Genomic DNA, 70,489 nt, shown 5'->3' on the forward strand with positions numbered 1-70,489 from the left:
CTTTAGACCACATTAGTATACTATTTGATGTAGTAAGTGATATGTACATGTGCATGTGATTTAATATTTTAACGAATAAATTGTTGGTTTTTATCATACATTCCGAGTTTAAAACTCACACCACAATCAAGAATAAAATTTGGAGGCTCCAATAACCAAAATCCAAAATCTACATTTATCAATGATGAGGCCAAAACGAGCTAGACGATGAGCGATGCCATTCGCTTGACAGCTAACGTGGTACAGAAGACTTGAGTAACTATTGTGAGCAAGCTTTCGTATCCTCTATCAACCGTCCAACCCGAGACAAATACCATCGCCACAATCTAAAGTGAATCATTTTGAATAATAAAATAATGATAAGACATTATGGAACCAACATGATCCTCTTTGGATTCTTTTTGTGAGATTCCTAGAGATCTATAAATCGTGTCATTTCATCGTATATCGTGCGATCAGTTTTCGTCAGGTACTATTTATGTTAAATTTTAAATGAAAGAATTTAAAATAATTTTTAACTGCACGATGTACAATAAAAAGATATGATTCACTAATCCAAGGTATCATCACAAAAAAAATCCGAAGAGGATCCGGATTCATTCTGGAACATCTTTTAAGCAGCAGCCACGAAACCGCCATCAGCTTGTAGGAGGCATCAATGGTGGTGTTGATTTTCACAAATCCTTGCCACAAAGCGAGAGCTTTGGCCACAAAGCGAGAGCTTTGGCCACAAGAAGGTGCGGAGTGTAACACTTTTGACTCCAAAGTTTTGAGTTCCGACCACCGTAGGTGTGTCGCTGACGGTTACTCGGCGGTCAAAAGGTAAGAATCAACGAATTTGCAGCTTATGCTCTAGGAATCGCCGGTAAACCAGACAATTTAGCGGCGATTTTTTGAGACATTGGCGCCATATTCGTGGGACCCGACCAACTGTCGCTCTCTTAGCCAGCTCTTCGCAACTTGTGCCATCCCGTCTTTCCCAAAAGCAGCCTTCCCATTGAAACGTATTTCCTATTCTACCCTCACCCTTTTATTGAAATTACTCCAACCTTTTCTAGTATTTTGGAAATTATTTTTGGTTAGTAGCAAGTATAAATATCTTGAACAAAACTTAATTTTATTTCATTTTCAATCTACTTCTTGTTGTTTTTGTTCTTTTATTCAACATTCAACACGAATGAGTCCACAAAAATTGCTCATTTCAAAAGTATGTGATATAACTTTATATTCTAAATTTAAAAAAAAAAAAAAAAACTTACATAGAATGAAAGTAATCATTCATAAAACAAATTATATATTGATCAATGATAGATTGATAGTCAAAGCGCAATCGAACAAACTCTGCAGTTAGGCAGGAATTTCTCATTAGTTAAACTTGTGGTTAAAGTGATCCGACCTAAAACAAAATCACTTACAGTTAAAGAGACATCAATCTAAATCATGGAGCTGTGAGTAGATTTATGGGAACTTTTATGAAAATGGCTTAGTCTAAGTTTATTTTAACTAAAAATCATGTTATAATTTTATTTAATGAAAAATAATTAAATATAAATTAAAAACTTTTAAATTTTAATAAAAATGAAAAAAGAACTTAAATTTAATGAAAATAACACAATTTTAATTTTCTTCTTTTAAAAAAAACCCTGACCTGCGAGACCTGTGCGTCCATCACATACACTGTTTATGAAACTGAACACTATTTATGAAATTGAATGGTACTACACTATTTATAAAACTAAACGGTCCTACACTATTTATTGGTCCAGTTTTATAAATAGTACCTAGTTCTTGGTCTACTTTCATAAATAGTGTCTGGTTATTGGTCACGTGTCATAAATAATGCCTAGATATTGAGTCCAGTTTCATAAATAGTATATAGTAATTGGTACAGTTTCATAAATATTGTCTCTTTCTTGGTCCGGTTTCATAAATATTGTCTTTCATAAATATTGTCTCTTTCTTGGTCCGGTTTCATAAATAGTGTTTAGTTATTAGTTCATTTTCATAAATAGTGCCTAGTTCTTGGTCATGTCTCATAAATAATGTCTAGTTCTTGGTCCAATTTCATAAATAGTGTATAGTCCAGTTTCATAAATAGTTTACACATATTAGTTTAGTTTGAGAAATAGTGCCACCCTGCAGTGGCGGATGCATTGAGAGGCAGAGGGGGTCAGCTGACCCTCCGAACTTCGATAAACATCCATGGATACCTTGGGTAATGACCCTTCAAACTTCGGTGAATGTTCATTGATACCTTGGGTGCTGCCCTTTTGAAGATTAGAGTTGACTTCATACATGCCTTCCAATAGTTTGATAAAATGTTTGAAAGAAGAGTGAATGAAATGGTGATCTCAATGAATAACAAAGCATCATCATTCTTGGACAAACATATTAATAGGATGCAATTATATCAAACATTGTTAATGTGTTCAAGATAAATGTGTTTCTTTGTTAAGCATTCATATGGGAGCAGTCTTGGAACATGTTCGTTACTCTCGCAAATGAGGCATTAACAAGTGTGCATTATGCCTTTCCAAATGACTTGCATACCAAGACTCGATGAAATGGCAATATGCATGCTATTTTTGGTAAAAAAAAAATTGCGCGTTGCGCATGTTATTCTTACTAACCCTCATAACATTATTTCCTGAATTCGCCATTGCCACCCCCGTATTTTGGACACATTGAAAAATGTCTCGTCATTTTGACTACTATTGGGAAACAACACTACAAAAATAAAACTAGGGAATGTAATTTAATTTGAAGTTTTTTTCTTATTCTAAGCAAAATAAAAAAAATAAAAAAAGAGAAAGAAGAAAAGAAAAAGAAAATCTCTTAACGCAACTGGCAATGGGAGAAAAGAGGGGAGTGTGGAAAAGAAGGGGGTGGGGGATGCGCATATCGCGAGTTGCCCTTTTTGTGTTTTTTATATTTTTTATTATTTTGTTTTTATTATTAAAATGCAAAGATTTGATACTCTTTTTATTAATTTTCTTTAGATTTAATTCAAAAACTTGTAGCTCCTCAAAACTAGGACTACAACCCTTAGGGTTTCAACACCAATTCATTTAACCACGAGTGATTAGAGGATTAGCATCGGTTAGCCCTACCACAAAATCGAATCTAGGTTGAGCTTAGGTTGTAATTTCTTCTCTGCCTAAATTTAATTATGGTCCAACTAAATTCACAAAATGATACTAAAACCCGAATGCACACCTCTAATTTACTAACCTAATTTAGACACAAATTCAGTATACTCAAATTCTAAATTGAGCCCGTTTATCAAGCTCAACTAAATAGATGCACACAATTAGAGTGTAGCCTAAATTTTATAAGTTTTAATTGAGTTTGAAGATGACGCTTAACCATATTGGCGTAAATTAATTATTCTTATGCACTTTGGTGCAGGGTTCGATTCTCATTGATTTCCCTCCTTCCTAACAATTAGCTATTTAACCCCTACGCTATCGCTCCACTCAAAAGTTTCGACTGAGTTTGAGAAAAAAAAAGTTTCCATTGAGTTTATTTGAACTTGGTCAAGTAGATAAGATTTTCAAACTAAAATTGAGTACATTGAGTTTAGCTTGAGATCACCTCTCTTCTATTTTCCATGAATAAAACCTAATATTTTGCTAATATTTTATTTCTTTTTGGTTAATAGAAAGTATAAATATCTTTACAAAAAATAGCAAGTACAAATATCTTGAACAAAACTTCATTTTATTTCATTTTCAATCTAATTCTTGTTTTTTTTTCGTATCTTTTATTCAACAATCTACATCTATTGGTCCACAAAAATTGCTCATCTCATAAATATGTGATATAACTTTTCTAAATTAAATAAAATCTTAAATGTAATCATTCATAAAAAAAAAGTTATGTAATGATGAATGATGGTTAAAGCGCAATCAAACAAACTCTAATGTTATGTAAGGATTTCTCGGCAATCAAGCTTGTGGTTAAAGTGATCCAACATAAAACAAGAAAGACTTGCAGTTAGAGATATCAATCTAAACGATGGAGCGTTGAGTATATTAATTTTAAAAACTTGTAGCTCCCCAAAACTAAGACTATAACTCTGAGGGATTCAACACCAATCCATTTGAACCATGAGTGAGTTTGATGCTTAGCATCGGTTAGCCTTATCACAAAATCGAAGGGGCAAATTAGTCAGAATAGAGAAAAAAAGTGGTCCCCAATATCTCTCAGGTGGATGGCCCTGTGCAAAGCAAAGTTTTAACCAAAAAGTTACGCCAGTCAATGAGCTTTCAACACAAAAACAAACCCCCAAGACACACAAATGCTCTGTTTCCAATCCCTTTTTCCGTCCTTCCTTCCTGCCACCCCCCTTAGATCCATTCATTCCTCCATTTCCAAACTCACTCCTGCTAAATTCTTCCTATTACCTCCAAAAACCTGCCAATTCTTCACCAGCTCACACTAATTTCAGCAGCAGTAGGACTTTGCTTGTCAGTTTCTTGATCTCACTTCACAAATCCTACTATTTCTTCCCAAACCTGTCATCTCAATTTAGCTCTACTTTGTGCTTCTCCATCAAAATTCTTGCGGTCCACGGTCCACCAATTGGTCAAGTCACCCTTTTTCCTCAATCCACACCCATAAATTGACCTAACTAGAACAACCCACTTCCCAATAACTGCTCCTTTTTATTTTTCCACCATCAATTTACTGCAATCACTCTGCTAAACAGAACCCAATTTGTCAAATCTTTGATCTCACCCCACCGAGTGATCAAGCCACCATTTTTTCCACAACCTGCTTCCCAATCCTTCAACTTTTCCCTTTTTTTCTGAACTAAGTTTCTGGGTAATGAAGCTTCGATGGAGCCCAATACCAATCCTTTTGTACCCTTTTCTCCTCCAAATTACCCTTTCCACAGCTTTCTCCCCAACCCCAATGAAGTGTACGGACACAACTCGCCTCTGCACTTCCTTTTTGGCCTTTAAGCCGGAACCCAATGAGACCCTCTCAGTGATTCAGAGCATGTTCGACGTATTGCCGGAAGATGTGACCGTTGAGGGCGGCGACGGGCGGGGCTACGTGTTTGTGAAGAAGAACTGTTCTTGTGCGAAGGGGATAAAGAGTTACTTGACCAACACAACGTTTACTGTGAAATCTGCAGATGGGTATGTTTATGACATGGTTATGGAGGCCTATGGTGGGCTAACTTTTCTGCGCAATACCACTAGGCGGGCCCGATATGGCGCCGTTGTGTCGTTGAGGCTGATGTGCGGGTGCTCGAGTGGGTTGTGGAACTATCTGATGAGTTATGTGATGAGGGATGGGGATAGCATTGAGTCTCTGGCTAGCCGGTTCGGGGTTAGTATGGATAGCATTGAGAAGGTCAATGGGATTAGTGATCCTGATAATGTGACTGTTGGTGCTTTGTATTACATACCTTTGAATTCAGGTCAGTCTTTATTTGCTCCTTTTTTTCGGTTCATGTGTTTGTGTAATTTAGTGGAGCTGTTTATTGTATGTATTTTTGGTAAAATGTGAGGGAAAGCTATCCATTTTAATCTGGTTTCGGGTTAGATTAGTTCGGAGTTATCGAAAATGCAATTCAGTTATACTTATGCTGTGAACTGTGGGAACAATGTATTAGATATGAATAAGATATCAATTTATTCATAATTTCCAATAAGATATCATGTCATGTTTAGTGAAGCAATCATCAAATCATCATGATTGTACCTTTACCAAATTTTGCCGCTAATACTTACAATCAAGCGTAACTATGGTATGAAAAGGAAAAATTCGTTGGTTTGCTAGGCCAATGGACGATGCTCAATAGAAATTGGTCGATTTGAAATCTTTGTTTGTTTAAATTTTCTTATGCAATCCTACCTCTATTATGAATCTTCCTTGTTCTTGAGCTGTTATTCCAATCAACTTTCCAATAAGCATTATGATTTTTTTATCATGCTTCTAGTTCCTGGTGAGCCTTATCCTATGGAGACGATTTCTCCCGCTCCTGTTCCTTCACCATCCAATGCCAGTGTTTCAGGTATGGTTTTGATATATCATGAGGAATTACAATAATTTAATTTGAAACGGTGAGCTGATAGTTTTGTTAATTTAATATCCACAAAACTAAAAGTAAAAACTGGTTGCTGTGGTAGTAAATAGTAATTCTCTTATTATCAAGTTTTGTTGACCTTCATGTAGAGGAAGCGTTGGAGTCTTTACAGTAGCAGAACGATTGAGGGTTGTACATTATAAAGTGATTTTCATTAGAGACGTAGATTCAAGTTTATGTTGCCTTTCTTTGAATAAAATAGAAGATGATTAGAAACAAATTAAGATTCTCAATGCAATATCCCAATTTGGCTCTTGTGAAGAAATGTTGGCTAAGATATATTGTAATCTGTTAACTTTGATGTTTCAAATTACTGTCAAGAAAGCCATGTAAGTACGTACGGAATGCATATTCTGTTTTTTATTTTGATGCATCTATAATCCTTTGCACACACTATAGGTACATAGGAGCAACAACAACAACAACAACAAAGCCTTTTCCCACTAAGTGGGGTCGGCTAAAAGTGGGGTTGTTTCCACAAAATTGTTAGTTTGTTGAGATATAGTAGCTAATGCTTTAAAGCATACTGTTTTTTCAGCATCCCTCCTATTTCTGATTCTTCGTTTCTTTCCCCTTGCCTTTCTAAATTCCCTGGATTGATCCACTGAAGGATAAATTTTTCAGTGTGCCGGGAAAACAGCCCAGTACGCCAAGTCTCGTAATACATGTGGTTGAATTTTTTTTTTTAAAAGTATGCACCCCCTTGTATTATGACACTTGTTGTACCGGGCTGTGCACCCGGCACGCTGAAAAATCTCTCCCACTCAAGAACGTTACAATAAGTTGTGTACTTTGTTTTTTGTTTGCAGAAAATGGAGAAAATCATAAGCCGCATCTGCCATATTTATGGATTGTAGGGAGTTTAGGGATCATTCTTGTTGTGATCATATTAGGCATAGTTTTATATGTTTGCCTGAGGTCTTCAAGCTGCTTTACTGAAGCACAAAGAAGCAGTTCAAAAGATCCTGATGGTCAAATTAGGTTTCGTGTTCTTCGAAAGCCAAGTTTTTGTTGTGCTTCAGGAAGGTACATGTGTTGCACATCTTCAGATTGGAAGCAAACTAATGGAGATCCTAGCAGCCAGCAGATAACTGTCCCCAAAGGTTTTAATGTCTGAACTATTTTATCCTCATTTTTTAATACGAAGTTCTGCCTTACTAAATGAGTGATAAGTATTCTCTTTATAAGGGGAAAAAGAGAACGTAGGCAGGTTGTGTGCGTGTAATTTGCTTCTTCATCCAATCTTTATATACCAAAATGCGGTCATCCTCCTTCATCTTGGAATGTCTGACTGATCCTCTCCTGTTACTTGTTGCAGCTATTGGCAGTCATGTACTTGACATAGAGAAGCCTGTTGTTTTCACATATGAAGATATTTGTTCCTCAACAGATGGGTTTTCTGATTCACGTCTTCTGGGCCATGGAAGATATGGTTCCGTGTATTATGGCCTCCTCCGTGAGCAGGTTCGCAGATTTCTGCTTGGATTCCCATAATTTACATTTTCTTTTACCATGTAGAGTAAGTTTCCTTGTCACACCTTTGTTGGTAACGGTTTGAATTCTATCCAGGAAGTTGCTATTAAAAGAATGACTGCTACAAAAACTAAAGAGTTTCTGTCAGAAATAAAAGTTCTATGCAAGGTTCATCATTCAAATCTGGTAAGTCTCATTGTAGTTTTGAAACTTGTTGCTTTCGATGTTTCAGAACTCTGACTCCTATTTGGGTTTAATTGTGTCAAGGTAGAATTGATTGGTTATGCAGCAAGTGATGAAGAGCTCTTTCTTATATATGAATATGCCCAGAAAGGTTCACTTAAAAGCCATCTGCATGATCCTCAGAACAAAGGTACGCCTCATGCTAATGCTATATCGATAGTACGTCATAAGCTAGTCGAGTGGTTTTTCTTTTCTCTTCCTGCTTCGTTCTTTGGCCCGTAATCTTCTTTATGCTAAAGCCTGTAGAAATTTATGATTTCTTCTAAACCGTCCCATATGTAACCCAACTTCCTGAAATGATTACATCTAAGTTCACTACAAGTTGTTGGGACCACTAAAATTTGTATCGATATTATTGATAACACGTCGGTACAGTTTGTTGGTGACATGTTATTGTCAAAGATGTCGTTCTTTAATAGAGAATCGACATCTGTTTAAGAGAACACTTTTTAAGTTCCTGCCCATGGCATACCCTCTTTAAATTGAATTTCGTATCTGAAAACATCAGTAATGAGTCGTGGACGTAGGAGTTTGGACCTATGAATATGCTATTATGTTTACTTTTGTATTATTGAGCCATGCACATGTTATTAATCGATCCGAATGATTAAATGTCTTATAGGTCATACATCACTTTCCTGGATCATGAGGGTCCAGATTGCTCTTGATGCTGCTAGAGCTCTCGAGTACATCCATGAGCACACGAAATCGCATTATGTCCACCGGGATATTAAGACAAGCAACATCTTGCTTGATGGTTCCTTCAGGGCAAAGGTTGGATATATTATAGTGATTTCAGTAGTGTTGTGCATTGTACTTTTGGTACTAGTCACTTATTGAACAACTTCTTTTTGTGTTTTAGATTTCAGACTTCGGGTTGGCAAAAATTTTTGGTAAGACGAGTGATGGAGAAGCTACTGTAACCAAAGTTGTTGGTACATACGGTTATCTGGCTCCAGAGTAAGTAACCATATTTGCCGTTGACGACGTTGTCTTTCAACAAGTTCCATCAAGTTTTAATTGCTTCCCTCTTGCTTCCTGTAGATACTTGAGTGATGGCCGTGCTACTGCAAAAAGTGATATTTATGCTTTTGGAGTTGTTCTTTTTGAGCTTATATCGGGGAAGGAGGCCGTTATACGAACTGAAGGCACAGCCGCAAAAAATTCCGAAAGACGTTCACTGGTGTCAATTGTAAGTTGTGCTGACGAGACATAATTTTGTTTCTAAATAGATAAACGATATAATGATTTTACCTGCTTATAGCTGGAATCTTGAGAAGAGAAGATGAGGAGACCATTCACCGGCTTGAGCCAGAGTCATATAATTCGTAATTACGTATATAGGATGAATCAGAGAAAACTTAATTCCCTGTGTTTTACAACTTTGGAGTCACTATGAGCCGGGATTGGTGCTTGCATTCACTACTTGGAAGTCATAGATCTGAAAATCAGAGCAATCTCCATTCAAAATGTCAAAATCCTGTACTTAAAAACCGACGCGCTTGACTAGCGTAACATTCAGTGAGAAATTAAAGCTAGACTTTACCTATTCCACTGCACCTCCATTTTGTGCGTGCCTTTGCATCTCTTTTGTAAAATCGACATGTGACGCCCTTCTTTATTTACGGTTTACAAATACTTTGTTTGAATGCAGATGCAAACAGCTCTTAGGACTTCACCAGACTCCGTGAGCATGTCAAACCTGAAAGATTACATTGATCCAAATATGATGGACTTGTATCCTCATGATTGCCCATTCAAGGTAAATTAACCACCTTATGAACTCATACAGATTGATGAATATTTTGGCCTGCTTTTACCGACCGTGCCTCTCTGATACGAGCAAGTGCTATAATTTTCCGATGACAACTGACATAAATTGCATTTGTATGAAAATCTGACTGAAAATGGTTGCACTTGTTCTTTCAATGGACCGTGGGAACGGGGATCATGACCTATGAGAGAATTAAGATGAAACCAAATTATACTAGAGCTGACCTATCGGTTTGAATATAGGCTCAATCCATACGTTGTAATTATCCTACCAAGTATTTTATATCATCAAAGTAAACAAAAAAAGCCATTTGGTTAATTTTGAAGTCGTATTTCAATGTTCATCAATAACGTATGCATTTCTTCTTGTCGGCGCAACTCATTCCGCAGGTGGCCATGATAGCAAGGCAATGTGTAGATGACGACCCCATCCTACGGCCCGACATGAAAGGAGTCGTGATTTCGCTATCACAGATCCTCCTAACCTCAGTGGAGTGGGAAGCTACTCTTGCGGGGAACAGCCAGGTATTCAGTGGCCTTGTTCAGGGAAGATAGTGAAACCGCGTTTCCTTTCCAATCTGATGCCTTACAATATTTCATTCTTTTGCCCCTCTTTTATATGTGTGATCATGTGTGTATAGCGGCACATATATAGTCGTAATCTGGCGGTATTTATAGTGGGTATTTACAGTGGCATTCAGTAGCTGCTGCTTAATGATACAAGTTACCTGTAGTTAAACTTTTACCTTACTTTTTACATGGATTTTCTATAAAGCCTTGAGCTTCTTCTTCGAAAGCGTATGGTATATACTTCGAATTCAAGGAAACATCAACGGAATATCCGTAAAAGTTACGGAAAGAAACGGAAATCTATATAAAAACATGAAAATTTTGTACGAAAACTAGTATATCATTAGCATCTGATCTCTCCGAAAGGGAAGAGTTAACAAGACATAAGAACACGTACTTGATGGGCTTTAACTATTTGCAGAGCGAAGCTAGGACTCTGCGAGGCGGAGTGAACGACTTCCGGGAGTGAAGGACAGCCAAATTATCCAGCAGTAAAACATCACCCTTGCGCCAGGGGATGGCAACGCTTTCCTCTTCGAGAATTTTCAAGCAGTCGTGGATGATATCCGCAGGCAATGGGCTGCCATCTCCAAAGGTGACGGCCTTCACAGGGTCGTTCCTTGCATCTTCCCAGCCGGTATACGCTGCTACCATGCTGTTGAACCAAATCTTGCGCTGCGTTGTGCTTATATATTTGATGGCAGGGATTGGTCCCATGATTGATTTCACTCCATCCGCCAACCATTCCAACTTCATACCAAGCTTAGCAGCCCTGCAAAAAGTTTTAGTGGTACAACTCCGTAGCTGTTAATAATTCAATCTCAACTCACTCAACAATCACCGCAACAACTTCAAATCTAAAAAAATAAAATAACGAGGACTCATTTGATACGTATCTGACGAAAATATTACCAGAAAACTACGTAGAATGCCGATGTGGTGATACAAGCTCACTCGAACTATTACATTGCTCGCTCGTTTACCATTTAGTGTTTGCTCAGTTTAGAAATTTAATGATTCTACACGTTCTTATGTATATCGTAGGTGCCTTTGTAACACTTCATTGGCATAACACGTGGTGTTAGTGTTACGATCATACTAAAAAATGTGACAGCCCGTTGGTATGACACTCGGTGTTAATGTTAAGACCGCACTGAAAAATTACTCGTTGCACTGCTAAAGTGAACTAGAGTCTGTACAAGTTGGAGCAATACCTTTGCTCAGCTATACTCTTGTCTTTGGTCATGAAGGTGGACTTCCAGCCACGGCCAATTGGAGAAGAAGGGTCGTCGTCTTCGCCCAAAACCCGGTTATATATCAACCCGTGCTCCTCCAACTTGTCAACGAACTCCGGGTACTTCTCCTTCATCCTCCCGTACACAATGTGGCTCAGAACAATCGGAGTTTCTCCCCCACTTCCAGGCTCCACTTCACAAAAGAAGAACAGCTTGGATGGGTACTCCGGCACCTAAAACGACATGTCGTAAGATCACCACACAACACGACAGTTTAATAACAAAACGAAACGACGTGTCGTGCAATGCGAATATACCTGAGCCATTTCGTGGTGGAATGGAATCTTCTGATCGGGCGGGGACTCGTTGGCGGTAAACACCCGACCCACGACGTTGGTCCGGGGAGCAGCTCCGCCCACATAGGGGAGCTCTTCGAAGCCGAAGGCCTCAACGACGTCGTTGAAGTCGGAGGCCGTATTTACGGGAAATCCCCTCAAGAGCACGGCCCCCGATTTTCGGAGCTGGGCGTCCAGGTACGGTTTCTCGGCTTCGATAGTTTTGGTCAGGGCGGAGAAAGTGAAGTGAACCGCCGGTGGCGGAGATATAACTAGCGGGAATTGGATTCCGCTGAAGAGCTTCTGCTGCGGGATTTGGGTTTCCACCAAAGATCCTGACATGGTGCCTCTCTGGTATGGGACGGCGCGCGGGGTTGCAGCCTCGTGGTGAGTTAGTGAACTGGGTTATGGAGGTTTTGGGGAGTGAAATACTATGGAGCTGTGTTGGGTGGGTCTATCTGGTGCGGAATTGCGTCTAGGTTCAATTTTACACTAGTCATGTTTTTGGCCACAAGGTTCAATTTGACATTTCATTTTAATGAGTTGTCATGTTCTTGAAGGTTAAGATCTTTCGTAATAGCAGCTTAAGATTTTTTATTTACAAATAAGTTTGATTATTTTTTATTGAATCAAAATATCGAATTTTATTTATTTATTGAGATTCCGATTGCATCTATACATTCCTTAATTATTTTATTTGAGAATAATGGTAGATTTTAGAACTGGAAGTAATCGGAAGTAAAGACAAATTAAACGATGTTTTCAAATTAGTGGCAAAATGTTTTGATCATGGGCAATAACCACGGTACTAAATAATTATGGGTTAAGCGATTGGCTATACTAGCTTTTCACACTAATTTTCTTATACAAAAGTTCTTTACAATCATTGAGGGCTAAACATCACAAGTTACGCCATCTCCAGGGAAAGAGCTATAGGCTATTTTAAGCTCGAATTTGTGTAGAATTTGTCTCTTGCCAATAGTCAAAATGAATATATTAAAAAGAATCATGGCTAAATTTAGCCAAAGCTGGCTGCTTATAGCAGCCCTAAAGCCCCTCGGCCGGCTTGAACTTGTGCACCCCAAGTAAATATGAAAAAAAATTTAGCGCTCCATGGTTAAAGATGAAAAAAATTAGCCTATAGTATTTTTTAAAAATTATTAAATTTTTAAGGGCTTAAATGTAGTAAAGAGCTAAGTTTAGCCCTCCATAAATGGAGATAACCTTACGTTTTATGGCTAAAACACACTAAAATATATATACACACACAAAGAGGTAGAAGCCATACATAAGCTCCACATACACAAAGCAAACTGTACTCTAATCAGCTCCAACGAAGGGTTATAGGGCTACATTTTATCCTGGTAAATGTGCACAGTCCATCTTCAACAAGAAAGCTATATCCTAATCACCAAGTAAGGCTGGAGATGAGAAACACAGAGTTATACGAAAAATAATATTTTGGAGGACTAAAACATAGTTTGCCACACCCTTTTGCTTTTCAATGTTACAGCAACTCCAGCGTATCAATGGCACACCCCGATCCTAGAATCAAGGCGTGCTGGCCGTCACGCCTTGATTCTAGGATCGGGGTGTGTCAATCAAGGCCCCCTAGGGCAACTTCCTATTTAATAGCCTTCAGTAAACAGTAACTACCTTTAATGAACAGTAATTACCTTTTATCTTCACCCTAATTGAATAGTCATGACAATAGGCAATAAAATATTAGTATTTTTTATTTTATAAACTAATACAAAATAATTTTATTTGTAATTTCGGATAAGATTTTTAATCATTCTCGTTGCGCCACGTGTCATTATTCGAAAAGACAATTTTAGGTGATAGATTTTGATAAGATTTTTATCCAATGTCGTTGTGCCAAGTGTTGTTACCTTTTCAGAATCGTTGAGGATAGATTTCGGATAAGATTTTTAACCAATCACGTTGTGCCACGTGTCATAATCTGTTTACAATTTTTGGGGATAGATTTCGATCAGATTTTTAACGAATGACGACATGCCATATGACATTATCTACAACCTAATCCTTTCTTTTTCCTCCATATAACCCACCATCCATCTTAAGAAATCACACACCAAAATCAAAATCTCTATCATTATTCATAGTTTTTGCTTCCTTCTTACAAAGTCTTGTTCAAGGATGTTGTGGGAAATCGATGAGTAAGAGAAATAATTGTTTAAGCAAGGGGAAGAAATGTTCAATCTCCAGGTGGGCGAAAATGAGATGGAAGAGGAAGAAGATGAGGAGCGTGGAAGGAGAGATGACGAAGCAAGAAGCCAAAGAGTCTCACATTCCTGTTGAGTCATCCAAGTTGTGGCTTAGATCTCCAGGCAAAGCCATTCCACAAACATTGATAGAAGCATGCAACGACGAGGTTCGGATCTTTGTGATGATTATTTTGTCTGTAACAGTGCATTCTCTTATACGTACTTTAGACGTCATTTTAGAATTTGTTCAACAAAATCATGATTGCTATTTGCAACCATGATTCTTACTTTGTACAAAATAAGGATGTTTTTGGTGTTATGGGTATCCTTCTTGAGCAAAAAATTGATGTTGCCTTGCGGATGCTTACATATGGAGCATCTGCAAACCAAGTGGATGAGATAGCGAAGATGGGGAAATCAATCATTCTTGAGTCCCTGATGAGGTATTGCTCCACAATCGAATCTATCTCCACCACAGAGTACCTTCGGAGACTTACTGAGATGGACTTGCAAAGGCTTCTGAAGAAGGGCGAGATGTGAGGTTTTCCTGGGATGATTGGAAGAATTGACTGTATGCACTGGACTTGAAAAAATCGTCCAAGTGCATGGCAAGGAGCTTATGGGGACATAAAATGAGCAAAAAGTATCATTTTGGAGACGGTGGCATCATTTGATACATGGATTTGGCACGTTTTTCTCGGTGTTCCGGGAGCTCAAAATGACCTCAATGTCCTTGCCCAATCCCCAGTGTTTAACAATGTCCTGCAAGGAAAAGCACTAAGAGTCACGTACTGGGTTAATGGACATAAGTACCATGGGCCATATTACCTAGCAGACAGCATATACCCAATGTGGTCATCGTTTGTCAAAACATTGCCAAGTCCACGAAGTGCAAAGGAAAAACACTTTGCAAGCTGTCAAGAGGGGTATAGGAAAGATGTGAAGCGTTGTTTTGGTATTCTCTAAGCTCGTTGGGCGATTGTCAGGGGTGTTGCCATAATGTTTGATTTAGAGTCACTTCGATCTATCATGATGACGTGTATCATTCTTCATAACATGATTATGAAAGATGAGTATGATTATGATGCCATTGATGAATATAAGCCAGACACGATGAACAATTCCAAAACACAAAAATATTATGCTCATGATGCCACCGAAGAACCCGTGCAAGACGAGTTATTAGAAATGGATGGACGTTACAATGAAAGGCTCATTCAACAATATACTTCACTTCAGGATGCATATATTCACAATGCTCGACAAATTGACTTGATAGAGCACCAGTGGGAATTGAAACAAGCTCAAAAAACTTAAGTTCATTTAGTGTGTTTGTTTTTATTTGGTGTGTTTATTTAATTTTATTTGGTGTGTTTTTTAAGTTCATTTAGTGAGTTTGTTTTTTTTATTTGGTGTGTTTATATCCCTTGAATAAATATTCTCTTAGTTTAAATAAATTACCAAATTAAATAAATATACTCTTAGTTTAAATAAAGTATTAAATTCAATAAATTGGAAACAACATAAAGTACTCTATTCAATAAATAAGAAATTACAACCCAAAGTGATTGGAAAATTATGGGTTTCGATTAAAAACAAATTCTCTAGTCCCCCGTGAATGGAAAATCATCACCTAACCAATTTGTGGTGCTAGGACCGTCATCATTTGTGGTGTTAGGACCATCTCTTCTTGCTCTCGCTTCTCTTGCACGCCTCATTCGCACCACGTACATTTTTCAAATTCCAAAAATATTTAGAGTTCGGAGACATCGCCTCTACAGGCTCCTTCATAATGTCACGATCATGTTGAACCCTTTTTCTTCTTTAAGCTCTTCCCTTTCTTGCCTAAGTAGCTCTCTTTCTCTCTCATTAGCTCCCTTTCTTGCCTTTGCATCCCTTTGGCGCCCTTCTTTATTTACGGTTTACAAATACTTTGTTTGAATGCAGATGCAAACAGCTCTTAGGACTTCACCAGACTCCGTGAGCATGTCAAACCTGAAAGATTACATTGATCCAAATATGATGGACTTGTATCCTCATGATTGCCTATTCAAGGTAAATTAACCACCTTATGAACTCATACAGATTGATGAATATTTTGGCCTGCTTTTACCGACCGTGCCTCTCTGATGCGAGCAAGTGCTATAATTTTCCGATGACAACTGACATAAATTGCATTTGTATGAAAATCTGACTGAAAATGGTTGCACTTGTTCTTTCAATGGACCGTGGGAACGGGGATCATGACCTCTGAGAGAATTAAGATGAAACCAAATTATACTAGAGCTGACCCATCGGTTTGAATATAGGCTCAATCCATACGTTGTAATTATCCTACCAAGTATTTTATATCATCAAAGTAAACAAAAAAGCCATTTGGTTAATTTTGAAGTCGTATTTCAATGTTCATCAATAACGTATGCATTTCTTCTTGTCGGCGCAACTCATTCCGCAGGTGGCCATGATAGCAAAGCAATGTGTAGATGACGACCCCATCCTACGGCCCGACATGAAAGGAGTCGTGATTTCGCTATCACAGATCCTCCTAACCTCAGTGGAGTGGGAAGCTACTCTTGCGGGGAACAGCCAGGTATTCAGTGGCCTTGTTCAGGGAAGATAGTGAAACCGCGTTTCCTTTCCAATCTGATGCCTTACAATATTTCATTCTTTTGCCCCTCTTTTATATGTGTGATCATGTGTGTATAGCGGCACATATATAGTCGTAATCTGGCGGTATTTATAGTGGGTATTTATAGTGGCATTCAGTAGCTGCTGCTTAATGATACAAGTTACCTGTAGTTAAACTTTTACCTTACTTTTTACATGGATTTTCTATAAAGCCTTGAGCTTCTTCTTCGAGAGCGTATGGTATATACTTCGAATTCAAGGAAACATCAACCGAATATCCGTAAAAGTTACGAAAAGAAACGGAAATCTATATAAAAACATGAAAATTTTGTACGAAAACTAGTATATCATTAGCATCTGATCTCTCCGAAAGGGAAGAGTTAACAAGACATAAGAACACGTACTTGATGGGCTTTAACTATTTGCAGAGCGAAGCTAGGACTCTGCGAGGCGGAGTGAACAACTTCCGGGAGTGAAGGACAGCCAAATTATCCAGCAGTAAAACATCACCCTTGTGCCAGGGGAAGGCAACGCTTTCCTCTTCGAGAATTTTCAAGCAGTCGTGGATGATATCCGCAGGCAATGGGCTGCCATCTCCGAAGGTGACAGCCTTCACAGGGTCGTTCCTTGCATCTTGCCAGCCGGTATACGCTGCTACCATGCTGTTGAACCAAATCTTGCGCTGCGTTGTGCTTATATATTTGACGGCAGGGATTGGTCCCATGATTGATTTCACTCCATCCGCCAACCATTCCAACTTCATACCAAGCTTAGCAGCCCTGCAAAAAGTTTTAGTGGTACAACTCCGTAGCTGTTAATAATTCAATCTCAACTCACTCAACAATCACCGCAACAACTTCAAATCCAAAAAAAATTAACGAGGACTCATTTGATACGTATCTGACGAAAATATTACCATAAAACTACGTAGAATGCCGATGTTATGTATATACATTGCTCGCTCGTTTACCATTTAGTGTTTGCTCAGTTTAGAAATTTAATGATTGTACACGTTCTTATGTATATCGTAGGTGCCTTTGTAACACTTCATTGGCATAACACGTGGTGTTAGTGTTACGATCATACTAAAAAATGTGACAGCCCGTTGGTATGACACTCGGTGTTAATGTTAAGACCGCACTGAAAAATTACTCGTTGCACTGCTAAAGTGAACTAGAGTCTGTACAAGTTGGAGCAATACCTTTGCTCAGCTATACTCTTGTCTTTGGTCATGAAGGTGGACTTCCAGCCACGGCCAATTGGAGAAGAAGGGTCGTCGTCTTCGCCCAAAACCCGGTTATATATCAACCCGTGCTCCTCCAACTTGTCAACGAACTCCGGGTACTTCTCCTTCATCCTCCCGTACACAATGTGGCTCAGAACAATCGGAGTTTCTCCCCCACTTCCAGGCTCCACTTCACAAAAGAAGAACAGCTTGGATGGGTACTCCGGCACCTAAAACGACATGTCGTAAGATTACCACACAACACGACAGTTTAATAACAAAACGAAACGACGTGTCGTGCAATGCGAATATACCTGAGCCATTTCGTGGTGGAATGGAATCTTCTGATCGGGCGGGGACTCGTTGGCGGTAAACACCCGACCCACGACGTTGGTCCGGGGAGCAACTCCGCCCACATAGGGGAGCTCTTCGAAGCCGAAGGCCTCAACGACGTCGTTGAAGTGGGAGGCCGTATTTACGGGAAAGCCCCTCAAGAGCACGGCCCCCGATTTTCGGAGCTGGGCGTCCAGGTACGGTTTCTCGGCTTCGATAGTTTTGGTCAGGGCGGAGAAAGTGAAGTGAACCGCCGGTGGCGGAGATATAACTAGCGGGAATTGGATTCCGCTGAAGAGCTTCTGCTGCGGGATTTGGGTTTCTACCAAAGATCCTGACATGGTGCCTCTCCGGTATGGGACGGCGCGCGGGGTTGCAGCCTCGTGGTGAGTTAGTGAACTGGGTTATGGGGGTTTTGGGGAGTGAAATACTATGGAGCTGTGTTGGGTGGGTCTATCTGGTGCGGAATTGCTAGGTTCAATTTTACACTGGTGCGGAATTGCGTCTAGGTTCAATTTTATACTTCACTTCAGGAGGCATATATTCTCGACAAATTGACTTGATAGAGCACAAGTGGGAATTGAAACAAGCTCAAGAAACTTAAGTTCATTTAGTGTGTTTGTTTTTATTTGGTGTGTTTTTTAAGTTCATTTAGTGAGTTTGTTTTTTTTATTTGGTGTGTTTATATCCCTTGAATAAATATTCTCTTAGTTTAAATAAATTACCAAATTAAATAAATATACTCTTAGTTTAAATAAAGTATTAAATTCAATAAATTGGAAACAACATAAAGTACTCTATTCAATAAATAAGAAATTACAACCCAAAGTGATTAGAAAATTATGGGTTTCGATTAAAAACAAATTCCCTAGTCCCTCGTGAATGGAAAATCATCACCTAACCAATTTGTGGTGCTAGGACCGTCATCATTTGTGGTGTTAGGACCATCTCCTCTTGCTCTCGCTTCTCTTGCACGCCTCATTCGCACCACGTACATTTTTCAAATTCCAAAAATATTTAGAATTCGGAGACATCGCCTCTACAGGCTCCTTCATAATGTCACGATCATGTTGAACCCTTTTTCTTCTTTAAGCTCTTCCCTTTCTTGCCTAAGTAGCTCTCTTTCTCTCTCATTAGCTTGAAATAATCTCTCAGCAACTGGAGCTTTTACCTCCTCTTTAGCCTTATCAACCTCAAATTTAGTCATTTCCCGCGCCAAAGTCAATTTACCTTGGTGAGCAAGTTCTTCCATATATTTTTCCTAATCATTCTTGGAAAGCACTCCCTTTTCTCTTTGAAACCTTCTTACCTTGAGGCCTAATTGGATAACAGGTCAACCCCGACCCTTGTTCAGGGGTCACTTTTGGCACTTGTTCTATGTCGCTTTCATGAACATGGGAGTCATGATCGGGCGTAAAGTGTAAAGGGGTGCTATTCATGACAACTTCTGGACCGATAGACACAACTCTGAATTTAGGACAATCTTTAACAATATTCCAACATTCCCATCGGGTGAATGATTTGTTTTTGTTTTTGGTTTTGGCATTATAACAAACTTGTGCTTGAAGTGTCTACACAATGCGGGAGAAGAAATAATTATAATCAAAGTAGCTAATGTAAATTTGGGTATAGTACAAACAAATAAATAATACCTGATCCGTGAAATTTTCCCCACTTCGAAGATTACTACTAGCTTGTGCCAAGGTGTCTCTCCAAAGACTAAACGATTGGCTGAGTATTCTTTAACGACTGGACATCGATTCTTTGGTTCTTTTCCCACCAATTTTCTCAAGAAAAAAAGCATGAATAAGACTCCACATTTTTTGCAACTGCATTCATTACTCGTAATCGGATCATGAGTAACTTCAACCCAGCTAGAACACAACGTAACATCTTCAATAAGCGTCCAATTCGTACCTGCATCATTAGTCATTTTGTTGGAAATCAATTGGATTGAAACTTTGAGAGAAAGATTGGAATGTGGTTAAAATATTTGAGAAAATATGAAATTGTGGTGTAAGGTAGAAGATAATGAGAAGGTATTTATAGAAAAGTAAAATCAATTTTTTTTGGATTTTTTAATTAATTTTTAACATTTTTTATTAACTTATTTAATTTCTGCCGTTGGATTAAAAAAAAATTGAAATTCAACCCTCCAAATTGTGCCACGTGGCATAACAGTAACATATCTGAATTTTTTTTATTTTATTTTTAAAGGCGAATAACGTGGACTGTTGATTTCAAATCCAACAACTGATATTGTGCCACGTAAAGTATTTGTTAAAGGTTTGAATTTCTTTTTTAACCGTTAGAATCCAACAATCCAGAAAAAGTATTTGTTGAAATTCAACGGATGAGAAGGTGCCATGTGCCCCACCAACGGTAACATTTCAGCAATTTGGACCACGAGCCTCACCGACTGAAAAGTTGTTGGTGACGTGCCCCCAAGCGCACGTGTACGACACGCGCCTGAGGCAAATTTTTTTAAAACATGGTTGACATCATCTTGACATCAGCCATGCATCATTTGGCCTTAAGCTTTCGGGGCACCAATTCAAGCCGGGCCTTTCACTCGGGCCCTCCCTTAGCCCAATCGACCGCATGGGTTGGACCAAGGAATTAGGGCTATTGGGTAGGAAATCTCACCGGTCCATCGAGCTGGAGCTCCCGGTGGAGTTGCTCTTTGAGAAGGCCTTAAGGTGCAACACTAGGACGAGAGTTTTCCTTTTGAAGCATTGATTGCCCACCAGAGCTACCCAACCAACAATTGTGGCAAGGCTCGTAGCCCCTTGGGCCTTTCACCAAACAATTTTCAATTCCCATTTATGGGGTTTTTAGGTTTTAGGGGTTATATAGTGGGATTTAGCCCACTTCTTGAAATAACCTAATTGGGTTACAAACAAATTATGCATTTTGTTTTTCTAAGTTGCGATAACTTTAGTAGGTTAGAAGTTAATTAATAGAGAAGAATATGAGTCAGTGAGAATCGAACATGCATCAAGATGCATAGACCTGAATGCTTTTCAAATCAACAATTCATATGGGACTAAAAACATTGAATTACTTCAACAACAAAAAACATTGAATTAATTTTAGAAATAAATCGGATATATATTAGAGCTAGACGAGAAAATATGCCCGCGCGTTGCTGCGGGAACCTATTGTTTCAAGTGTAATCGGATGAATAAAACATATTTAAGTCGAATAAATTCAACACAATTATAAACAAACAGTTTTTTTTATACATTCAAGTGAGCTGGCATATAAATACATTGTACAATGAGTGGGAAGAAACTGAACGTCTTTGATTAGAAAGAGATGGTTTCCAAAAAAGTTGTTTCTTATGAAACATTAGTTTACACAAAATTTCAGTTACCAAATCCAAAAAAAAAAAAAAAAAATGTGACTCTCTATATGGCTTTCTTACTACATAAAAATATCCCTTAGTTAAAGCATGTCACACATCATAACATTGCTATTATATGAAGTATATTCCTCAATGGCAAGTAATATACTCTGCTTAGCATGACCTCTCAATCCCCTCTTTTATCTCCCTAGAATCGTACAACAACCCATAAATACGGTGCCCCTTTAAAATCCAAGCATACATTAAAAATTCAACAATACAGTTTCAAAATCTCTATAAATGAACATACCTCAAAAAGCCAACGGCCCAAGTGACACACTGCACACACTGCATGCACTCACATACACTGCATACACATACGCTCACACACACTGAAGAATGAACGCATTATATTCAGTTAGCACCATTCAACTTTAAAAGCAGTGAGACCTTCCAAAGGCACAGCCTAACTGGCCTCGGTTCAAATAACCAAATTGAGAACAACAGTTGAATTTTGGAAAAGCTGTACAGAGGGGGAAAAAAGAAAAGAAAAAAAAGAGAAAACAATCCTATAATCACAACTGAAAAACAAAATCAAAATGAAAAGAATAAAATATCAGCAGAGCTTGAACACTAACATCCTTTGAAAACATGTAAAAACCATCCCAAATCAGCAAGAATAAAGCAAAAAGAAAAAAACACATCATATACCTTTAACACAGCAGCTTGAAAAAACCCCAACAAAAAATTACAAACTCTGAAAGGCACCGTTTCTTAACTGAAAGAAAAAAAACGTATCACCCATCCGCAACAACAAATCGACCAAACACAGAAAACTCAATTAAAACAGCATTTAGAAGCACTATAAACCCAAATTACATAGACATCACCGTGATCAATTGTTTGTTTATGACAACTATCTATTTTTGAAGCTCTCACTAATCAGTCCTTGGTTGTAGACCAAGAAAGACACTATGGGCACACACAATTAGAAGCTCTAGGCAAACTTGAATTCAAGAGACGGTTTTTGATATTAAATTACGCCGGAGGGTGTACGAAAGTTGAACTGTGGCTTATTTGGTTCTACTTCTGAATTGCTTCTTGATTAAATTGTTTACTTAGCTGCTTTTAGGTGTCTTTACTTATGAATCAATTTTTTTAGAATGAAGTTAGAAGATGTTCTAGCACCAAAGACCATTAGAAGTTGGAAAGATATGCCGATGCAGCGGTTTGAGAACACAGTTTGGGAAACTTTGGGTAGGAAATATGCACGCAAGGAAAACCAACAATGGGTGAGCATGACTCTCAAAGCTAGTTTATGTTTAAATTAGTGAATCACCATAATAATCTTTGCTGATTGGTTTTCACTCATGGCCTACTTTTTATTCAAGTTCCTGTAAAGAAAATTGGTCTTTTAACATGCTCTTTTCTAAATTTAAAAAAAAAAGTAATTTTGTAAATAAATTCAAATCCCAAATTGAAATTGCAATGTAACCAAGCCACATTTTATGACATGGTTTTTTATCCTAGCCATAATTAGACTAATGTGATTTATGCCTAGAGACTAATGTGGTTTTTCACATGCTTTTTTCTCTCAAAATTTATAGAAATATGAAAATGATCATCACAAATTTCAAAACATGCATTAACTGAAATTAAAAGGAAATGGACACCATGAGTGCTTGCAAGATGAGAGAAGGGAAACAAAACGGAAATGGTGCATTTGAACAGAATGATGACAATTTAAAACTTTAATTATGAAAATGCACAATTTTCATGTGTTAAATGAATGAGTTATTTTAGGATTACAATGCCAAGCTTTCGGATTTCGAACTTGCGAAAGAAAGTCCTGAGGGTGATAAAACTCATGTTCCGACGCGAGTCATGGGAACCTATGGTTATGCAGCCCCAGAGTATGTGATGACTGGTGAGTGTGTGCGTGTGTGTTATGTAACCATCAGTTCATCATATATCAATATAGCACACTCCCATTCAACCTATCCAATTCAAAGTAGCACATCTCTAATTCAACATATCCAATTCAAATTAGCACATATCCAAATTCCAATTCAATAAACCACATATCCAAATCAATTCAAACTAAATGCCTAATATTCAATCACATATCCAATTCAAACTACATGGCTAATATTCAATAACATGTCCAATCTTTTAGCACATTTACAATATAGATTTAGAACACTATGAAGTCTACTGAGCAGCAGAACCTAAACATCAAAATCCAACACAAAGACAAAGTAGCATACCAGTTCTCTATCTTGTATGCTCTTTTCAGCTGGATCTTCTTAACTCGTTTGAAAACTTGTCCTATGTGCTCTGTTGCATCCTGCAAATTTGTTAACTCAACTTACTAAGTAACACTCTAATTCTTTTTTAGCCAAAACTAAGCCGAAAATTGTCAATCCCATAAAAAAGCTGCATTTTTTCACTGTATTTTTCCAGACTTTAATCACAGAGAATCGGTTAAAGCGAGGGAAATTATGTTGATATTTCATCTAATCACCAAATACTGAATAAGGTTCTCAAGGTTTTTCATTGAAAAATTGACACAGTTTAAAGGCATTACTCTAAAGATGCTTTGCAAGTAATGAAAACCTGACCAAGTTGATATCAATCACAAATCCAAATGAATGTTAATAATGAAGCAAAACATTAAATCGAACAGGGTTTAAGAGGTTTAAAAACTGTGCGCTAAAACTAATCATGAAAAGAGAGAATGATGCGGAAAAAAAAATGAAAAAATAGGTTAAAACTAAGGAAAAGCAGAAAAAAAAAAAACAGGTAAATACGTTTGTTTTCCACGTGAGGTTTTTGGGTTGATGGAATTTTTGTGTACAGAACAATGGGATCAATTAAATTCTGGTTCCTGTGTTTTAAGACCAATCCCACCTCAAAAAATAAGAGTAAATTTGTATTGATACCACAATGACAAAAATGGATAAGTTCTATACGTGGATGGTTACAGAGTTATGGGCTGACTTGGTTCATGAAGAAAAATAAAAAAAACTTAAATATTGACAAAAAAGATGAAGTTTTGTTCTGCTATAAGTGACCATATCAATATATATTGAATAAAGGTTTTTTTTTTTTTTTAGAAATGCAAAAGGAAAAAATGTTGAAAAAGAAATTTGAGAGTGATCAATGTTATACCTTGAAGACCGCGAATAGACCCAGTTCTTTCAGATTGATTCCAATTTGGCTGTAGGAAGATGAAACAGATTCAAATTGTAAACATTTTGCACCAAGAATTGGATATGGAGAGACACAAATACTGTTTCCAATAAATAAAAGTGAGTGCAAATATAATCGTTTCACATACGATAAGGTAGGGAAAACGACGGTCGACATATTGGGATCTGATGATCATATGTTAAGAACAATCGATAATGGTGATTAATACAAAATTGTAGCTGCTAGTGGTTGAGATTGAAACAGAGAGGTAAAACATACTGATGCTAAATTTGATTTTAAAGGTTGGTAACAATCATGGAACGATGCTGGATATGATTATAGCCCATGACAAAGTTACTTTTATAATTATTTATTGGCTAACATTGCATTCATGGTATAGTTAAAGGCTCTGTACGTTTTTAGCACCAATTAAATTTGGTTCCAATGCGTACAGAATGAAAATAAAATGTTGGGGTTAACATTGAACAGTTTAAAGATTAAATTGTTTAGAACAGTTTAAAACCAAAGATATCACTTGAGAATACATTAGGCGATCAAATTATCCAACGAAAGATAATAAACTGAGGACAATGGGTTGCACAAAAGTAAAAGAGAAGCGGATAAAAATGAAAAAAAATAGAAAAAAAAGGCAGGCAGCAACAAAAGTAACAGAAAACTAACAACGCAAAATACTTGATACATTGAAAACTAAATGTCTAAACGGATTATATACCTTCAATAAACACCGGTGCTTCTTGAAAGTGAAGAAGAACGAAATCAGACATCGATATCAACCATCTGATTACAGAGACAAAATCTGCACGATCACAAAAAGAGAATTTAAATGTTGAATTTATCTGTAAATCAAAAACTCCAAAAAGAAAAACAATAAATAAAAAAAATGAGGTGCATCAAGAAAAGAAACCTTACCAAGCTCAAAGCCCTAATGTCTAATCTAAATTAGAGAACACTAACCCAGAAGACAAAGTACTACACATTTCTTAGGAAATTACTTTGTGGTGGAGGTTATATATATATAAGTGATAATTTCAGTAACCTGTTGCTGAACCTCCGTTTATCAAAACATAATAAAGTAAAGTACATAGAAAAAGCATCATTAAATCTTCCCAACTATAAAGTACCTGAACATTTTTTTCACTCACAATAGGGACACCACAAAGTAAAGGAACTAATAGCCCAACTAATTGGTTAATGTCCTGTAAACCTTCCACTTGTTGTTCATATGAGGATATGGCTGCACCAAAAATAAATATAGTTAAAATAAATTCAACCAATATGGCATGGAAACCATGGGAATTAATCATATGAACCTAGTCAATTGACCGAAAAACACTACACAAAACGCATCAAACCATCAAGAAAACAGAACCAAATTGATGTGTAAAGTCTGGGGTAAACAACACACACAGAGACTTGAAGTGGCAGATATTTGAAAATGTATGCTCACTGTTGGGATGTATACCAATATTTCAGTACCATTGCAGACAAAGTAATATGCGTTGGGTGAGTGATATATAAGACTTATAAGTTGCTTTATTTGACATTTGCAGATTGAGTGGCTTTATTAGGACCCTCCGGTGTCTCTATAGAATCAAGTTATTAATAGCTTATGGAGTCGATTAATCTTTTGAAATCCAAAACTTTAAAAGTTGAATGGTACTCTTCAACTTCTCAGGAACAGTTGTTCCTGACAGTACATTGGAACAAAACATGCTAACTGATCTACAGAACCTGTGTCCGCTGACCAGTGATGGAAAAAATCAATGCAAATAATTTTTTTGGGCGTGATTAATTGTGGCAAAGATATCCTATAGAGATGGGAGAAAACGACACTGAAATAGGAATCCTAACCCAAATATCATCACAAAAGCAAAACAGAAACGGTGAATCATAAAAAGCTCCTAGAGTCACAATTCTAGAAGAGGAAAACAGAATGCCCGCAACTCAAGCAACGGTATTAATATTGTTCTACTAAATTACCCGTCATATGATGAGCATTATTTTTATAGAGATATCTCACATCTCAAAAAGTTCAGAAATTCCAACGAAGGTGACAACCACATTATATAAAGAAGAAACCTAGACATAATTGAACACACATAAACAGGCTCACTTTAATATCATAAAGATACAACTAAGATATTTCATGCCGACTCAGGCAAACTAAGTAGACGCAATAACAACTCCAGAAAGGTGGAGGGAGGCAGGAGCACCAAACACCTTGGAGGTTCTAGATAAACGCAACACAATTAGTAGCATCTAATGTCCCTATGCTGGGTTTGAAATTACATGAATATCACAAATAAACAGAATGGAGAAGAACAAACTTTTGGCAACTCTAATATGGGTAGCTGCATCTGGAGTGGAGATGGTTGTGTTACTGTTGAAAGCTGAGAACGATCAGTGACACCATCAATGTCCTCCTCATTGATGTCATACAGACTCAATATCCTGCATGGTAAATCACATGAAGATCCAAATTTATCAATATTCAAAATCTAAGACTAAACCACACAAAGTTAAGAATTAGACGAATCAGATAGATCTGGTTCAGGCAAAAAAAATCGAGAAAATACAGGAAACAGCGGAGGTGGTGGCAAGTAATCATGCAAATAAGATGAAATAAAACCACGAAATGCTTCTAACATGGAAGGAACAAATACCATCATTCATCAGCTCTTCCCAAAAACTACAGATATGTTTTATTCCGACAACTATGAATACATATTCAAATTGGGAAAAAGTAGGACAGAAAACATACCCAAAAAGTAACAGTGGCGTTCTAGCTACTGTCAAATCTCAGGTTTATCAACTGAGGAGACAAAACGCAAAATCCCCTTTTAGCTGGGAAAGCCCTGACAAAGCACCACAACTCACCGCAAAACCAAACTGTTAGGGTGTCGTCCAAATTAACAAAAATCCAAAATTAAAACTCAAATACAGTACCTGAGTTGAATAAAACTCGCTTCACTATGATCTGAAGACAGGCCGCGCACAAACTGGGCTGGAAATTCGTCGGAAATCCGGCAACAACTTCGGAATCCCAGACGGCAAAGCCGTCGATCTCATCGATTCAATCTGCTACTCCTAAGGACACTCCAAGGAACCAAATCCCTAATTACTCAAGCAGCCGAATTCAAAAGATCTCAACAAATTAAATGCAAGTAAAATACAAAAAAATTATAAAAATCAAATGAAAATAATAAAGCTGCAAAATGAAGTAGCAATAGTATACCATTTCAAATCGAAGGGATCCATCGGCGCGAGATTAACATCAACTAAAAAAAAAGAGGAAAGGAAGTTAGAGAGAACCAAAGATTTCGGTTTTGCATGGAGAGCTAGAACGGAAGATTTCGAGACAAAAGTAATCGTTGAATAGGACACCAGCACAACTGAATACAACATAAATCATCTAAAATATAACGCAACTACATGTATATATTAAATTCACAAAAATAAATAAATAAGGAAAAGTGAGAAAAAAAAATTGGCCTCTATTGAGAGCACCAGCTACCGTACACTTTTTGGTGAGGTTGGCGGATAGCTCACTGTAGTAGGGCTCATACCCTTCGAATACGTCGCTCATCTTTCCCTAAGTTTCTCTCTGCATTCAACCCATCACACAATTTCAGCAATAATTCAGATACAAAGCCCTAAATCCAACAAATTTGGGAGATTGATTGCGAATTATGATGAAAATTTGAACGATCTGAAATCAATGGAATCGGAAGTAAATACCTGTTTCGATCGGAGATTTGAATGGATCGCAGGAGACGACAGCTGAAAAGCAGTGGCGGGTGTTTATTTTTTGTTCTAGGTGGTGGCGGCTTAACATACAAAATTTCACTTTTCACTTCACATAATTTGTTTGAAATCACTAATTAGCATTAGAACAACTTCATAATGAAAAAAGATTACACTAAAATTTTAGAAATTGTTGCTTACCTATCTTCAGAAGCATTTTATGATTTCTACACATTTTTCCAAAAACAGTGGAAAGATGAATACAAACCTCCTCGGAAGGACACGCTAATAGGATCATCCAGTCAACCATCAAATACTTCCAAAGATAATGACAGAAGTGGTGTCTCCATTACATGCTTCTCCGAGAGCCCCCTGTGAGAAAAAAGAAAAGTAAAAATCAAAACTTGCCTCTGCCAAATAGGAAAACCCCTACAAACCACACAATCAGAAAAATTAAATACTTTTTTTCTAAAATTAGGAGAGGAAAATAGAATGAGTGGAAAATCCTAAAAAATAAGAAAGAAAAAAAGCCAAAATTATAGATCTAGAGAAAAAAATTACCCAAAGTTCCACTCAACCCAAACATAAGGGCCAATGCGAAGGTGAGCATAAAGCCCTGCCTTCTGCATGGTCTTGAGAAACCTCACCAGATTATACCTCCCTTTAAAATTGTACTAAAACCCAGCATAAACCCAGAAGGTGAAATTAACTACAAAACCAAATATACAAAGGTATTCGTTTCAAATCCAAATTCATACCCCTTCCCAGCTTTACCATCGTTCTTCCCTTCCCACGATCATCAACACGTGTGCATCAAGATTAGCGGCAGAGAGAGCCTGGCAGAGCACCTACCTAAATATCTCTCTCACTCAGTCCAAACCCGTAGCTCCCATCTCTCTCCAATCTGTCAGGCCCTGTGTCTCCCTCCTCTGTAGTCGCTCTATCCCCCTCTCTCCGCTCGCCAGAGGCACACCCAGCTGTTGTCTCTCTCCAATTTGTCAGGCTCCCCTCTCTCTCTCTCTCGCTGAGTCAAACGTGAAATGTAGCCAACAGCTGAAAATAGGTTTTTAAGCCTGAGTGGTAATTTTGTAAATTAAGTGAAAATTGGTTAAAAGCATCCAAGTGGCAATCTTGTAAATAAACTGAAATGTGGTTCAAAACACTGTTTATTGGTACAGTGCAATTGAAAAGCCTTCTTTAGACTAAAGTAATATCGACACATGGTCAAAGTTCATGTCCGGGGTGGCTTAGGTATGATGGGCTTGGCCCGGGATCAAATAATGTTTTTAGCCCAATACATATATAAAAAAAGAAACGAAAAAATCAGCGGTACTGATGAAATTCGAGAAAGTGACAGAGACAGAGAGCGGGAGGAGAGCGAGTGATGCCGAAAAACGAAGAGAAAGGGAGGTTAGTGAGGAAGGCGCTGAGGGAGATATCGAACAACCATGGAGGCGGCGGCGGCGGAGGAGGAGGAGGGAGGTTCTCTAAATCATTCGCCACCGCGAAGAAGAAAGAAAAGGAAACACGCAAGCTCAGGGTCCAAGAACATGATAAAGCAGAAAAGGACCACCAAAACGACGACGCTCTCGATCGCCTCCTGCTCGTTCAGTCCGATCTCTCTGCCCTAACGCACCAGGTAACACAATTTCTCTCTCGATCTCAACAATCAGAAGTGGAAATTACAGCAAAATTGTTAAAGTTTTCGTCTTTATTTGGAAAATTGCATTTTCTTTAGGGTTTTGTAAATCTGTCAGAATGTGTGATTTGTGTTGAAATTGACTGCAGATTGATGAATTGGTTGTGCAAGCATTTAAATGCCAAGGAAAAGCAACCAAAGAAGTCGAATCCTTCCCGAATTTCTTGTCTGAGATGCTTTCGTCTTTGAAGGTCTGCGAAATTCTTACCCATTATATGATTCATCTTTGAATTTCGTTTTTATCTGCATTTTACGCAAATTTATGCAACTGTTTGCAGCCATGGATGCCCAGGTTTCAGAAGGCACTCTCCTATCCGGTGGAGTCTGCTGCAGACGAAGGAGAGAGTGTAGGGATTGCGAGTCCACAAGACTCCTTAATCTCTCCTTCTCCCCTTGTGTCTTGGCGTGCAGACTGCACTATCGAAAGAGGGAGACATCTGTTTAAGCTTACCCCTCTTCCCATATCAAAGTCTCTGTCATCCAGACCCCCAGTCCCTTCTAGATCACCAGTCTTTGAGAGAATGACTTCATGTACTGTTGATAGGATACAAAAGTTTCATGCTACTTTTGGAGATGCAAATGATTCGCTTGAGCTTGTGGCAGCAAAGCCAACTCCAATTAAGCCTTCTGATTCAGTTACTACTGAAGCAGGAAGCAATCTCAAGTCTGGGTTTGTTTCTCCTCCGCCAATGTTTCCAAAGCAAGGGGGATCCATGGTTGTGAATATGATGACTCCATGCCTAAAAATGTCTCCTCCTAAATCATGTGTTCTGCTCGAACCCTTTTCGGAGTCCTCTCCAAAGGTTCATCATGGGGTTCATAAATCCACCCCGTTTCCTGTTGGATTCACGTATTGCAGCGATTCCTCTGGCAGTGAAGCTTCTGGGGATCTGGCTTTCAGGTATCCAGAGCTGTTGGCACTACAACAGCCGTTCAAATCAGAAATTAGAAAGAACCATGTTGAATCATCACCAGAATGGTGCATATCGCCTCCAAAAACTTGTGTTTTACTTGATCCGCATGATGAAAAGTCTCCGAACAATGCTGATACTGATTCCCAATTGCTCATTACCGGGCATCTTCTAGATAACCATATCAATTTTTCTATATCAAAAGAAGATGATGGTCAAGGAGGCATTCACCCAATCAAGACATCTTCTCTTCATAGTATTTTCGCCACTCATCATTTACTCCTTTACTAGTTTTACTTGTGAGCACACAGATTGACTGGACATGTTTTGATTCTAATCGTTCGTATTTTTTATTTTGTCAGAGCCTGCAGGTGGCAGCTTTGCAATGATAGAAAGCACTCCCATCTGGAAAGAAGCTGAAAGCGTTGTTCGAGTGGGCAAATATCCTGGTGAGAATACTCTAAAGCGGGAGTTATGGACAAAGTTTGAAGCAGCTTCTATAAATGGGGTTCGATTTAACGACACCGCAACTCATAAGGGATTTCTTGACCGATTGGATGAGGTTGTCGACGGAGATTAGCAGTTGGCTTTTGATGACACAGTTTCATGATCTTTCGAAAATTATGATTTGCTTGTACAAGGTGGTTGGTATGTATCTTTTAGAAGCACGAGGGCTTGTTTCATGTAATTTTGCAGACTTCGTGGTTTTAAAATTAGAAATTCATCTTCGTTGTAAGCCTTTTTGGTTGCTACTTGAGTTTGCCCTTTCTCTCTCTGTGTTGTTGATGAACCAGCAATCAGAAAATAAGTTCGAAGCGTATTTATTCGAGAGATATATTTAACATGTAGTTTGGCACACCCCGACCCGATAACCAACTAAGGGTCGTTATGTGTTGGCCGACACCAAATTAACCTCCCCACTTGGGGCCACAATCAAGGGATAAAATCCCATTATTATCACATCAATCTAGAGCTGGTAGTAGTTCACATAACAGTTAACACAAAAGCAGTGTACTGGCAAGCATAATCAAATGTACGATCGTGCAAATTATTATTACAAACTAGATAAACGTGCGGTAAGGTGTTCGCCCAAAGTCTGTAGGTGAATGGCTTCACTGCCACGCCCACTCGTCTGCCCCGAATGTCTCCTTGTTCTCACTGTGTCTACCTGATCATTAACTAGCTTCTACTAGCACGTCCAACCTCTACCAAAATTATTGGTACCTGCAGTGCTCCGACGGCCGTAGATAGCTATACGATGTGTACGATGATCATGTAGTGAAAATAAATCACCATGGTCATAAATAGCTACCATAACAATTCCAATAATTCTAGTTACATCTCAACTAAGACTAGTAAATTCAATCATGCATCATAAACAGTTTATTGGAAAACATTTGTTTTTGAAGACACTTGAATAAAAAATATTCTCTCAAGTTGTATACTGATTATCGACCAATAAAGTTTTATTTATTTAAAATAATATGAAAATAATAATAGTTCATGTTAGGAGCACATTTCACACTCTCTCAATTTAGGAGCTCCTACGAAAATTCCTATCTTAAAAGATGAATAAGGAGTGTGATTGGAGATGGTTTTTCAATTCTGCTCTAAAATTTAGCTAAAAACCCATTTAAAGAGCCCATTGGAGATGTGCCCTTATTTTTCACTAATTTGTTGTGGTTTTTTTTTTTAATTTTTTGATTTTAACAAAAGATGAACTAGTGATAATATAATTCAAAATTGTTTATGGCGAGAATCGATTTTTTTTTTTTAACAAAAGATTGATTAGTAATAATATAGTTCAAAATCGTTTTTAACGAGAATCGAATATAAAACCTCTAAAATATAAGTAAAGAGGAATCTGTTAGACCGGATTACATGACACTAATTCGTTGAGTTTTATTCACAAAGAACCATTTATTTACTAAAAAAAATAAAACAATGATTATTTAATTATAACAATAATAGTTTGTGCTTGGGTCAGTCCAGTGTCCCCTACGCAGAAAACCCTCCCCTTTCTTCAACACTTCCTAAAACCCTGAAACCTCAATATTCGCCAACAATGGCCGGACCTACCGAACTGATTCGGCACATTGAATCGTACGTCGACACGTCTTGCTCTCCTTCCCAGCAGGTTCACGCTCCACTCAATTTCTCCTCAAATTTTTAACAAAAGTTCGCTGCTAGTTTGAGTTCCTCACTCTTCGTAAAAATTAAGGAATCAAACGTTAAACAATCGAAATTATAATCAAATTATGAAACTTTTTGTCTTTTTTTGTCAATTGGGTGCTGTGAATTTAATCAAATTTTGCCACTTGCTTTAGTTTGGATTAGTGCCGGATAGTTTTGAAGCTCAAAGTGTGTTTGCATTGCAGGCTGCGAGCTTGAATTCGATCATTACGCTCGTGAAGAATGACCTTTTAACTATCGAAGTGCTGGTACGGTTAAATTTTCGTGCTTTGTTGTGTTTCGGTTTGATTTAATTGGTTTGTTATCGCTAATTTGCGTGTTTTTTTTATAGGTGAAAGAGATGGGGATGTATTTGACCACTACGGATAATGTCATCCGTGCTCGAGGTAACTGCTGTGTCATTTGAAACTTTTGAAATGAGATGATATGTTATTCTCCTGTGAGAATCGAAATCTGAGTATCAGGGTAATAGCTTCGACATTTATAAATTTTGTTTCCTGTGCACAAGTGACTCTGCCGCTGGGATTCGGTTGGATGATAAGAATACAATTGTGGATAGTTTCTGATTTTGGATATAAGTGGTGATTTTTGGGTTGATTATTTTGGCTATGGTATATATGATCTCAGGATCCAGTAATGTTCCTCTAGATTGTTTTTTGTTCGTTAACTCTCATAATTATTGGTATTGATTCTTGTTTTCTGTTCTAAGTTTAGGAGGTGTAGGATAGAATTTGAATTCTTGATAACATATGCTATATGAAGGGCTATGAGGTTTAAAAAATTGTTATTTTTGGGCTAGGGGGTCTAGAATAGGATGTTTAAGCTGCTAAAGGGATGGTTTTCAAGATATTGCTGCTGAGATTTTCTGGCAGCAGATGCAGATTCCAGGTTTTAGGGAGTGGTTCTAAAAGTCTTTGGTAAGGATAAAGGATGTTCAAAATACTTGGGGTTCCTCGGTTTTAAAGAGAGAGAATTTTTATTTGAGATACAAATAGAAGGAAGAAACTTGGGTTGCTGAAACAGTAACCCAATTAACCTGTGATGGAGGTAGAAGAAAAAATTGAGATACAAATTGGGAGCAGGAGAAACAATATTTAATTCTTATATTTAATCGTAAAAGTAAGTAAAAGATAATCCTATAAATAAGAGATAACATTTATCATAATTTAATAAAAAGATAATAAAATAAGCTGATGTAGATAATCAACGAATGGACATAACTCAACAAAGTGGACTAAACCCAGTAATGACTTACAAAATTGGACTTATATCAAGTTTGCTCATTAATTAAAATAAAACTCATGATCCATGACTGCAGCCCATAATAAGCAATGCAGATTTTTAGCAAAATACCCCTTACTCTAGAAAGTTTAAGAAAACCCAAAACAAATCAATAATGGTGTAATCAACTGCCAGACGTCTATTAACACACTAAAATGTCTTCTCATTCTTGTGCTTCTAACGTTGTTTTGTAAACAATCTATGCCAATTCCACCATAAGTTCTCTTTTTATGTTGCCCATATACTTGAGTTATGTTACCTGTTCTTTCTCTGACAAGTTTGTAGTTGCTCAAATACTGTTGCTCGACAATCCTAGATTGCAAGATTTTTTTTTCCCTAGACTATTTTCTCTTCTTATTACTGAAAAAGATAAATTCCAAGACCAAATCTGAAAGCTTCTTGGGACATGGTATCCATCTTCAGGTATCCTTCTTTTGGCAGAAGTTCTAACGGGTCTGGCATCAAAACCACTAGATACTGCAACTATTCATAGCTTGATAGGATTCTTCACAGACAGACTGGTGCGTTGACTCTTTTATTCTGGATACTTTGTTTCGTGACGTCGTATTTTTTGCTTTGTCCAAGGTAAATTAGTGATATCATTCTTACATCAGGCAGATTGGAGAGCTTTACGTGGTGCACTTGTCGGTTGCTTGGCATTACTGAGGAGGAAAGCTAGTGCTGGAATGGTCTGTGCCAGTGATGCAAAAGTTGTTGCTCAAACTTATGTAGAGTCCCTACAGGTGCAAGCTTTAGGGCAGCATGACAGAAAGGTAGGATTTGTGGATGCCATCCTTAATGCCTACTGCCTAGGAAATTGGATGAAGAAAAATTACCATGCCGTTAAATGTATAGTCAATGACTTTGAAAAAAAAACTGCTTGACTTCCATCTCCAAATTCTGTTGCAGCTTTGCTTTGAGCTATTGCAATGCCTTTTAGTGCGCCATCCCAATGAAGTTGCTTCACTGGTATTTTTTCTGTCTAGCTTTCTTCAACTTGTTTGTGTTCTGTTTTTCTGTTTTTGTCTCTTTTCAGTAATATATGATGATCAGTATGGGAACCAGAAAGATACCTGATACTTTCACCTGAAGCCGGGTTGATTATAAATTTATAATTTTTTGAGAAGAGATTATAAATTTATAATATATAAAGAATTAGGCGTTTCCTTTTAATGTAAGAAAGCCTATCGTTTGGGATTCCATTGTTACTTTTTGGTCATTTTGTGCTCTCTCTGTATATGTGTGTGTGACACTGTGTGTGTGTATTTATATTTCCATTTTGTGTTTTGTCTATCAACATCTCACACACACATGCAAGTAGACAGAAATGCATGAGGCTTTCAACTGATTTTTTTTTGTCTTTTCTGAATAGTAATATGCATCATTTTGCACTGATTCTGGTTACATGTTGATCAGTTTGTTCTCTATTGTACAGGGTGAAACCTTTTTCTACGGGATCTGTCAAGCAATGGATGGAGAAAAAGATCCTCATTGCTTAATGTTAACATTTCCTATTGTTGAGGCTTTGGTGCAAATATATCCAGACCCATCTGGCTCACTTGAAAGTTTTTGTGAAGATCTCTTTACATTATTGGGATGTTACTTTCCCATTCATTTTACTCATGTAAGCTTATGTTTACCTGTTGGTTGCAATCTTAACATTATGTATGAAAATTCTGAAGTCTTTTCTACCAGCAAGATGTTTCCGCAACTAGGATGTCTCCTTAAGTGCCGAGACAATTGGGTTGTCAGATGCTTATTCAGATTTCATGTTGTCCCTGAGAGTTAATACTTTGTGGGTTGCCTTAATAAGTGACACATTTTACTATTTATTCGGGTTATATTGATATCTTTTTGCTTGAATTTTTTTTTTTTTTTTTTTTTTAAGTTTCAAGACATATTCAGTGTCAGTTTCTTGCAATGATACACCACCATCATCCATGCCATATTGACTCCTTTACATTTCTGTGCTCCAATCAACTTATCAAAACTAAAATGAAAATAATCCTTCTTATTTGTTGATTTTTAATGATCCACATTTAGATTTGTAGCTTGATCCAGTCTCATCAAATGGTATACCTTTAAAGATAATCACCGATGAGGTTTTCTGTTTGGCTACTTTTTCCCCCTTTGACATAGTATTTTTATGACAAGTCTCTTTGTTTACTTACATAAGCCATATGTTACCATTCAGTTCTTTACAGTCATATACTCTTTGATTACATTGATATGTGACGTGTGGTTTTTTTCCCCCTCTATGCATTGTCCAGCTGAAAGATGAGGACTCTGATGTGAAAAGAGATGACCTCTCGAAGGCACTAATGGTACGATTTATTTATTTTTATTTCTTCCTTTTGGTATGCTTTCACTGTTACTGGTTCAGCCCCGCTTTTGCCTAAATTTCTCACTACTATTTCTCTGGGATTCTGAACTTTGTTATGTTCATTTTACGAGGGGGTTACAGCTTCTATGATGATTTCTTCTGATTTTTGTTCCTGACATTGCTTGCTGACACATGAAATTTCTGATTGAATTGATATTGGCTGATGGCTATATGTCCATAGTAATATACAATGTTCTTTAAGGCTGAGATCATTCCTTGTAATTGGTTATGGCTTGACTTGGACTAGCACTTTGAGTGCACGTGAGAATGCTTTTTCTCTATTACTTTTACAATAACTATAGGAAGTTGTAACTGGAACAGAATTGAATTGTAAAGCAGTTATGAATACCGCCTCTTCTTTTTTTATTTTTTTATTATTACTTCTAGGGGGTGGATCCGTGACACCACTTTTTTACACAACTTTTGGCGCACGCCTTTGTGGGGCCCACTCCGTGATGTATTTTAACTATCCGAACCATTTTTCATTTAGAACATCATTTTCAAATCATCCTTGCAAAAAATTAGACAAATCCAAAACCATTAAGACCATTTGTAGTTAAGAAGATGGACGAATATGGTTCTACAAAGAAACCCTAAACCCTTAAACCAACGGTTATATGGTTTTAGATTTGGGTGATTTTTATTTGACATGATCTTTGAGGGAAGATCTAGAAGATAGATGGTTCAGATCGTTGAGATACATTATGAAGTGGGCCCCACAAAAACATGTGTCAAATGTTGTGCAAAAAAAGTAGCTGCAATGCACTCACCAATTGAAATTTTTGAGTTTGAAAACACATTAATTAAAAGAGTGAGAAAAACTGAGTGAGCTGGGAAAAATGAGTCAGGACCCAGCCTTTGCCTGTATTTCATATTGTAAATGAGCTCAAGTAAACATAAAGCCTGCAACTTGGTTTATATGATTGACCAGGTTTTACGGGTAGCTCTTGCATGGGATAATTTACTGGGTTGGGAAATTGCACAATGCAGTTTATTTTCCCGTATGTGAAGTTAATTATTCACAGTTTTGTTGTCTTAAGTTCTTCATCTCAGTTAGTATAGTTATCTAACATTTTCACCATCTGTGTTGAAAGTGTGCACCCTGATGCTTTATATTATTTTTAACCAATAGCTTTTCAAACTATCTAAAGGCTTACCTTAAAAATTGAGAAGCAAAACTGTACATGGCGTACGAGGAAGTTATCTTTTATAGCTCTATGTTTGCGTTTCCAAAGCAACAATTAAGTAAGGTGGCAACAAAACCACGTGACATTTGAAGCTGTTTATTACTTATGTATTCGACTACCTATATGATATCTTCTTTTGCACACTAAGTAAGCCAAATGTTTTCTTTCTGCAGTCAGCGTTGTCGTCCACACCTTTATTCGAGCCATTTGTCATTCCATTGCTTCTTGAGAAACTTTCTTCATCTCTGCCATTAGCAAAGGTTTGGTGCAATTTGAATGCGTCTCCATCTATGTATCGGATGCAACTAGTTTCACTGTGATTGGTGCAAAATGCCTCATTGAAAACTATACTTTTTCTATTTGCTTGTATGCCCGCAGGTTGATTCTTTGAAATATCTTAACCACTGCACAGCTAAATATGGAGCTGACAGAATGGCAAAACATGCTGAAACTATCTGGATTTCAGTGAAACATGCCATAAGTAATTCTTTGGAAAAGCCTGCTATATCCTTTACTGAAGAACCACTATATGGTCTTGGCTTTCAAGAGAATGAAGTTGCAACAGAAGCTCTAATGCTTCTAGAAAAGGTTACCATGCAAAATGAGGTGTTGTTTGTAAATTTAATTGTTCGTGATGAAGATATAAACACAGTTTTCAACTCCATCGCTAGCTATGAAAATTATAATATTCCTTTGCAAGGCAAGCAAAGGTTACATGCAGTCGGTCGTATCCTTTATAAGATAACAAAGACTTCTGCTGCTTCCTGTAAAAGTGTGTTTGAAAGTTTCTTCCCTTGCCTAATGAACACTCTCGAGATTTCTGTGAGAAATTCATCTGGGGATTGCTCTCTTAATGAGAATTCTTTTTCCTTAAAAAGATTTAATTTTGGAGCTCTTTATCTCTCTGTGGAACTCATTGAGGCATGCAGAGATTTAATTATGAAATTCAAAGACCTTGCTCCGAAGCCTGATACTACACATGCGACATGTTGCTACATGCTTCAGAGCTTTGCGGATTCACTAATCATTGCCTTTTGTTCTTCCTTGGCCACACATCTTAATGAAGTTCATGGTGCAGAGATTTATTTCACAGGTGAATGCTTTAGGTTTCTTGTGCTGTAGAAACCTTTTTTGTGTGGACATGTATTTGTTATCTACTTGCATCTGGTTAATGTGTTGATAACCAAGATGGATACACTGTAATGAGTTAATAATTGCAGTTTGAGTTATGTAAACCTAGGCACACCTTAGGTAGTGACCGTAGTGTTATGACTAGGGGAACCCAGGGCCATTTCGAGAACTCTACATCTCTTTTGTTTACACCATCTTGGTTAGATCTGTAGGCTGTCGGCAAGAACTTTTCAGTTACTTCATACGTCTGACATTTTTCATATCATCTGGTGTCAAGAGTCTTGCATTAGAATGACTAGTTTCTTGAATATCTACTGAAGTGTTTGAAAGCTCTGTTCTTTTGAAGTCAGTTCCATGCTGTGTCTTTTCTATTTTGGCCTGTGCTAGGTCTAACAAGGTTACTAAGACGTATTATAGGATGTTCTTCAACACAGTGTTCAATTAATTAAACTGCTTCCTGCTAAACCTGCACTACATCTTGTGCAAACAAGCTATAAGTATGGAAAAATTGGGATGGAAGAAATTAAGGAAAAATATCTTCTCTTCATTTATATTTGATTTGCCTCCCAATTGAGTGACCACGGATTTATATGAATAAATATGAGATTTAGTGCCAGTTCCTACTTTATTGATTGTGCTTTTTGTTGATATGCAGTCAAGGGTTTACAGATGCTGGCTACATTCCCTGGAGATATCTTGCCAATATCAAAAATTATATTTGAGAATATTCTGACGGAACTCATGTCAATCATCTTAGTGGATTTCAACAAGACATTGCTATGGAAGCTAGCATTGAAGGCTTTAGTGCACATTGGCTCATTTGTGGATGCATATCACGAGTCCGAGAAGGCACTAAGCTATATAGACCTTGTTGTTGAAAAGACACTTTCATTGGTGTCTCATGATGATTTCAATGTGCCTTTTCCACTAAAACTGGAGACAGTCTCTGAGATTGGTGCAAGTGGGCTAAATCATATGCTAAGAATTGTACAAGGGCTTGAAGAGGCCATAGTTGGCAAGTTATCTGATTATGTATGTTCCACCTATAATTCTGTACTTGTCATATTTAAACATTTCCTTTATAAAGTTCATAGAAGTTAATGGGGTAGCCAGTTTGCTTCATCCATGATTAGCATACTACATTTGTGGATGCAATATAAGCAATATGGGCATTTCATTTTGTTTATTTTACTTGTTCCATTTGTTCTTGGGCGAGCAATCCTTGCTTCAAGCTATATGTTAAAAAAAAAATTCTCCTCCTTATTTAATGGATCCTTTCTTTGCATTTTGTTGCTTAGGTCCATGGAAAATTGAACTTGGCTGAAGGGACAATTCAACTTTTGGAATGCTACTGTAATAAGATTCTTCCATGGTATGTTTTTCTTCTACCCGAATGATCAATCTGTAAATTAAGACAATTTTTTCTTTGGTTTTTCAACAGTTTTCCCCGTTGCGCTGTTAGTTCAACAACCATTAGTTCAAAACCTAGCAATTTCACAAATTTGGTAACCTTGTTTTTCGGTGCCATGCTAATTCATAGATTTCACTCTAGATATATGAAGAGTGATTTGCTCATTTTCTTTTTGTATACAAAGGAGCGATCATGAACATTTTTGGGGAACATTTGTGACTGCTTAAGAATTGTGGAGACGATAATGAATGATGAAACTAGTAAAAAAGAGAAGCCCCCTCTATCCTATTAAAATCACGTTCCATAGTCAAATATCATGTAGCTTGTCAATAACGTTGCTAACAGTTGTTTATGTCAAGGTTTTGTTTGATTTCCCCTGGAAAATCTTGGCTTCCTCAGTCATTGGAGTACTGACAACAAGTGAATTGTGTTGTGCATCTTTTGTGTTTGCTTCAGGCAATATGTGTCTAGCAAATTCTATAGTAGGATCATGTTCCAGGCATATGGAAAGTACTTTCCTAAAGAGTATCTTTTAATTGCTTCTGACAATATTGACCCATCATACTTTTGCTATTAGTTATTCGTGGTGACTACTTAGACCTGCATGGATAAATTTCATTTTTCGTTTGTAACACGCTTAGAGTCATAATTGGCAATCTATAAAACTGTATTGACCCTCTTTTCACCACAAGCAAAACTCTACCTCACTTCTCCGTCTCATACCTGTGTTTCTCTTTTACAACACTTAAAAGTGATAAATAAGTTCAAATTTCGCACATAGGAGAAGGAACTTGTGTTGCATTTGTGAGGTATAATTCCTAAAGTGTTTGGGCTCTCAATGTAATGTGTTTCTCGTTCTTTATTGTTATTTTTTTACTTTTCTGTGCTTTTTCTGTTGTTGATACAAAGCTTTATGTTGAAATGGTGTAGGATCAAGGAAACTGGAGGTCTTGAGGAAGTTCTGTTGCGGTTTGTCATTAACATTTGGAATGCCACTGAAAGTTGTAAAGATTTTAGCATTCAAGTCCAGGAAGAAGTGAGTAGAGTTCCTTTTATAAAATATCACTTCTTATTACCATGTTTAATAAATATGCTAGAAGTTTCTTTCAGCTCCTTCTGACACTGCTAATCTGGAAGTCAGTAATTGCTGAAAAAGATAGATTATAATGCTATACTAAGAAATCCAATAATTTTTTTTAATTTCATTTCAGGAGCTTCTTGATGCAGCCATGATGGCAATGAAGCTTGCTGTTGGGAGCTGTTCAGATGAAAGCCAGAAGATTATGGTTGACAAGGCTTACAGTGTTCTTTCATCAAACATATCCATTCCATTTAAGGAATCCATGGATGCAACCTCTTCAATCCAACTTCAAGAATTGCACGTTTCTGAACAGAGAGACACATTCTCTCATAGAGATGAATGGATTGTTTCACTATTTGCATCAATAATCATAGCGGTGCATCCAAAAACACAGATTGCAAATCTGAAAGGGCTATTGCATTTGTTTATGACAACCCTTCTTAAAGGTTGTGTTCCAGTAGCTCAGGCGTTAGGTTCTGTGATCAATAAATTGGGTACAAAGTCCAAGGACACGGAGAATTCAAAGGACTGTACCCTGGAAGAAGCGATTGATATGATTTTCGGAACAAATATATGGAGTTTCAATGAAAATGGAGTTTTAAAGACATCTGGAACAAGTAATGGCATAAAAGTGAGTCTTACTGATCTATGCCTTGGTTTTTTGAGCAATAAGCAGCTTCAAGTCCGTGCCCTGGTAGGATTAGCATGGATAGGAAAAGGTTTGCTTCTACTTGGTCATGAAAAAGTAAAAGATGTAACCAAAATTTTTTTGGAGTGCTTACTGGCAGAAGGCAGAAAACGTGCCATGGAGTTACAACAAGGTCTAGAAAACAGTTATGAGCAGCATTCTGTGATGAGAACTGCTGCAGATGCATTTCACATTCTTATGAGTGATTCTGAAGTTTGTTTGAACCGAAAATTTCATGCCATAACACGGCCACTCTACAAACAGCGGTTTTTCTCTTCGGTGATGCCTATTTTGCAGTCTATGATAATAAATTCTGATTCATCATTATCCAGGTACATATACAAAGAGTGTTATCCTATATTACTTATTGCACATGGCCTAAAGCTAGAGCTTGAAGGCCTGATTAATGGCATTCATTTATTAATTATGCCCAAATTACTTCCCTTTTTTCAGATCTATGCTGGTTCGGGCATCTGCACATCTTATATCTAATGCCCCTTTAATTGCTATCTTGAGTGAAGCAGAGAAGGTAACTAAAGTAGAAATTATAAACTAATTACACTTAAAAAGGAATTTTATATCTTGGAATTGTGACATTACCTCACAAATTTTGCAGCTCATGCCGATAATGTTGGATGGGTTGTCCGTGTTAAGTGAGGATATTCTGGATAAAGACAAGCTATACAGTCTTTTGCTAGTTCTTTCTGGAATATTGACAGATAAAAACGGTAATGCCAACGTCAATGCAGGCGTTTGTGTGTGTGTACATTTGTCATTTGTTTATCTATGTCTCCTGTAGTTCCATGTTAAATATGTTGCTTACATATTTCTTTCTTGATATGACTGCTTACCGCTTGCCTCTGTTTACCTAGCTCTTCACCTGATTCTGGTGTTCATTTCCTTCATGCAGGAAAAGTAGCTGTCGTAGAGAATGCACATATTTTAATTAATTGTCTCACCAGACTCATTGGCTACCCGCATATGATGGTAACATATCTTTTGTTGCTCGCTTATGCTCTAATGTCCGGCCTCACCTTTTCTGTTTCAGTATTTATTTCAGGCATCTAATTATTAACTGCCATGGGTTTAAGATTCCGTTTGCCACCCCACTTTCCGCTTAAGAGTTTATTTCAGGCTAGAAGCAATGTTTATATGCTTTGGCTGATGTATATTTCTTTTAATTGTTAAGCTTGTCCGAGAGACTGCAATTCAATGTCTTGTTGCAACGTCTGAGCTGCCCTATGCAAGAATCTTTCCCATGAGAACACAGGTTGGTTGGTTTTTAATCATTAGAATCTATTGGCGACCAGATCATTCTCTGGTGGATGCCAAATTTCTGCCAACTTATCAGATCTGTCTGACATGATGAAAATTACCATTTTGTTCATAGTTTGGGCGCGTGTGTGCGTTTTTCTTATATGTACTCTTTATTCAGGTACTACAAGCAATATCCAAAGCTCTTAATGATCCAAAGAGGGCTGTTCGTCAAGAAGCTGTCAGGTGTCGACGGGCATGGTGAGTCTTGAATTAATTACTGTTGTAGCCTAAACAGAATAGTTACTCCTTTAGTTTTATTCGCTCACTTCCCTTGGACTCCATTCACGATGAACAGGGCGTCAATTGCATAAAACAAGTCTTCATGAATATTAAGATGGGTACAGGGTCATCGACTTTTCCAAGGCTACCTCCACAAATCAAATCGTGCAATGATTCTAACATTTTACCATGTGGGGATCGCTCATCGTTGTACGTAAAACAGCTTCTACTTGTTGAGTGTTTGAGTGGTTGTAAATATTCGAATACACAACGTAGTTCTGTTGGTAGCCAGGCGATTACGCAAAGAGGCAACTTAGTTTTCTGTGGAATGTTATACGTTGTTCAATATGTACCGTAATTTGGGAGCCACAGACAAATCCCTCAGTTCACTTCCATTGGTGTTTTAGCTTCGACGAGCTCTTGATGTCTTTCTAGAGTTCCGATTTTGCCCTTCTCGACAGTTTTGCATGGATGCATCGCACTCTAGTCCCAAAACCTGGTATGCGGACACGATGAATTGGGACCTGCTGCCGGCCTCCGGACACCAAAAATTCACCAAAAAATATTTGTAACCACCTTCATTTATGATCTGTTTGGATGTGTTTTTAAAATGACTGAAAGCGTTTTTGATGAAAATGTTTCTGACACCATTCCTTAGTCCAAGTGGATCTTGGAAAATTACTGTTAAGTGTTTTTTTGTAAAAAGCGCATATGTTGTGCTGTTTTCAAAAAGCACTAAAAAGTGCTTTTGAAACTTACAAACAATTTCACGAAAATCACTTTCAGTCATTTTAAAAGCACTTCCAAACCAACCCTTAGTTGGACTGTTACCGCAATTTCTCATCATCAGTGCTGAAGATTGCCGTCAATGTCGAGTTGCATAGACAACTAGACGCACGTACCAAAATTCAAAATAATTTAACGAGTGAATCTAAGCCGCTTAAAATGCAATATATTCTATAAACTGAGTAAATGACTTGAAGTAAAGAATGTAATATATTCATAACAAAATCAATATTCAATAGAACAAGCAGGCACACAATTTATTGCTGAATTTCGCAGGAAAACCTGAACAATATTAACTGTAATACCACACAGCCTAATCAAGTAAAATAGTCATGAGTTAGAACTGCCGGGAGAACCTATTCGTTTCTGGATAAACTCGAGAGGACTATACTCGAATCGAAACGTTCTAAAACACATCTAACTTCTTTACAAGGTTTCTTTTTCGTCTTACCATTTCATGGTATCTAAGGAAAAATGTGTTCTGGCTAACGATACATGTCGACTTGAAGCTTGAATGGACGTCCCAAAAACAAGCGGTCAAATGAGTTTGAGCTCGCCTTTGCATCGACATCTGATTACAATATGGGCAGATCCCAAATAAGTGGCTAGCCTTCACGACAGCCAGCGACATTTACATCAACGGAGAAATTAATCCGATAAATCATCGTCGCCACCACTATATTCGTCCATATCTTGGTGCCGTGCAATCTTTTGTGGTCTTTCAAGAGTATCTTCAACATCATAGCCTCTTGTTTTCAATTTTGATATAGATCCCCTAGAATAATCCTGAAAACAGCAGCAAGTCATGGAATTACAATCATTCGATGACTAAAACCCCATACACCCCAAAGAAATTTATATTTCAACAAATAGGTTCTCATACCCCTGCATCCTTTAGTTCGATTGAAGCAACAGTTGATCTCCGCCTAACGGTCACTCTCGCAGGTGCGGGAAAATGCTCAACCTCATCACTGGTTTTTCCCTCTTTGGACCTCTTTTTTCTTAAAACAAGCTTTGTGGGAAGGGGCTGCATTGTAATGGAAAATTTATAACAACGATAACCTTTGAAGAGTTCTTCTCCAAAAACAAAGATCAAGAAAATACGTGCACGTATAATTAAAGATTAAATTCTCGATTCGAGGGGATACCGCATAGCGTGCTTCATCATCATCAAATGAAACTAGGTACGTAGTGGGATCATGCACATCATCACCTCTTACCTGTTGAAACATGAATGGCTTGATATTCTCAAGGAATAAGAAAGGTAACTTATTGACTTCTTAAAACTGTCAGCATACATACATCGTAATGATACTCACGAACCCAAGAATACGAAACATCTTCAGATTCATCGTAGGGATCTTTTGATAGCTGCCACCATTGAAATAGTACATAATACATAAGCCATGAGAGCAGACTACGAACTGTTAATGCTAATGTTCTCAAAACAAGCATGCTTACCTCATTAGGTGAAGGGACCATGTAAGCCAAAAATTTCTCAGGATTCGCTGGATCTACACCTGTTACTTTGTAACTTTTCATAATGGCCTGTAATGGATTAGATCACAACACATCACTAGCCAATTATAGGATACTGAAGAAATATGAAAATATGCAAAGTAAAACAATGAAGAAATATAAAAACATTCAAAATAACCAAAATCCATGGAAAATTCTAACTTCTGTATAATATTTATTTACTGTAACACAACACTTATCTTCCAAAAAACAGGGTTTCTGATGGCGAATGAAAAAAGTAACGAGGATACACAGATAGTGGAAGGAAAGAAGCAGTATGATAGGCATTTCTTTTTTGCCAATCCACATGGGAGGTGGATTCAGCTGAACTAGAAGTGAAGGGTAATAGAGCCGCTCAACCTACATATACATCCAATTGGAGACTGACATGAACAGAAAATAAGGGTTCAAATTCATGTAAACTAAGGGGTCATCGTGTTGTGAGCTGACAGGATTACCTCCTACAAAGGCAATTCTTAAAATTATATACCCAACCCAAATGAATACTTGATTCGTATATTGCAACCATCCAAAACACACTGCAGGTCAATTCATCTAAAGCTAGGACATTATGTTGTGGAATGGCAGAATATTTACACTCAATTATTAATTATTTCCCAGCCAAAACGAATAAACAACCACCTAAGACACTAACAGGAAGTGAAGGAATACAGTTTCAAATATGGTAAGGAAAGCCAACCTGGGTAATTATCAGTGGGGCTGAAGTAGGTACTGGTTATATTAGTTTTTCTTGTTTGTCTGTCAGAGGTTTAACCAAACCAATTCATACAATTATGTTGGTTTTCTTCGAGTTTTTTGGATTCTGTTCTATTTCACTAATTTTGGGGCGTCCACTTGTAAACAATGTGTAACAGACTGCAATGTCCAAGAAACTGAAAATGGAAGGTTTGAGCATTTAAATATACGACAAAAAACTGGTTGCATGCATCATAACCCGAACTCACTCTTGATTCATAAGCATCATGACCAGACTGGTCCAACTTGCTGTAAATTTCTGAATCAGCAGTAGGAGCACCATCAAATGCTGCAAGGACAAATTGGTCGTCGTACCTGTCACAAAAGAATCCTCAATAAACAGCCCCAAGTTAATATGAATACTCTAGCATGCAATAAGATTTTATTTAAGTAAATGCTTATGAAAATGAATCCAGAATGAAAGCGCAATGGCGTCAGGTAGTCGACAGCCGGCACTCCTAGTTTACGTCGAATCCTTATGAAAATGAATCCAGAACGAAAGCGCAATGGCGTCAGGTAGTCGACAGCCGGCACTCCTAGTTTACGTCGAATCCTTATGAAAATGAATCCAGAACGAAAGCGCAATGGCGTTCTAGGATTCACATAGCCGACCCCACTTAGTGGGAAAAGGCTTTGTTGTTGTTGTTGTAAATGCTTTAGATTTTCAATTAATCAGCCACCAGCCCAATTGTTCATTCTCAGATTCGTCATCATTGAAATAATATCAAGAATCTGCATGTATGCATTCCCATTTATGAATATATATGCTTTTGATTTCAAATGTCTGGAGTCTGACATAACAAGCTGTCAATAAACAGCACAGCTTGACTTAACCCTAATCCATTGCCATTACGTCTAATAACTTTCCTTATAAAGAACAGCATCTAATAGGTTTCATATGGTAGCCAAAGTAAAATATGATCGTGTAATTTGAACAGAAAATTAAATATTCCATACCGGTCAAAATCAGGCAACAGAGGTAGAACTTCTTCAGCGTACAAATTCTTGTTGGTTGCATGAACAGGGCGTGACTTGCAGGCCTCAAATGATGCCTCAATTTCCTTGATTTGTCTTTCCCTAAAAATGATTCATCATAATTAGTTAATAAATAATGAACATTAGTTTAACAATCACAAGGGTAGGTAGGCACAGAGCAACCTGTCATTGAGGTTTTCCAAAATGTTGCGGCCCTTCATTTCCCGCAGTTCTTTTGCTTGTTTTTCAGTTAAAGACTGTAGATGGCAATGCACATAGTTATAACAAAGCTTACCAATAATTTCAAGAAGGATTTCTCATCTAAAATGGAGCACTGATCAACTACCTGTCTTGCAGACTCCATGCTAAGAGGAGATATATACTGGGTTTTAACCAGCCATGCAACTCCTTTATCAGTAGGCCGCTCTTTTCTCCTGATGCCATCCTTTTTCACAGGGGTCACTGCAACATCATCCCGCAATAATTCCTCATCTTCCAAAGCGAGTGGTAGTCTAACACTTGGAGGAGGAGGACTGATTGAACCAGAACCAATAAAAAAACATATGTTACAGAATTGTCATGCAATATGACACTATTGATGCCTTAAAAAGTTTAGGGCTGAGTATAATACTTATATACACTGAGGTCGAGTAGGTCAAGAGGAATCCCAAGATCTGGCTCAACAAAAAGCTTGGGCTTGTATGTTTTCTCCAACGACGTTATTGTGTATTTTGTATACCTGGGGCGGGAGGGAAGATTGCAAAAGTTACCACAAGATAATTATTGAATTTGATAATGAAATTCAATAGCATGATAACTAGGGAATAGGGATAACTATTAAACAGCTGATCATATGTCATAAAGTCATTATTTAAACCATCAGAATTGGTTCCCATAGTGCAAGCTTCAACAATAACTAAATAACATGTATATACCGAGTCCCAGAATCCCACTAGTATGGGTACTAAAACATGACAAAAATGAACCAACCCTGGACTATTATTTTCCCCAAAAGATTAAACTAAGCCCTGAACCAGGAAAATTAATGTCCACCACCACACGATTTTACAAAAAGTCTATGCACCAACGAACACACATTGTAACACAGGCAAGCCTAAAAGGTCGTACCCAGTGCACAAGGCTCCCGCTTTACGCAAGGTCTGGGAGAGGTGAATGTCGGCTAACCTTAGCCCCATTTATGGAGAGGCTGCTCCCAAGTCTCGAACCCGAGACCTACCGCTCATGGGCGAAGGCACATTGTAACACAGGCAAGCCTAAATGCATAAATTTTTAAACAGAAGAGATGGCTTACTGATCGTTCTCTTTCTTCAAAGACATAAGCTTTGGCTGTGCACTTGGATCTGGAAGTTCATTCCGGAATCTTCAAAGAGAATAAAATTTAATAAGACTCATCATAGGAGTAAACAAAGAGGTGAACGGACAGTTAACTAAAAATAATTTGTTCTTTTTTTTTTTTTGGTGTAGAATAAAGGAACGTTGTTCAGCCACATCTAGGATATATGAGATTCATTGCAGCATACCGTCAGTAGTTTAAGACGACTTTAAATCATGTTATATTGCTAAAAGATCATTTTGTTCCACTTTCATAATGAATCAACAAGTACTAAACTTAAACTGTTAGGAAATGAGTTAACAACACATCATCAAATCATATTGATATATCAAGGTTTGAATTCAGTTCCCAAAAAAAACAGGAAAAGATTGAGTTCAATTAGAATAAAGCAAATTTGTGATCTTCAAACAAAGGTAAGTCATTGTTAACATACTCACTTCAACTTGCATACGAATGTTGTTGGCTTCTTTAGCCTATTTTCAGTCCTCTCACCACTCAAGAATGGAGTAGCTCTCCTTTCACCCATTCGCGACCCCACAATGGATCCATGTCCCTTGCCAGAAGACAACATTTGCGTCTTCTGCAAAACTGAGTTTTGGGAATCCTTCAGCTGCTGCCTATGCTTCTCTTCTTGCCTTTGCTTTTCAAACTCCCTCTTCTTCCTTAATCTCCTCTCTTCCTCTGTTTCCACTCTCCCTGGCGGCCCATTTGCTTTCTTCACTGGCACTGAAGGAACTGGGGGCTTCTGCTGTTTTGGAGGAACCCCATGATTCAAATGCCCATGTTCACGCCTTCTGGACACTGATGCCTCCCTAGAAGCCCCTTTGTCATGGGATCTCCTATCTACCCCGCTGTCCTTACTTTGAGGAGGCGGTGGTGGAGGCGAACCGGGGGGAGGAGGTGGTGGTGGCACCGAGGAATTGGGGGACAAAGGTGGTGGGGGAGGAGGCGGTGGCTGGATTGGCTGGTGACTATACTGTGAATACTGAGAATTCTGGTAATATATAGGGGCTTGTGGAGGCTGTAAGGGCATTTGATTTTGTGCTGCTTGAGGAGCTTGAGGGGGCGGTGGCTGTGGGTATGAAGGCTCGGGTGGTGGCGGAGGCGGTGGTTGGTAGTTGTATTGTGGTGGTGGATGAGGGTGTTGAGTTCTTGGAGGGCCATAACTACTATGTTGGTAATTGTAATTTGGCGGATACGAAGAAGGAGCCGCCGGCACAGCACCATCGCCGCCACTAGAACCACCACTACTAGCATTATACCCCCAATTCTGGTTATACTGACTGCCTCGCTGTTGCGGTGGCGGTGGTGCTGGCGGTAGAGGGTTTTGATTCGGTGCTGGCGCAAATGACGATTGGGGAGGAAATGGCCTGTATGAAGCCATAGCTGAGCAAATTCTCGAGCACCAAACAATCTACCACAACCACAGAAAACCCAAATTCCACTATGTCCCTTCCAAATTCCCTCTGATCAAAACCCTGACGCAGCAAATTTATTCCCAAAATCCAAATCAAAATTCCCAATTGTAAGCTACATAGACACACACTTACATATCGAATTTGGTGAGTAATCAGAACACAATCGAATACCAGAACAATGGAAGATGGAGAATTTGAATTCAATGAGAGAGTTTGTATAGCTGAATCAGAAAACCCTAGACCGGAGAGAGAGGGAGAGATCGGAGGGAAGTACGCTGTTACTCTCGGAATTTATATCAGATACGACGAGGCGCACAGAGTACTTAGTGAGCTCTCGGATTCTTTCACCACGTCACTCTGTTTATTCTGTTTTGGGGTACAAGGGAAGCTTTTATCTTACATTTCATGATTTGGCTGCAAAAACAAAACAAAACAAAAAAAAAAAAAATTATGAAACTTTTAATTCTGACATCGACTTTTCCGTAGCATGATATTGTTTACTTTGGATCCGACCACGCCCTCATGGTTGGTTTTGTTTCTGAGAATTCACATGAGAATTTCCCAATAAGTCACCCATCTTGGATTGATCTCGCATGAACTCGCTTAATTTCGAAGTTCCGATGAAACCCGAAACTAATGAGCTGTAAAAAAAAAAAAAATTACCTTTTGTTAGGAAGAGATAAGAATATATATATATATATATAAGACTTACATGATCCACTTCCTTAAGCAATGTGAGATGTCACATTCCCAGTAATTTTAATTATGTGAATAAAATATATTCTATTTTTTGTTTCCACATAAATAACAGACAACCCTAAGAAAAGACTTGGAGTACTTGGATTTGACGGAGGACATGACACAAAACCGAGCGCAATAGCGTTCTAGGATTCATATAGCCGACCCCATTTAGTGGGAAAAGACTTTGTTGTTGTTGTATAAATAACAGACAAATCTCAACGAACTTTTAAATTACAATTGTTTGCAGATGTCCTTGTTTCTATAATAAGAGGGTATTTACTATTTATGCCCACATTTGAAACCTCGGGTCCGCTGAGACTCAACATTATGTCTATTATAGTGTTTGAGAAGTTAACACGTAGTGCCACACGTTTATCGTATGTTTGTGTTTCATAAGTTATCGAGTTTGAACATGTGGTGCGTGACACCTCATTAAGGGCTGGTTTGGTATTGCTGTGCTTTGAAAAAAAGCTGCTGGGAGAATAAGCGGCTGTGCTGTGAAAATAAGCGGATGTGAAATAAATCAGCAGAGTGTTTGGTAAACTTTTTTGTACAAGTGCTTTTGGAAAAAAAAAGCAGTCTGATAGTGGGTCTTTTCATTAAAGGAGCATTGTAGCTCTGTGTGCTTTGAAAAAAAGCCAGTTTTTCAAAGCTACAAATAGCAGCTTCAGCTTTTTCCTTTGATTTCAGCTTATTCTCACAGCAGCTTCCAAAATAAGCCTTTTTTTTTTCAGTTTACCAAACACCTAAAACCCTTATAGCTTTTTTTCATGGGTGCTTTTTTTTTAAGCACCTCACTCCCAAACCACTCCTAAGGCTATTGACCGTGTATTAATTACTGTTACCAAAATTCTCTCGTCTGCACAAATCTCTCCATAATCTCTTTAGATTACATCAAAAATGAAAAATTGTAATGTACAATCCTCACCAAATCGCTACACAAGCTGCGTGTTAGCGGGATTATCTTGTCTCCACAAATGTCTCTATAATCTCCAAAATTGTGTCAAGAATAGCAAGTTATATAGGACATGTCTTGCTATGCACTCCAAGTCATTCATTCAATTGTAATCAAGATTCTAAAAGATACTAGGCTAGTTGGTGGGTAGACAAAGCCCTTGGCCTTTTTTTAAGTTTAAATTAAACTTATTATATAAGATATAAATAAATGTCTACTTATACATAAAAAAATACATACTTGTATTGGGATATATAAATTGCAAAATATAATGACATATAAATTATAAAGTATTAGAACATATTGAAAACATGGAGGAATAAGTATATAATGAGTGTTCATCCAAGAATTAAACAAGTCTCATATAATTTATAGAAAAAATAAAAATGCAAAATGAAAGTTATCTATTTTTTGTCTAAGTAAGAGTCACGACCTATTCGCCCTTTCTTGTATTTCAAACACCTAGAGATTAATCGGATCAGTGATTAGCAGCCTAGCACTTAGGCGGAAATTTTTAGAACAGTGTAATTAAATATTATACTGATATATTCTATATATTATGTAATTGGGAATAGAATATATACAAGGAAAATTATTTTTCTACAATTACAATGAAAAATATTTATAAGTAAGAGTGAAGGATAACATTTTTTTGTTATTATATTTACATAGCCAAAATCTTCTAGATCCGTATGGACGGAGTGATTCTAAATTTAGAGATTTAGACTTTTTTTTTTTGCTCCAAATAAATATTTCATTCAAATTGAAAAACCTCTAGTATAACCAGTTCCTCTATAGTCAAATAACAAAGCATTGTAAGCCTTATACAAGATACAAGAATCCCAAATGTGCAAAATTTCTACACTTTGACCAATAGTAGCTAAGATAACGGCCACAAAGTTCGCTTCCCTATAAACATAAGACTATCTAGCTTCCTGAAGAGAAGCAGCACACCATTTAATATTCTTCAGAATGGATTTAATGTTCCAAGAAGTGTCGAATTGCATCAATGATAAGCTTAGAATCCATTTCCACAATAATGTGGGTCAAATGTGCTCTCTTAGGCCTCATTTGGCAGCTCGGACTGTACTGAGTATTTCTTTCGGATAGGATAAATAGTCACCGGATAGTACTGACTAAATTAGTTGGGCGTTTGGTGCAATATCGAACTAATGACTGTATTATTCATACTGTATCGAATATAAATTTATCTAAAAACCCAAATACTTTTCAAATCCTAAACTTCAAAATAAAAAGCAAATTAAAAGGCCCCGAATTAAGCAAAATCTAATTTATTTATTTATTTTTTTTTAAAAATGCCCAAACAATAGTCAGGCTGCAGACAACCAAATGAACAAACAAGCCTCTGGAATCGCAGCCTCCTGCAGTGCCAACATCGCGTGGCTCTAGAAACGCAGATCAATTTTGAAATCCTGCGCAATTTCACGAACAAGCCTATGGAATGGCAACTTCCTGATCAAGAGCTCAGTACTCTTCTGGTACTTAACGGATATCGATAGTACCAGGAGAGTAGCAACGAGGAGAGCAGTGACGAGGAGAGTAGCAACGGCGAGAGAAGGCGACGGGAAGAACAACGACGGCTATAGGAAACGATCGGGAGAACGACGACGATGAGAGGGATGACGGTGAGAACAATGACAGCGAGAGGGACGATGGCGAGAGGAAAGGTTTATACCCGACTAATAATCCACTCCTTTTGGAAGGGTTTATTAAGAAGGTGTATACCCGACTATCCTATCCGACTGCTTAAATTAATCCAGTGACTATTTAATACAAGAGGACACCAAACGGCCGGGTTCGTACTATTAGTCCTATCCGATCTCTTATACGACATGCCAAACAAGACCTTAGCCCATCACATAGCCTCATGATAGTGTTCTCCCCAGGTTCAAGGCTCTAGCAGTCACAGGACTTCCATGTTCATTCCTTATAATGAACCCAGCAGCAGTTACATTGTTAACCACAGATCCATTGAAGTTTATTTTTACGAATGGGGCATTTGGGCAAGACCACTTAATCCTGTTATTTATCTTTTCACTTTGTCGACTAGTGCCAATGGTAATTACACATGTAAACGATCTATTAGGATTTGGTTGTTCACTCTTAAATACAATACCATTTCTATCATTCCAAATTTACCAACAAACTAAGAGGCCTTTGCTCAAATAACACAAGTCCATTTTTTCTTGGTTAGGAAGAGACTCTTACAAATCCAAAATACCATCCGAAGGACCAGCATTATTTAGATATCTATCGTTTTACAGAAATAGATGGTCTTGATTTTCTTCTATCGTTTTACAGAGGGGGCACTTTGTGTCAATATTTTTAATGTACTTGCTCACTCTTTTCCTTGTTTGTAGTTTGCCTTTAGTTAGAAACCAACTTAATGTCTTCACTTTCAGAGAAATGGTTAGTTTCCACATCTTATTCAGAAGCTTTTGTCTTGAAGAAGTTTCTTGATTCTCATTCTAAATCCAAGTTGCATACTTCACAGTATATTTACCATTAACATTTGGTCCCCACACGAACTTGTCCAGCGTATTCTATATAGAAATAAGAATATTGAAATTTTTTTCTTACAACATAGTCCTTCACCACATGGTTAAGCACTATTCCAAAGCCATAATAACTATAAAATCACCCACTTATAGATTGCAATCAATTAGATGTCTCTGGTTTTAGGAACTAAGTAAAAAAGTGAGTAAGGAAAAACCCATTGATGAGTCTGGAATGAAATGTTCTTCACATCACCACCACCACCACCCACCTCGTTCCTTTGAGGATGACATTTTTGCAACTGAGTATACATTTCTAGCCAGTGAATGATTTTGTCCAATTCTACTTTCTAACAAATATTCATGTCTTAAGTACTTTTTCCTGATAATTTGAACCCACCAATTATTATCTTCTAACAAAACTTTCCAACCTAATTTGGCTAAACAAGCATTATTAAAATGATATAATCTTCTCATCCTAATCCCCTAGAACTTTTAGGAGAGCAAACATTCTTCCAACTCACTAGGTTGAAATTACTACCCTTTCCCCAGAAGAAATTTCTAAACTCGTTGTTAAGTTGAGCAGTTAGCTTGTTTGGACATTTAAAACATGACATGACATGATTTGGCAGTCCTGTAAGATTAGACTAGACAAGAGTTAACCTTCCGGTTGTGGAAAGAGTATTAGTCTTCCAACCGGCAAACTTTTGTTCAACTCTTGTAATTAGTTCACTACCATTTACAACGCCTTTCTAAAACACAATGTTATGAATTCCTATATATTTTCCAATTGTATTTTTATGTTGAATATGCATGATATTTACGATTTCATTTCTTAAGTGGGTGGTCATATTATTTGAGAAGTAGAGTGAATATTTATAGAAAACATTTCTAGCACCTTTGGCAGTAGCTTTACCAAACAATAAACAATCATCAGCAAAAACTAACTTAGATATCTTGAAACCAAACAGAAACATTAAAAGGCCAACATGAGATATTGAGTGAAGGATAACTCATTTAAATGTCTAATTAAAGGCTCTATACATAAAATAAAGATATAGGGAGATGAATGATCCCCTTATCTAATTCATCTCCTTAGATAAAAATAACCATGTTTATCACCATTAATGATGGCTGAGAAGGAGGTAGAGGTAATGGATTCCATGATCTAATTCGCCCATCTCACACTAAAACCAAACTTAAGAATGACATAACTGATAAAGTACCAGTTAAGCATATCATAGGCTTTCTGCAAGTCCAGCTTAATGGCTATGTCCCTTGTCCTTCCTGTTTTCTGTTAAATTAGAAAACAATTCATGTGCAATCAAAATATTATCCTACCTTGATTTTGAGAATACAACAATCCAAAATAGGCTTTAATCTTTTGATAATGACCTTACTAATTATTTTATAACTCACATGTTAGGGAGTTACCCTCTTAATCGTCTATTGAATGAGTTCTTTGTAACCACTTTCCGTTATGCAATTTGTAATTAGTATAGGGTGGTTATGAGGACAATTCATGTATAAATATTGTATTGGTGTACATTTGATGATTAAGGAAAATCACTTTTCTACATGGTATCATCTTTGCTCCTTTCCCTCATGGCTGCTCATTCCTCTTATTCTCTTGCTCCTACTCCAAACATTGCCACCCTAGTTTTTATCAAACTAACAGATACCAACTACCTTCTCTGGGAGGGTCAAGTCAAACCCTTTCTTGTTGGACACAATCTTTGGCGTTTCATTGATGGTTTCTATATCCCTGTCCCTCTGTCACTCTTCTTGATCCTGCATCCAAGTCTACTAATGACAAACTTGCTACCATTCCCAACCCAGCTTACCTTCATTGGTACCAAGCTGATCAATCATTGGTCAGCCAACTTCGTGCGACTCTTACGGAACCGGTTCTTTCTCAGGTTGTTGGTCTTGCCACAATGCAGGCTATTTGGGAATGTTAAACTTTTCTCAACATTCTGCTGCCAACTCTGCTCAACTAAAGATACGATTCATGTCCATCACCAAAGGCTCCAAAACCGTGTCTGAGTATCTTCACCTGGCCAAGGAAATTTCCTATCAACTTGTTGCCATTGAAGAACCTGTCTCTCCTGCTGATTTGGTTACTTGTATTCTCCAAGGTTTGGGACCAGATTATAGCACGTTTGTTATTGCCACTTTGTAGTTTCCACCTCCTTCGTCCTTCTTGGATCTCCGTACTTGTTTGCTTTCGGTTGAAGCACAACAAACCATGAGCCCAATTATTTTCTGCCCCATAGCCATCCGCTTTTGTTGCTTCTCGTCCCTCTACTCGTGGCAGTGCTTCTTGACGCCCTATCTTTCCTCGAGTGTCCGATCAGCGTGGGCTTTTTTGTCCTCCTGCTCAACGGTTGGCGTGGGCCTCATCAATGTTGGAACTATCAACAGTTTGGCCACCTTGCAGCCCAATGTCCACAACACTTTGATTTATCTCGTGCCTTTTTACGAGCATGGATGTTACTAGTCCTCTTGATTCCTTATGGTACTTGGACTCTGGAGCCACAAATCATATGACTCATGCACTACTTTTTCTTCTGTCGTTTGCCCCGACCTCTTCCCCTGATCAAGTAGTTATTGGTAATGGTGCCTCTCTTCTTATCACTCACTCTGGTAATGTTGCCTTTTTCTTCCGATTCTTTTGTGTTTCGTCATTCTGATGTTCTTTATATTCCATCTTTTCGTAAAAATCTAATTTCTATTGCTCAACTCACTCGTGGTCTTCTTGTTAGTGTCATGTTTTATCCTTGGGTTATAACATTTGTGACTTATATTCTGGTAAACTTCTTTTTCAGGGTCAATGTAAAGATGATCTCTATCCCGTTCTACCTTCCTCATTTCCGTCTTCCCGTTTCACCCAAGTTCGCGCATCTTTTGTCATCCCATCTACTCCCTGGCATTATCGTCTTGGCCATCCGTTTGATCATGTTCTTCGAAAACTAGTCTCTCAATCTTTATTAGGGTATAGTCATTCTTTTTCTTTCAATAAATGTAACTATTGTGCACTTGCTAAGTCTACACGCCTTTCATTTTTGTCTCATGATCATAGTACCACTGTTCCGTTTAAATTAATACATTCCGATGTTTGGATGTCTCCTGTTTATCTATCTCTGGTTTTTGCTATTATGTACTCTTTACCAATGATTTTACCCGTTACACTAAATCTGTAGCTTATATGCGAACACAATTTTCTTCCTCTCTAAAACAATTTCAAAGTGATGGTGGTAAAGAATTTGATAATTTGATGTTTAAACAGTTTTGTGCCACTAAGGGAATTTTACATTGATACTCATGTCCACATACACCTCAACAAAACGGTATTGTACCGTCATATCGCTGGCATGGGTCACATTCTTTTTCTCACAGCCAAAGTGCCCCTCTATTTATGGGTTGAAGCCTTTTATACTGCAGTTCATTTGATTAATCGTCTTCCCACTCATGTCCTTCAATGGGCTTATCCATTTTTCAAGTTATATGGCAAATATCCTGATTACTCTTTTCTTTGCACCTTTGGTTGTCCGTGTTTTCCGTTTCTTGGCGACTATGTCACTAACAAATTACAACCTCGATCTTTTGCATGTATTTTTGTAGGTTACAGTGATCACCACCATGGATACTGATGTCTTCACCTTTCCTATCTCTGCACGCTATAGAAATCCATGCTGCCCCTCGTCCCCCTCTCTATTTGTTGCGGGTATGTGCCCTTCATTTGGTGCTCTGTCATTCGCCACGTAGCCATCCACCACAGTTCTGCCTCATTCTACAGAACGGGTGCTCCATCTGCTTCTTCCATCCCAAGTATCCACGGTTTCATCACAGACAGGTCTTATCAGTCATGTTCATACTTATTCTTGATCTGGTATATTCAAACCAAATCCTATGTATCAGTCACACTTCTCCACACGCTACCCAGTTCCTCAAGCTCTCTTAGCCATTGTTGACTCTGATTTAGAGCCAATTTGTTACATGAAAGCTTCTTAATTTCCTCACTGGCGTCAGGTGATGCTCGATGAATTTAATGCCTTTCTCAAACAGGGCACTTGGTCTCTTGTTCCCCATTCTCCTCAACATAACACAATGGGTTGCAAATTTGTCGACAATCTTTCTGCCACTTACATGGTGGCCAATCCAGTTTTTCACTATCGCACCAAACATATTGGTATTGATTATCATTTTGTTCGCGAACGAGTTGCCACTGGTAGTCATCGTGTTCATTTTATTCCTTCCACAGAGCAACTTGTGGATGTTTTCACCAAAGGTCTTCCTTCAGATCGGTTTCATCAGCTCATTTCCAAACTTGGCTCCTCACTGGTGTCAAGTTTGTGGGGGAGTGTTAGGGAGTTACCCTCTTAATCGTCCATTGAATGAGTTCGTTGTAACCACTTCCCATTATGCAATTTATTTGTACTTTAATTTGTTCTAAGTTCTTTGTAACTGCTGTCCATTTTGCAATTCATTTGTCACTTATGTTGTAATTAGTATAGGGTGGTTATGAGGACAATTCATGTATAACTATTGTACCGTTGTACATTTGATGATTAAGGAAAATACGCCTATAGTTTACTAACAATTTGTGGGTTTTCCTTGGGAATGAGGGCTAGATTTGTAGGATTTTTTAGTCTAAGGGGTGGTTTGGGAGTGAGGTGCTTAAAAAAAAAGCACCCATGAAAAAAAGCTGTGAGGGTTTTAGGTGTTTGGTAAACTGAAAAAAAGGGCTTATTTTGGAAGCTGCTGTGAGAATAAGCTGAAATCAAAGGAAAAAGCTGAAGCTGCTATTTGTAGCTTTGGAAAACTGGCTTTTTTTTCAAAGCACACGGAGTTACAATGCTCATTTAATGAAAAGACTCACTATCAGACTGTTTTTCTTTCAAAAGCACTTTTACAAAAAAGTTTACCAAACACTCTGCTGATTTTTTTCACAGCCGCTTATTCTCACAGCACAACCGCTTATTCTCACAGCAGTTTTTTTTCAAAGCACAGCAATACCAAACCAGCCCTAAGAGTCATATTTTTTTCAAAGAAATCCGTCACCACATTGAAAACTGAGTTATTAACTGTATCCTAGCATCCATGGTGCAAGCTAGCATGCAACCTATCAGGGCTCCAGTACTATAAACTTTGTCGATAGTAATTGGGGAGAGTAATGAATTATTTTGCTTCTCATTAATGCAAGGCTTGATAATGTTCGCAATTGTACCCATCTCAGTAGTGCTAAGAGGTGAAGAACGAGAGAATCGCAATTTAAAATCCACATAAAAATATGTTCAAGCCATTCCCCACGATACCACCATAACTCATTCCCATATTTTATCTTACTAATTTCATTTCTTTTTCTTCTAATTGTAGAACAAAGGTGGAAGAACTTTGTATTTTTATCTCCAGGTGCAATCAATTAACACTGGCTTTTTAGCCCACATTACTTGCTCCTCTTTTAAAACTTGGGACAATTCATCAATGTAAAAATAAGAAATAATAAATGGCAAAAGAATGTATCCATAGTGTTAAAAAAATTGGTACATTTAAAAAAAAAAATTGGTACATTTCACATATAACAAAGTGATACATTAATAAAGAAGAATGGGTATATTATAAATAAATTAGGGTACATATAAAAGATTAAAAAATTATGAGAACAAATGAATTTTTAAAAAATATAGGCGCTAAAAGAAATTAATACATGGGTACAAAATAAAATTAAAAAGAAAATACTACAAATTTAAAAAAAAATGTGGCAAATTAAAAGTGGGTACAAACACAAATAAAACTTTAAAAAATATGGGACAAAAAGAAACTAATATATGGGTACAAATTAAAAATGAAAAAAAATTAATACAAATTAAAAATAGGTACAAACTAAAAATAAAAATACATGATAAACAATTTATCCATAAATATAAATATACTAATTGTAACATTTTTAACACTAAAGGAATATATTTAAAAGTAAAAATATTTTATTATTCAAATAATTAATGATGTTATTAATATCCAAGGACATTGATCAAAAAATGAAAATGAATAGGATTTTAATTAATGGAGTAGCAAAAAGAAGGACGTAAACCTAATTTCTCCTAATTAAAATTACTTCTAAAATTCGACATACCTATCCCCTACAATTCCACATGATACACTTCATTAATCCAATTCTTTCAGGTAACCACTAGGACCAGCCTCTACATCATTCTCCTAACTCTCTTCCTTGGACTCACCATTCTTATTTTAGGCCTTGTAGTAGCAGAATATATAAGCTTTTGCAGCAAGCAAGGCAACAACCAGATTTCTAGAATTCCCCTTAGTTTCAACACCATCATCACATTTGACATGACTACATCTTGGTTTAGTACAAAATCATTAAAACAACAATTTCTACCAAAATCAAGACACTTATAGTTATCAATAACATCTTTATCAATAAGCAGGTTAATCAAATCATCATTTTCAGACAAATCAATAGAATCACTAGAGTTAGTTTATCCATTTACCATTATTATTATTTCTAGAAATGATAAAATATTTGAAATTAGAGTGCTCAGTTTAGAGGAGCTTTCACTCGACTTACTTACCCCTTTTTCATGCTTCACCATCTTTCCATACCTCCTCCAGTCTTGGACAAGGTCAACTTTGGCCACCAATTTGTGTTTATGGCTGCTAACCATATTCCTAAACATCCTTTCATACCTCAAACTTTCCCCGCCCTTGCATTTCTTAGCTTTCATCTTCCACTTACGTATAGTAGTCCAACCCTCCACATCAGGGCCCTCTTTCTCTAGTCTCTAACCCAACCCATCATTCTCAGTGTTCTCTTCATCCACATTTGCAGCGCTAGAAAAACACAACATCACATCCTTGTGCAACTTATACTTGACATCATCATCCACTACCGTATCTTCAGCAAAGATTAAACACTCGTCCTCGGACACTGTGTCTATCATGAAACAACCATTATCAACTTCCACATCAGGGCATACATGTCCATTAAGTCTTCTCCAACCACAATAGAAGAAAACTTTGAACAACTTTTTGTAGCTAAATAAAATATGGTTATCCTCATCATGGTCCACAATTAACACTCTCTTCAAAGGAAACCTAAGGTCCACTTCCAACAACACATTTACAAACAAACCATTAAGTCCTAGGGTAACTTCATCAACCATAATCACATGACCAATTGGTTGCATGATATCCTTACTGATGTATCCTTCTTGTATTGCATCAGGACTTTAGGGAGCTTGGCCCACACCACCAACTTAGTTATCACATTAGAGTCCTTGAAATGGGTAGTCCACCTATCTAGATGGAATATCTACCCACAAACATACCAAGGCCTATTTTTCAGAACAAACTTCATGTCAACCTCATTAGTGAACTCTAAGGCAAACCAACTCTAAGGCAAACCACTTTCTTCCAAAGTGATCCAGATAAAACGTGTTCTTCACTTCGTTTTTTCCAAACTGAGCCAAACTTCCACTTAATTAATCTAGCTTCGAGAGGTTGTGCAAACATCTTCCCCATTAGAACATGATTGCATATGCTCCGTATTAATTGAATAACACATATTAGTACTGGCTCTGGTGACACCCCTCTTCATTGTGAAGGTGCTCCTAGCCTTTTCAACTACAACAGGCTCCTGACCAGGTTGTGGAAAAGAGAAATGGTTCTCCTCGCTAGGAACATATTGATTAGTGCAAATTATGGGTCTACGAGTTGAGGGGGAGAAGAAGGCAGTGGTTTGGAGATTAGCCATGAGAGATGAGAGATGTAGCAAAGTAACAGAAAACAGGGTGTTTGGTGAGAACAACCAGAAATAACTACTCAATAAATAGGGGGAACCAACTGTCAAAACAAATGAAACATAAAAAATCATCATTAACACAACACCCTACAAGCTATTACTGATAGGAGCATATTTATACGACTTAGTTAGCTTGTTTTCTTGCATTTTCATAGCTAGTTTCTACTTATTATAGTGTTTTAAGCTATTTTCGTGTGTTTGTAGGTCCAAATGACAAAGTTGGCAAGAAAGTGCAATTTGGAGCATTTTGGAGCAGTTTTGGGCCAAGAATGGATAGCATATGAATGGAGCAAGGTGGAAGGACATTTTTGAAGTTCAAGAGGCTAGGAATGTGCTAAAAAGATGAAGAAAATAAATTCAAGACAAAGAAGATAAGGATTCAGCTAAAAAGAATGAACATTATCCAAAACCTTATCTAATTTTATCTTATCCAAACAAACCTTATCTTATCTTATCCTAATCTTATCCTACCTTAAATCCAGCTGCAAGGGGGAATCAATTGCATATTAGATCACCTAAAAACATGGTTCTAGAAACCCTATCCCTAAATTGGTACTGCACTTAGCCCTTCTAGAAGCTGTATTTCCTGATGCAAAGACTACTCCTTGTCCTCCCTGGAATCTGATGAGAAGTGTCCTTATTCCTTGCTAATTTGGAGTCCTTATTCCTCTCATTTTCAGCCTTAGCCGTGCATTCCCCTCTTCCTATAAATACATAGTGCCGCATCACTCACAACTCACCCATCTCTCATCACAAATTCGCACCATACATCCATCATACTCAGAAATCCCTTTTGTGCTGCAGCTTTGCAAGGAGAAAGGAGAGGAGACCCTTTGCTGTGCCCTGCCATTCAAGACCCTTAGATTGCTGGAGCGTTCTTAGATGTTTTCTATGTTGGAAATGTGCCCTAAAACCAATCATATGATGATACTTTACGAACATTTCACATGTTAAACTAATATAGTTTAATTTAAAGATTATTGTTTGAAGCCGTCTCATATAAATGTTATACGCTTAAACGATAAGTCCAAGGAATATGTAATTGGGAGAATGCGATCTAAAGAAGTTAGATTCATGAGACCATTTTCTTTTGTATACATATCCTAAACGTTCCTGATCATAGGATTGCCAATTGGGTATTGACAGTCTGTTAAGATCAGTACATGCTATGTCTTCTCTTAGGGAGAGTGACTGGTCTCGAGTCATTGGTGTGATTGACACCAAGACAAGTACGTAGGTGCTCAATAGAGAATGAGTTCACTGAACGCGATCAACAAGGAGTTCTCATACTCATGTTACATAAGAACTCATGGTTGGGATAATGCAAAGTAGTCATTTGACTTGAGGCATCATAGTTGTCTTGTGGTTAGGTCATTGATCTTTGACTATGTCAAAGTCACTCCATCCGAGGGTGTCCACGACATAGTTGGGGTTAAGCCACTTAGCCATGGAGGCAAGTGAATGCGCAACAAGGGATCTCTAACCTTCAAAATGTTTGAGGGAGAATACTCTATGATATGATTAAGAATCTCTGGCTAGAGTATGAATAAGATTTAGGAAGTTGTTATAAATCACATTCAAGGTAATCATATAAGTAAATGAATCACATTGGATAGTAGACATGAATAAACTATCAAACCAAACAATGTGGTCAAAAGTATTGAATAAACTATCCTAAACTGAATAGGTTCTCCACCTCTTTTGATTAGCTTGGGTAACCATGGCATACTGCTAGGTGTCACTTATGATTTGTGGAAGCCCTAAACGTGTATAATCACTAAAGGGAGAATTGAAAGTAAGTTTCAATTCAAAATCGATTTGAAAGAGTTTTAATCGCCCACTGTCTCACAAAAAGGAACCTAATGGATCGCACACCGTATAAGGTAATGCCTGAAGGACTTGACAGAGATGAGTAAGGACAATTAAATGGTTTAATTGTTTATGGCAAGAATGAATTAATATGTTAATTAATCAAACGAATAAGTTCGTTTTAATCCTTGAGTTAGTTTTAGGCCTTAAAGCCCAAATTGGGCTTTGAATCGTCAAGCCCATCAGCTTAAGTTATATGACAACTTAACAAACAAAATTCAAGAAGCCCAAAGCAGCCCAAAGGCTTGGGAAAACCGGCCATAGAGAGAGGAAGGGCTTTTTGGTCCAAAATGCATACAAAAGTTGAAAGCATAGAAGGGGTATCTTTGCTCCATCCTCATTAGGGTTTTCTAAGGATGAAAAGTAAGAAAAACTCTCTCTTTTCTCTCTAGAATAGCTGGCCACCATGGGAGAGTTTACTAGCATCTAACTCTTCCATGGCCACTCATCTTCTTCCTCAACCATCCTTAGTGTCAGAACTTAGAGGTCTTCAACTTTGGGGACTTTTGGAGAAACCAATTCTTCCATCCATATCCAAGAAGGCATGGAGCCAAGAAGCAAAGTTCCTCCATCCGCATCCATGGAGCCAAGGAGTAAGGTGACAAAGGAAAGAAGGCCCTCACATGGGTGATTAACTTTCGCTAAGCAAAGAGGTGCTTTAAAGGTATAAAATTTCTCAACTCACTTTGTTCTTGAGTTGAGTCTTGGTTCACATAACTACTAGGCTTTGAATTTCATGGGCAATGTTTTGTTTTTGAGTGCATACAAGCATGATTCCGCCTTTAATTGTTAATTGCATGCCATAGATGTTGCTCAAATGAACATGTTTTTCATAAAATTTCTTTCAAGTGGTATCAGAGCCTAGGTCTAGTAGTTGGTGAATCCTTTTGGGTTTTGTATTTTCATAGTTTATGATTTGAATGGAGTAATTGTTACAAGCTTTATTCTTGCTTCTTCTCAAATGTTGTAGATGTAGTTCATATGAGCATGAATTTTGGAGCTAAAATTTGGTGCCATGTTTTTGGGGAAATTTGGCCAAATCCAAAGGGTGGATTTTTGGGTTCATGTTTGTCTTGTTAAAAGTGTTTTAAAGTGACATTAGGAACCCCTAAGTACCCTAGTATGGTAATATGTTTTTTCCCTTAAGTTTGAGAGTTTTTGGGGTGTCTTTGGGTGAAAAATGTTCATGGAGTTCTTATGGGTTTTCATGGATGTTCTTCATTGTTCTTGTTATGTTTTTGGCAAGAACAAAAAGGTTAGGTATTTTGATTCAAAGTTTTTGGATGTTTACATAAAGTTTTTGTTAGTGATGGATGGTTGGAATTTTCAATCAATACCCATACCTTTTCTACTATTCACACCATACCAATCACTTACACATTTTCCTTGTTTCAAGGAACCATGTTTTATGGAAATCACTTTTTCAAACCTACCCATCACCTTTCACTTTTGTTGAAAAATTCAAAAGTTTTATGATACATTTTCTCATCCAAAACCGGCCACCCTATTAAATAGGGTACTTTTAGGGCTTTTATGGAATTACATAAAGTTTTGATACTTTTGTGTATTTGTACTTTGACCCAAAAGTTTACATTTTTACGTAAAGGCCCAAAATCACTAAAGGACAAAATGTTTTGCTCCTTTAATGAAGTTTTTGTACTTTGATGAAATTTTTGGGTTCTAGTTGTAATTACATGAAGTAGTGGACTTTTGTGTTTTTACAAAGTGACCTCAAAAGTTCGTGTTTTGCAATATAGCTCAATAGTTGAGGTTATTGTTTTTCAGCCCAAATTAGTTGAGAACAAAATAGTTTTGTATCTTTAAATGAGAATTTGATTTCATTTCATTTAGCTCCATTTAAATCAATTCTATGGATACAAAAACCAAATGAAAATGTTGCATTCAAGTTTAATTAGTTAAAGCATTAATTAATTAAAGAAAGGGTGATTATGAACCTAAGCCTACGATAATTGAGCTATGTGAAAGGCCGTCTCAAATTTGTTTGAACCATGGGAATGTGTAGTTTAGATTTTGGTTGTAATTTGATATGATCAAATATTGTAAAGGAGCATAAGCTCTTCTTTACTGTAAAGTAATTTGTTTTGATCAAATGTTGTAAAAGAGCATAAGCTCTTCTTGACTTTGAAGTACTTCTTTTTTTGGTTTATTTGATATGCATGAAAATGAAGTAGAGGGTCCAACGCCCAATAAGAAAACACGCCTTAATGTGATTAAACGCATAACTAAAATCAATCACCATCCCTAAACCGAGATTCAACACTAGGCTCGTGTTGGATCGAATCAAAGGTTCATAGTCATCCTAAGGCCCTAAGGCAACTATATAGTCCATTAATGAATGCAAACCTTATGTTAGTAGTACCATATACCCTGGCTTTAAAAACCGTTTTACAAGCATAGTGGGAGTATCATATACAACTAAATCAATCACATGGACCAATAGTTGTAATAGGACCAAATTGTTTTAATAAGATTAAAATGCATGCTTATATGTGATGAGACCTAAAACCCTCAACCAAACCATTATTAAGTTGATAAGCGTGAGAGTGCTTTGAACACTCTTCCGTGGCCTTCCACCGTGGTAGGCTCCGATCGTTTGTGACTTGTACACCGACTTCACCCTATCATGGGGAGTACAAAGTGTGTGCTTACACTCAAGAGGAGTTCTATATGCATACATGTAGGCAACGAGAATGATCAACATCATATCATTGTGAGGTTGTTCTTGAACCCCTACTCAAACTTGCATGGTGGGAATGACTTAACTAAGTGCAATGGAGCCAACATCATATCATTGTGAGGCTTCATTCTTTAGAGGCCAAATAAGATGGGTACTTGCAAGAGATGAAAATGAGTAAGCGTACTCTCTCATTATTATTGATGCTAGCCAACATCATATCATTGTGAGGTGGGCTTGTTAATGATGAGTCTCCCATACCCTACTAAGAGTTTCATTCAAAACTCTCGAATTCCGATGAGGGATATGGAATATGCCAAAAATAGTGGATGGTGCTTTTTGATTTAAAGACCCGGATCAAATGGCTTGAAATCAATCAATTTATATTCACTATGTATTTATTTAACAATATATTTGCAAACGCTATCCAAAACTTGACAAAGAAAAAGCCGAAAGCTTTAGTTTTCTGACTTGGTACTACAATCCCATAGATTGTCTTTAATGGCTTGTATATGTACCTAAGTAGTCTCATCCTCGCAATCTTCCTATTGATAATGTATCATTGGAAGAACATTTTAGATAAGTCTATCATAAAGAGGACAACACTTTTAATGTCATAAATTTTCAATTATAAATTGTTGTATGAAGAAGTAAGAGTTGCTTTGAACAACCCTTAGTTAACGCAAACTAGTGCTCGTTTCTTTGTTACATGAACAAGAAACTTGAGAAGTAAACACAAGGGCATGGACACTTTATGTGCCATGATTCTTCACTTACAAATTGTTGTATGAAGAAATGAGAGTTGCCTTGAACAACTCTTGAAAGTTTGCAATTGTGTTTAGAACATAATGGTTGGTTGACAAAAATAGTCCATCAACATGGACTTATGATGATTTTGAATCATTGAGTGTTGAAGTGTTAAACCACTTCTAGAGACGGAAACTAGGGAAGGACTTCAATTTCGTGTCCCTATCCAAATGGTTCACTAAGTTTATTGTAAACTATATAGTGAATAATAACCACACGCTCTCCAAATTGTTTGATGTATATAACACAATTGAAATAAGTTTCAGGAGAGATAGTGGGAGTTTAGGGACCATGACTATTGTAGTCAAAGGAGAAGTCAAATGAAGAAGGCGAAATAACTCCAAGGGAACAAACTTTCTTTATGAAAAGATGGACATTGGAAGGGGTATTTGCAAGAAATGTCTTGCAAGTGTCAAGAACACACCTTTCGAAGGTGTTGTAAATTGTTCTTGAATAGTTCAAAATAGTTGGTTCTTCTACTTGAATGCTTGAATCCGTATTAGTAACTATGTTTTACAATCGTTGTAAAAGTGCGGCTAATAAGAAGTAGAAGATTAATGAGAGAAGAGAAAGTACTTCACGTGAATCAAATGTAGATCTCTGCGAAAGCAGGTAGTACTTACTTCCTTATATGAACTACCAAAGAAAATGGAAAAACAAAGATTGTCTTTAAATTCCAATTTGAATAAAGGAACTTAATTCCGTATGAGAAATGGATGAATGTTTTGTTTGACAAAACATTGTTCTTTATTAATGAATGATTAGATTATTGTAATCTAATTGATTATCTCTATAGTAGAGATGATATGGTAGTGTTAACTGTTTAGAATATAACGATGCTTAAAACCCAAGAGGTTGCAAGGTAGTGACTAATCCCAATTGAGTTGTGATACCTCTAGAACATAAATTATGAGTTGGTCATAGATGGATGCTTTGGATCGTTAGATCCGGATCCAATGCCTTCTTGTTAAAATTGTATAGAGGCAAAATGTTTGAATCTTTATTCTTTTGAAAAGGAAGAAAGAATCACAAAGTTGTTGAAGTTAATTCACTTAGATGTTAGTGGCACTTATCCACAACATAATACTACTCATGTTGTATGACATTCACCGAAGATTGCTCTCAGTTGGACTATCGTTTATTTTGAATAAACACAAGTCCGAATACTTTGCAAAAGGTTTCAAAGAATTCAAGAATCTAAGTTGATGAGTAAGACGTCTAAAGTATTTACCTCCTTAGATTTGATCCAAGGAAAGGTAACACTTTAGAACAGTTTCCTTGAAAGATATCAAGAAAAGAAGCATCATAAGATAATGGATTTCTCCATTAGGAGAAGAACAAACTTGAATAAGATTTAGTTTGTTGGATGTTATCAATTACCCATATATAGGATATATACTTCTAAGACAATATGATTGTCAATTAGAAGATCTTCCAAAATTTTCATGACTCCATAGGATGTAGTTGGAAAGAAAGATAAGTCTTAATTGTGTTAAGATTTGGGGTTGTGTGCTAATAAGCAATATTTGTTTGAGAATTATCTTGTGGATATCCTTAAATTAACCTTTGGATATCACTTCTATAAACCAACTAACAAATGTTGTTTTGTTGGGTAGTTCATTGTAATCCTACAATATGATTTGCCTAACGCAAATGAACGAGAGATAGAACTCAAAGAATGGGTTCTTTGAGAGACAAGATAATCAACAAATATAACAACCTAGTTCCTACACCACAAGCTCCAAGGTAGTCGAGAAGGATTTATAAACCGTCTCAGTTGAATGGTTTGGACTTTATGACTATATCATAGAGTTACACCTCTTAATTCGAAAGAAATAAGAATGAAAATCCTTATGACTACATTGAGTGTACATACGACATATACTTAAGGAAATGGTAAAGTACCATTTGACCCGAAATAGTGAAACCTTTAATATCTAATTGGTAGCTTAAGGTGACTGCAATCAAAGAGATTGGTTGACTTGGAAGAAACCATCTTTGACGTAATCTTGCTTTCAATTAATTCAAAGATTGCTAGCTACAACTAAATGATGATTCAATGTTTGGATATAATATGGGTTTTCGAAACCATTATTAAGATAGTCTTGATAATATATGTCTAAAACTATGAATCACAAGACATGTAAGTTGTAGAGATCCATCCATCATGAATCTTAGCAAGCTAGTGGGAGCTATAAGCATCTTGTGAGAGAAAGATCAAATCGTTTGATTTCTCATAAAGATGTAAATGAATCTTTTGTTTACTAGGTTTATAAAAGATTAGTGGGAGTCAATAATGTTCCTAAATTTGAATATATACATATATG

At 37.3% G+C, this 70,489-nt stretch overlaps 6 protein-coding genes and 2 long non-coding RNA genes across 10 annotated transcripts; 4 read left to right on the top strand and 4 right to left on the bottom strand.

Annotated features, from left to right (window-relative positions):
* The first annotated feature begins 4,262 nt into the window (after positions 1-4,262).
* LOC103429326 (lysM domain receptor-like kinase 3) lies at positions 4,263-10,385 on the top strand. The gene is made up of 11 exons (XM_008367478.4): positions 4,263-5,431; positions 5,954-6,028; positions 6,910-7,203; positions 7,419-7,564; positions 7,670-7,759; positions 7,841-7,946; positions 8,439-8,590; positions 8,679-8,776; positions 8,861-9,008; positions 9,471-9,578; positions 9,980-10,385. Exons 1-11 carry the CDS (start codon positions 4,831-4,833, stop codon positions 10,142-10,144), a joined length of 1,983 nt encoding a protein of 660 aa, XP_008365700.3. The 5' UTR covers positions 4,263-4,830; the 3' UTR covers positions 10,145-10,385.
* A 93-nt stretch (positions 10,386-10,478) lies between these two features.
* On the bottom strand, positions 10,479-12,379 carry LOC139188272 (clavaminate synthase-like protein At3g21360). Its single transcript, XM_070805539.1, has 3 exons — positions 11,712-12,379; positions 11,374-11,627; positions 10,479-10,931 (listed from the first exon to the last, which is right to left on the bottom strand). Exons 1-3 carry the CDS (start codon positions 12,069-12,071, stop codon positions 10,571-10,573), a joined length of 975 nt encoding a protein of 324 aa, XP_070661640.1. The 5' UTR covers positions 12,072-12,379; the 3' UTR covers positions 10,479-10,570.
* A 3,485-nt stretch (positions 12,380-15,864) lies between these two features.
* On the top strand, positions 15,865-16,816 carry LOC139188273 (uncharacterized). The gene is made up of 2 exons (XR_011571620.1): positions 15,865-16,012; positions 16,413-16,816. It is a non-coding gene; the product is annotated as an uncharacterized lncRNA (long non-coding RNA).
* A 56-nt stretch (positions 16,817-16,872) lies between these two features.
* Positions 16,873-18,736, bottom strand: LOC103411641 (clavaminate synthase-like protein At3g21360). Its single transcript, XM_029108330.2, has 3 exons — positions 18,125-18,736; positions 17,787-18,040; positions 16,873-17,364 (listed from the first exon to the last, which is right to left on the bottom strand). Exons 1-3 carry the CDS (start codon positions 18,482-18,484, stop codon positions 17,004-17,006), a joined length of 975 nt encoding a protein of 324 aa, XP_028964163.2. The 5' UTR covers positions 18,485-18,736; the 3' UTR covers positions 16,873-17,003.
* A 5,017-nt stretch (positions 18,737-23,753) lies between these two features.
* LOC114821825 (uncharacterized) lies at positions 23,754-27,783 on the bottom strand. The gene is made up of 6 exons (XR_011571404.1): positions 27,464-27,783; positions 27,030-27,153; positions 25,824-25,936; positions 25,415-25,498; positions 24,661-24,709; positions 23,754-23,836 (listed from the first exon to the last, which is right to left on the bottom strand). It is a non-coding gene; the product is annotated as an uncharacterized lncRNA (long non-coding RNA).
* A 1,921-nt stretch (positions 27,784-29,704) lies between these two features.
* LOC103443744 (uncharacterized) lies at positions 29,705-31,876 on the top strand. 2 transcript variants are annotated; one of them, XM_029108332.2, is made up of 5 exons: positions 29,705-30,085; positions 30,235-30,336; positions 30,424-31,218; positions 31,270-31,312; positions 31,419-31,876. In XM_029108332.2, the coding sequence occupies exons 1-5, from the start codon at positions 29,831-29,833 to the stop codon at positions 31,634-31,636; spliced, it is 1,413 nt and encodes a 470-aa protein (XP_028964165.2). In that variant the 5' UTR covers positions 29,705-29,830; the 3' UTR covers positions 31,637-31,876. The 2 variants fall into 2 exon arrangements, with proteins under 2 accessions (XP_028964165.2, XP_028964164.2); XM_029108331.2 differs by having other exon boundaries at positions 30,424-31,312.
* A 1,144-nt stretch (positions 31,877-33,020) lies between these two features.
* Positions 33,021-44,342, top strand: LOC103443743 (MMS19 nucleotide excision repair protein homolog). Of its 2 annotated transcripts, none has more exons than XM_008382634.4 (20): positions 33,021-33,193; positions 33,435-33,497; positions 33,581-33,635; positions 34,954-35,051; positions 35,145-35,303; positions 35,440-35,499; positions 35,966-36,154; positions 36,801-36,854; positions 38,274-38,360; positions 38,479-39,193; positions 39,887-40,263; positions 40,530-40,603; positions 41,573-41,678; positions 41,854-42,743; positions 42,865-42,940; positions 43,028-43,139; positions 43,322-43,398; positions 43,601-43,681; positions 43,847-43,926; positions 44,024-44,342. In XM_008382634.4, exons 1-20 carry the CDS (start codon positions 33,122-33,124, stop codon positions 44,037-44,039), a joined length of 3,441 nt encoding a protein of 1,146 aa, XP_008380856.1. In that variant the 5' UTR covers positions 33,021-33,121; the 3' UTR covers positions 44,040-44,342. The 2 variants fall into 2 exon arrangements, with proteins under 2 accessions (XP_008380856.1, XP_017190155.1); XM_017334666.3 differs by having other exon boundaries at positions 33,037-33,193; positions 35,149-35,303.
* A 622-nt stretch (positions 44,343-44,964) lies between these two features.
* LOC103411642 (protein PAF1 homolog) lies at positions 44,965-51,116 on the bottom strand. The gene is made up of 12 exons (XM_008350271.4): positions 49,774-51,116; positions 49,295-49,363; positions 48,614-48,721; positions 48,329-48,515; positions 48,166-48,239; positions 47,965-48,084; positions 47,217-47,322; positions 46,195-46,281; positions 46,036-46,104; positions 45,882-45,953; positions 45,617-45,760; positions 44,965-45,519 (listed from the first exon to the last, which is right to left on the bottom strand). Exons 1-12 carry the CDS (start codon positions 50,718-50,720, stop codon positions 45,382-45,384), a joined length of 2,121 nt encoding a protein of 706 aa, XP_008348493.4. The 5' UTR covers positions 50,721-51,116; the 3' UTR covers positions 44,965-45,381.
* Between the last annotated feature and the right edge of the window lie 19,373 nt (positions 51,117-70,489).

Source organism: Malus domestica, chromosome 09, assembly GCF_042453785.1.
Source record: "Malus domestica chromosome 09, GDT2T_hap1".
Taxonomy (NCBI): Eukaryota; Viridiplantae; Streptophyta; class Magnoliopsida; order Rosales; family Rosaceae; genus Malus; species Malus domestica.

Coding starts and splice junctions, on each gene's coding strand:
- LOC103443744 (XM_029108331.2), top strand. CDS start 29,831: ATGCCGAAAAACGAAGAGAAAGGGAGGTTAGTGAGGAAGGCGCTGAGG. Junction 30,086..30,234: donor TCTCTGCCCTAACGCACCAG/GTAACACAATTT, acceptor AATTGACTGCAG/ATTGATGAATTGGTTGTGCA. Junction 30,337..30,423: donor AGATGCTTTCGTCTTTGAAG/GTCTGCGAAATT, acceptor AACTGTTTGCAG/CCATGGATGCCCAGGTTTCA.
- LOC139188272 (XM_070805539.1), bottom strand. CDS start 12,071: ATGTCAGGATCTTTGGTGGAAACCCAAATCCCGCAGCAGAAGCTCTTC. Junction 11,628..11,711: donor TCCACCACGAAATGGCTCAG/GTATATTCGCAT, acceptor ATGTCGTTTTAG/GTGCCGGAGTACCCATCCAA. Junction 10,932..11,373: donor AAGAGTATAGCTGAGCAAAG/GTATTGCTCCAA, acceptor AACTTTTTGCAG/GGCTGCTAAGCTTGGTATGA.
- LOC103411641 (XM_029108330.2), bottom strand. CDS start 18,484: ATGTCAGGATCTTTGGTAGAAACCCAAATCCCGCAGCAGAAGCTCTTC. Junction 18,041..18,124: donor TCCACCACGAAATGGCTCAG/GTATATTCGCAT, acceptor ATGTCGTTTTAG/GTGCCGGAGTACCCATCCAA. Junction 17,365..17,786: donor AAGAGTATAGCTGAGCAAAG/GTATTGCTCCAA, acceptor AACTTTTTGCAG/GGCTGCTAAGCTTGGTATGA.
- LOC103443743 (XM_008382634.4), top strand. CDS start 33,122: ATGGCCGGACCTACCGAACTGATTCGGCACATTGAATCGTACGTCGAC. Junction 40,264..40,529: donor TTGGCAAGTTATCTGATTAT/GTATGTTCCACC, acceptor TTTGTTGCTTAG/GTCCATGGAAAATTGAACTT. Junction 42,941..43,027: donor TCTTGAGTGAAGCAGAGAAG/GTAACTAAAGTA, acceptor CAAATTTTGCAG/CTCATGCCGATAATGTTGGA.
- LOC103429326 (XM_008367478.4), top strand. CDS start 4,831: ATGAAGCTTCGATGGAGCCCAATACCAATCCTTTTGTACCCTTTTCTC. Junction 7,565..7,669: donor ATGGCCTCCTCCGTGAGCAG/GTTCGCAGATTT, acceptor AATTCTATCCAG/GAAGTTGCTATTAAAAGAAT. Junction 7,760..7,840: donor AGGTTCATCATTCAAATCTG/GTAAGTCTCATT, acceptor AATTGTGTCAAG/GTAGAATTGATTGGTTATGC.
- LOC103411642 (XM_008350271.4), bottom strand. CDS start 50,720: ATGGCTTCATACAGGCCATTTCCTCCCCAATCGTCATTTGCGCCAGCA. Junction 48,516..48,613: donor CTCGACCTCAGTGTATATAA/GTATTATACTCA, acceptor TGGTTCAATCAG/TCCTCCTCCTCCAAGTGTTA. Junction 48,085..48,165: donor TTGGAAAACCTCAATGACAG/GTTGCTCTGTGC, acceptor AATCATTTTTAG/GGAAAGACAAATCAAGGAAA.